The 72,089-nt window shown below is 36.8% G+C and overlaps 1 protein-coding gene across 1 annotated transcript; it reads left to right on the top strand.

Annotated features, from left to right (window-relative positions):
* Window positions 1-16,271: 16,271 nt before the first annotated feature.
* LOC131062835 (uncharacterized) lies at window positions 16,272-47,462 on the top strand. Its single transcript, XM_057996581.1, has 6 exons — window positions 16,272-16,529; window positions 16,709-16,765; window positions 46,524-46,571; window positions 46,745-46,801; window positions 46,909-46,992; window positions 47,123-47,462. The coding sequence occupies exons 1-5, from the start codon at window positions 16,494-16,496 to the stop codon at window positions 46,975-46,977; spliced, it is 267 nt and encodes an 88-aa protein (XP_057852564.1). The 5' UTR covers window positions 16,272-16,493; the 3' UTR covers window positions 46,978-46,992; window positions 47,123-47,462.
* The last annotated feature ends 24,627 nt before the right edge of the window (window positions 47,463-72,089 follow it).

Raw genomic sequence — 72,089 nt, 5'->3', positions numbered from 1 at the left:
ACAAGAGGAAATATGCAATACCTAGAATGAATATGTTTTTGTTTTGAAATATATGAGTGAAACTACAAATCTGCCCTACTAACCGCGACTCCCGAAAATGAAATGAAATGCAAATAACTGAACTTCCAGCACAACTCAAGCTACAATGCAATCCTCACTACAAACTCTCACAACTACACTAAATCACCACTAGTTGCTATCTTTCAAGCAAGAAGCAATGCCAAGGCTAGGAAGCATTCATTCCTCAAAGCAACCCCAATACCATTCCGGCAGAGTAACATTATAATAAACATAAGATGCCCAAATGAAGGGAAGAGGCCTCCATTTATAAGCTTAACAAGGAATGTCAAGAGGCCTCTAGAAAGTGCGGCCTAATTTCACATTTGAATTTTCCTCCAAGAGATGGTGCCACTTTTAAAAGCTTTAATTAACCTTTATTTTAATTCACTTCTCTTCATAAAGTTGGCACCCCTTTTCATAAGCAAGATTTTAGACCTTAGGAAATATTAAATCCCTTCCATGATGCGTCCACCCTTGAAGACCACCTTTTAAAACAACTTGAAGTGATGAAGCTAGGCCAAGGGGTCAACTTTAAAATATAACATTAAAACATAACATTATTTAAATGAAATGAACTTATCTCTCCAAAAACATCCCAAGGCCAAAAGTGATGAAGCCAACTGAACCAACTGAAGAAGAGAACCAACTGTGCCGAAATAATCAGGACCACTGCCAGAAATAGAATTTACTAAAAATAGTAAATTCCAAAAAGTGCTCGGAACGCAAAGCCGGACATACCACTGCGAAGCCCTCTGAAAACCCAGAAAGAATCCGCGATCCAAACTCTAATTCACGAGCCACAACAACCTCCAAAACTGGAAACTCTAATTTCACCCATTGAGTAGCCTACGAGTCTCCGAAATAGGCCATCTGTCAATTGAAACATCATGCCTGAGAAGGGGACATTACAGAAGACAGGTTGGAGAGGTCTTGGGGCCGAACCTCCACTGTTTCTCTCATTGTTACTCCGATTTCCATTTCCTACAAGAGCATTAGAAGTGCTGACTTTTGGTCCATTGTTGGGTTGGTTAGGGGTCCCAACAAAATTCTGGTTAAGTTTGGCCAACAATTGAGGCATCATATCCATCATGGCATTGAATTGTCTCTCAGCCTTCTTATCAAGTGCCTCATTCTATTTTGTTGCCTTATCTACCATTGGATCCACTGAATCTGCAGAATCTAATTCCTTTCCTCTGTTTCTCAAGGTTAGTACCTCTGAAAAGGTATCCTATTCTGACACTATAGGAGTCTGAAATTGCTCTCTTCTATTCTTTGTTGTAGTAACGAAAGTCTCTGTCACTCATGGAGAATTCTGACTCCTCTGAAACTTACAGGCTGGCAGGAAAACGAGCTCTGATACCACTATAATATCTCGGATATTTTTTTTGGCTTTAAGTGCAATAAGAATTACAAACAAACACATAACCCGTTAAGGTTAGAAAATATAATCTCAATGCTTGTTGAAATTGTAACCCTTCCACTTTCTGATCACCAAATGCCCAATGTGGGAAGGTGAGAGCATATGGTGATAAGGGGTTCGTTAGCTCACTGATCTGCTGGAAATTATAAAGTAAGTACAATGCTGGGTGGCAAGCCAATCCCTTCCACTTTTCAGCAGGATGAAGAACAAGAACTTGGTGGTAACCAGCCAAGGGAACAAAAGCATAACCAGATTCAAATCACTCTACCGCTTATGCAGCGAGAGGACATGCATAAAAACTATCACTCCACCGCATATTTCAGCGGGAGGATAATACCACTCCATCACTTATTCAGTGGGAGGAGAGAAGTACAAAGAAATTACAAACACTAAGGCGGCCCAGCCAACCTCTTCCACTTATGCAGTGGAGATTACAATGAGCACTTCAAGTTCAATAAGAGGTTAGTACTACTAACCAATGATACAAGATGATTACAATGAAGTACTACAACATTCAATCACAGACTAGAACTGATTTCAGGCTGAAACATAAAAACAACAATTCTGATATAAATACCAACATCTACAGAAATGGGCCAGCAACATAGAAATGCACATAACTCTTCCGAATCAGCTCCAAAATGCTCACGAACTCAGGCGAATAACTGCTATGACCAAGGCGAACCAACCAGGAGCTCAAACTAGCACCCAAATCACTACACACAAATGGCACGCAAACCAAGGCACTCCAAGAAAGGTACGACTAGCTGAAAATTTCGGTTTGCTCTGAAAAAATCCAATCAACACCAAATCCAACACCCTTCCAGAGGAATGATCGCCTCTCCAGTACGCTTCGGACGAGCCTCTACCCAAAAGAAACAGACATTCAGGCAAAGAGTTATGAACAAAAATCCAGTTCAGCCACTCCAAACCGGCAACATAGAAAACTCACCAAAACTCTAAAACTGAAAATCCTCATAGCAAAATCAACTCTCAATCACAGCCACCAGCTAGGTACTATATTGCAAGTACGAAATTGTGCTAGCTAGGAAGCCTCAACTCCAAAGCTCAGTTTTGCTCTCCATTTCGGCAGCATAACAATGCAAATTCTTTAGATGATCCAAATGAGAGCCCAAGGCTCTTATTTATAACTTTTTTGCTCCCTAAATTCAAATGCAAATGCGCCCAAATACATCCAAATTACATGCCACTTCATTATTCCCCCCAAAGGCGCTCAAATACATTTGAAAAATATAAACTAAGTCCCTCAAGGATGGCGTCCCCTTCCCTTAGGCAAGTTCGAACTTTTGCCTAGGATAACAACTTGCAAATAAGACATTGAGTGATGCTCATGAAATAATTCGGTTTCCCTCATGCCATTGACTTAGGAAAAATTGATAGAATCACTTGAATAAAATAAACTTCTATTTCCCAAAGTCGTCCAAAATAATATAATTAAATATTAACCTTAGAATGTAGTGTTAATATTTAATAAATCATCCTGCAAGCCAAATACTGCTCAAAACCCAAATGAATTGAGGACTGAAGTGTTGAACCATCCACCAGACTGAACTGCTCTGCTATAAATAGAATCACTTGAACTGATACTTACTAAAAATAGTAAGTCAAGCAATATAGCTCCGAAAAACATCATCTTCGCACCCAGTGACTAAACAAGGAAAACTCAGTAAGATAGCACCATCTAAACAATCAACCCCTGACTTACTAAAAATAGTAAGTTCATGTTGCACCAATGTTTGAAACCCTAATTCTTCATTCCACATAGCCTACGGGTCCCTGAGATAGGCCAATGTACCACTGAAAGCACATCATTGAGAAGGGGACTTTACAGCTACCTTGAAAGCAATTAATATTTGCTACAATTATTTAAATATTTAAGGTAATTAATTCAAGTTGAACTCATTTTTTGTAGATCAACGCCATTGGAAGGAGCATGCGAGGTCAAAATGATGACCACAAAATGACGCCGATGAAGAACATGTTGCGGAGCCGAACTCAGAATAGAACCAATGAAGGACCCCCTCCCCCACTGGCGACAAGTTGAAGGTCAGGACCAAAGTAATATTGTTCTGAGTCTCTTAAAGACGTCAGCGTAACACTCAGAATGCTATAGAAGTATCCATACTCAGAAAATGCATAGTAGGAAATATCAAAAAATCAGTTTGTTTGTAAAAGACAAATGCTTTATTGTAAAGTGACTACCTTTGGGCCCCATTAATGCAATTTAAAACAAGGGGGACACAGGTTAGTAATTTCCCAGCTACCTAATTTGTAAAATTGATGTCAAACAATTGCCAGTAGCTGAGAAAGTGGTTGAAGGAGGCAGTTGGGAAGTTATGAGAATTACTAGGAATGGGCTAAGGCTACCAGGATTCTAGAAGACGGATTGCCGCCATGATTGCAACCATTGGATGGCTTCAATCCCGGTCATTGATTCAAATTGCAAAGCTTATAAAAGGCCAGTGCCTCTCTATTTGTAAGGGTTTGATTTAAGTGGTCGGAAGATTTAGATAGTTAGATGTTTTAGCAGTTAGCAGATTAGGAGTAGAATAGGACTGCTAGACAGAGATTGTTGTAATGGCAGTTGTAACAAATCAATAAACATTGAAGTATGGTGTTTGTCATTTTGTTCTCTTCTATTCGCATGGTTTCTTTTCATCACATTAGCTAGTTAATGTTCACTAATTCTAATGGTGAAATGTGAGGGTACCCGATTTGACTTCAGGTTCATACCATTGTGGGCTTGCTGATTGTAGGTCTCCGTGTATGGTTAGTCTGAACCCTTTTATTGTGCTTAGTTCAACTGCAGGTGTTTGTCTCAAGCTGCGCCATAATTGGGTGCCTGAATAAGTACCTCCAGTCTGAAAATATTTTATTTCCTAGGAGCTTGCACTGTTCTTATAAAGTTGTGAGGGTGTCTCTAGCAAAACAAGAATTAGTTATTTGAAATTTGTCTACCCGTAGCACCAATTGTTACCATCACTGTACTTAGGATTCCTAAACCCTATCCTTTTGTTATTTATTTTTCCCAGCTTGAGATCCAAGGCATCATCAGATGTAGGCCAACTTGTTACATCTATAAGTCCCCTTGTGTTTACTAGCAAAACACATCACTGTTGAGTTATCCTAAGCTATCAAGACCTAACAGTTAGAACCTTGAGGTTGTCCCCTTTGATCATTTACAACAACATTAGGGATTTCCTTATTCAAGAGAGGATAGGATACTTAGCAGTCTATTCTGTGTTGACTGAAAGAGTACCAGTACAATTTCCCACATCAATAGATAGGATTTAGGGGGTCTAATCCAATTCCTAAAATGTAAGAGACTATGAATGATTTAGTGAATTTCAACCATGCTTTGTTTCGCCATGTAAGGAACAACTATGCAAAGCTGGTACAATCTTCTAAGGAGAGCAAAATGATGTTCAAATTAGTACTAACGACATAGACACCATCAATGTAATGCATATCAATGAGTGAGTAGCAATCAAAGTTAAGCTCATGTAGAGAGTTCAGTTGACCATGCAAGGTACTTTACAATCAACAAAATACCAGTAGTATGAACATACAAATTTCATCACCAATCATTCACAATAACTTTCATCCATTTAACCAACATGAAAATAAATGAGAAGTAGAGACCATGCAAATGTTGAATCAACACATGAATTTCACCATATCTTCAATGAAAATAATATACTTCTTATAACCAAGTCTTGACAACAATCTCCTTTTCTCCTACTTTACTCTAGCTATCTGCTAAAAAGAATCTACCTGCTATTGAACTATTAACCTTTACAAATGAGGAAGTGGAGCCTTATGTAGATAGCTCTTTAAGTTGAGTGGCTCGGATTGATTCATAATCAATGGTCGAGATTAGAATATGGAAACCCTAATTAGGGTTTGTTACACCAATTACATAGCATTTAATGCTTGACCAATGATAAAATTACAATAAACAGGACACATGTCCTTACTTGGAAATCTGACCAATGAATGATGATCTTAGGTACATCGAACTTTTTGTCCATATGTGGTAGTTATCCTCCTTGATGGATAAGTCAAGTGCATTGAATCTAAACGCCCTGACTTGGAATGATGTGATTGGGTTGAAGATGATCGAGTGCCACCTCAGCTTATTCCTCTTCTAGATCATCACAAGTGTAGGTAATTGAGGCATATCTCTTGACACTCAACATTTCCAAGCGCTTGCAATGATTGAGGTGGTGGTGGGAGATATTCCCAAATTGCATCATCTCTCTGACTTTATCACCTTCACTTGAAGCCTCCATCTTGGATTACTCTTTTGCTACACTGGCAAAAATTTCTTGGATTTCCGGTGGAAATTCAAGATAGTCATCACATTTCCTTCATCATCAATATGATGTCTTTGAATATTTTAGCTCTTGATCGTGCATGCTCATTGTTATCTTTTAATCCTTCATTCAATGACGTCTTTGAAGGTGTTGACTAGTCATCCTTGAAACATGATTCCTTCACTTGTGTTTTCTCTTTCTCCTTCTTTCTAGTGTGTTCCCTGTGTTGATGTTGTATATTTCTTGAATACTGTTCCACCTTTGCCCTATGAAGACATTTGTTTTAATCTTTGCCCCTTATGTGGACTAGCTCCTTCTGATGTTGACTCGCATCCAACCTTGAACCTGAAAAGCATACATAAATTAATTAAGGCTTCAATCTTTGAGAACAATACCCTTTGAGCTCTTATTTCTGATCTCATCTTTCCCTGGTCTGATTGAATTCCTTGTTCTCAATCGGAGATTTCACATCCTCTTGAGCTCCTTGTATCAAACATGAAAGGCTGGTCACAATATCATGTATCGGACATCAAGAGAAACACCTAAATAATCAAGTGCTTAATCTAGAAATGGTATTGACATGGGGACTGATTTCTGATTTCAGATTCTCTTAAGTTCTGATTTTATTTATTTTCAATGTTTGATCTTAACTTTATAGGTCTGATTCTCATATGTTTGCCCTTGGCCATGGATTCAAGGGGTCATTGGAAGTGATACCCAAGATGGTTGGGTTTTTGTGGCTGAAGTGGAAATGATGATGAGAAGGCCATGGTTTTGGTAGCCCACTAGAAGTGCTATATGCTTGGTCGTGGCTTTGAAGCCCAAGTGGAAGTAGTAACTTCCTCTCTTGCCTCATGAAAGGAATCTTCATCTTCATTAAGGTGATAAGCTTGCAACATATTCTTCATTGTCTCTCCTCAGGCCAGACTTTTAGAGACCACGCAGAAATGCCTTAAAGCTGGCCAGGGTTTTGGGCATATACTGGAAATATGCTAAGGTAAGGAAGTCCAAGCTTTTAGGGGGGCAGTGGAAGTGCTTCGAGGCATCAATATTACTTTCTCAATGAATCATTCAAGGAACCTTCATTCCTGCTTGGTAGATTTTACCAGCCTTAATCAACATCTTCCTTCAAAAAACATTAAGTGTTCAACTCCACCAAGTGTTGATCTCAACAAAATGAAGAGCATGTACATCTAAGCTGGGCTTTTGATAGCCAACTGGAAGTGGTGCAAGGGTGGTCGGACTTTTTGGGTGCCACTGGAAGTCATCAAGATAGGTCGAGGTTTTGGGCCTCAAGTGGAAGTGCAACCTAGCTAGGCTTTTAGGCCTCAACTGGAAATGCAACATACAAGTCCGTGGATTTGGGGGTTAAGTGGAAGTGACCTGACTTATTTCATTTTGCTGGTTGTAATACTTACTTCATCTGTTTCAAGAGCTCGCACTCATCAAGGCAACATCACCATCAACACAGCGCCCTCATCATCGCTTGTGCCTCGATTGCCTCTAATCAAGCATTTCACCTCAATTGCTTGTTCATTACCTCTTGATTGCCTATCACCCATAAGACTTATATCTTGACCTGACCTAGAAGTTGCACTTCATCCCCTCTCAAGCAAGAGGTTAATAGCTAAAGAAACAACTGCCAAGGTAGATGACTAAACTAAGACAACTATGCTAGAAAGCGAAAAGTGGGGGTCCCCATTTGAAATGGGTAGATGTGTGAAAATGTTATAACATCCAAGAACATTAGAATTCTCTTAGCTCACCTAGAAACCTTTAGAAAACCTCAAAAACTAGCCAATACTCACATAACAGTATAGTGTAAAAATGGGGACATTACATTTTTTGACTAGATTGTACAAGTCTTTAGCCACATTATTATAAAGGCCTTTCTTAGTTTTGAATGTAATTTTCTTTATGCTCATCAATTGTTACTTGATGGTAACATGATTGATGTTCGACTTTGCAAAGTATTTGGCATGTTGTTGATCCAACAAACCATTTATTCTTGATAGAGGGTACCTATTCTTGCTAATGATAGTTTTCAAAGTTTATAATCTACTGACATCTTCCATATCCATCATTCTTTGATACTCTCAAAATCTCCAAACCTCAAGTGAAATACTAGAGCAGGATTACCCCTTTTATAGAAACAAGTCAATAGCAATCCTTGGTGACCCGCCAAGGGAGCGTAATGGAAAATTTTCAAAACCTTCTCTTTGAGTTCGGATTTAGGCACCCAACTCATTTACCACTTTGTACTTTTGATCTTGCAATGAACCCTCTAAGATACTAGTGGAAAATGGATTATTTGTGTATTGAACAAGAATTTTCTCCTTCCAATTAGCAATTATCTCCAATATGGAACTTAAGTGCAAAGAAACGGGACTCGGACTCAGCTCGGACTCGGCAAGGCCGACTCGGACTCGGCGTCAGACTCGGCTCCAAACTCGACTGGACTCGGGAAAGTGAAAAACTCAAGAAATTTAGAGATTTTTAAAGATTTAAAACTTGTTTCAGACACCCTTTATTGAATACACCTTAAAGACACAAAAACATCATTAAACTCGGCTCATTTGATTAAATACACAAGTATACATCAATCACATAAGCATAAACGCAAATTGTAGCTGAAGAAAATAACAAACATAGATATATAAATATTGTCAAATGTATACAATATTACAAAACTCATGGAATAAAAAATCCATGTCATCATATGATCATCATCAAATGTTTCATACAAATACCAAAGGTAAATAGTAAATACTAAATACAACTACAAGTGTACAAGCCTATGGCTCAGAGGGCCGTGCATCCTCTCGCCTTGGCCCCCTGCGAAGGTGTTTAAAGTAGGTCCTGGATGATTCAGCAGCCATAGTCGCTCCCCGTGACACCATGCCATGCTCACCAACATCAGGAACGGCTGTGTCATGCTCACCAACATCAGGAATAGCTGTGTCACTCTGAGTCTCAGTATTTCCTATCTCTGCTCGTGCTTTCTGCTCCACCTCTGCCATGGCTACAGCCTCAGCCTCTATATCTACCTGGTCGATCCAATCAATGTCATCATCACTAAATACAGCTGCAGGAGTCCCAGGAGCTGTCTGATTCTCATTGGCCCACTCTACTTCAAGATCAACCTCATCTAGAATGATAGGAGACATGTCAACTGTTGCATTCTTTCTCATTCTCAGGCGGAGGTTGTAGTGAACGAAGACGAGATCATTCATCTTCTCCACAGATAATCTATTGCGCCTCTTGGAGTGTATGTGCTCAAACATACTCCAATTGCGCTCACAACCTGATGCGCTGCATGGTTGGCTCAAGATACGAATGGCCAACTTCTGAACATTTGGTGTCTCTGGGCGAAAAAAGTTCCACCAATGATCTGAGTTTGAAATGAGAAAAATAAATAAAATCAGTCTCACTCATGAACTCATTTAACAAGTTACAATATAGTATTGAATAAAACTAAAATTAAGCCTAACAATTTATTTTTACCTGGCATCATAGTTGTCCTACCGTCTTTGGCGACAGGACGAGAGAAGGTCTCCCCTTGTGCATCTGAGAACATCTGTAGCTCTCGAAAAAGGTCTATCTGAGAAGTACCAGCAGGTCCCATCTTCTCCATGATTGCATATAGCCCATTAAGGACCTCCCCATCAGCCTTGAAAGAAGGGATAAAACGGAATGCCGGATTCAGATAATAGGCTGCCGCATGGATGGGCCTATGAAGCTGATGATGCCATCTCCTATCAATGATCTCCCAAATGGGACCATACTTGCTCTCATCTGCTCCATAGACGAATCTGATGGCCTCCTTCACCCTATCCATGCCCTCATATATATAGCCCATTGTGGGCTTATCTCCATCCGCAACTCGCAACAAAACCACCAAGGGCTTAACAAATTGCAAAACTGAAAATATTGTGTAATTTAGAAAAATGAGCAAATAAGAGAATACATATAATAAGTTATAAAACATGAAGTTAAATTGTAGAATTTATAAAAAAATTACCTTCACTATCTCATCACAAAGGACCCAAAAGCCTTGCTCATCAAAAATGCAATCTGCCATCTCTATCCCTGCAGGGGTGGTAGCATAGGATGAGGAAGACCACTCCTCACCAACAATCATACATCTCAAGGCAGACTTAGACCTAAGCATGGACTGCAATGTGAGGAAGTTTGTGGCAAATCTTGTGATTCTTGGACGATGCAACTCCTTCTGCTCTGTGTATTGTCTCATAAGAGCCAACACCCATGAATGATTATATACAAATTTGTAGACATTTCTTGCCCTTTCTACACATCTCTTGACCCATGGGATTTTTCCAATATCCTCCGACATGAGGTCAATGCAATGAGCAGCACATGGAGTCCAAACTATAGATGGGTGCCTTTCCATCAATAGTCTACCTACAGCAACATAATTTGTTGCATTGTAAATTGTAATTAATGGAGGTGCAAACTACAAGATAGTAATTAATTTGCAAACAAAATTAGTTTGTAATCAAAAGTTTACCCGTAGCAACATAATTTGCTGCATTGTCGGTCACCATCTATACCACATTCTCCTCACCCACATCTTCAATCACCTCCTCTATCTGCTCACATAGGTAGGTGGCATTCTTGCAATGGGCGGAGGCATCAATGGACTTGATGAAAACGGTGCCCCCTGAAATAAAAAAATAAAGCTAGGTCAATGATCATTCAATAAACCATTAGATAAAAAATAAAAAATTAAAGACTATATGAAACTAAAATTAATCAATCACCTGCGGAAGAAACAAGAAAATTAAGGAGAGTTCTATTTCTCCTATCCGTCCAACCATCAGTCATGATGGTGCAACCTTTAGTGCTCCATATGTGGCGTTGTTCATCTAAATCCTTTTCCACATCATCCACCATTTGAGACAAAATGGGTCCCCTCAAATCACTCTCACTAGGGGCTTTGAACCCCGCCCCGCATATGGTAATGGCATCAACCATTTGTTGCCAATAAGGAGACCTATTGCAAAGAAACTCAATGAGATAAGTTAAGTATAAAAATTAAAACAATCAAAGTTATCAAACATAAAAGTTAGTAAAACATTCACCTTGCTACAAAGAATGGAATACAACTGTAGCTCCAAAACCTGCCAATTGCCATTTTAGCAGCATCATGGACCTCCTTGTTCCAACCCATGCCCTCAAGCGACGGTTGGGATCCAGGAGTAGTGCGAGGCGCAAAGAAGGAATCCAACCTAGATTTACGAATCCTAGGTCCAATGGTAACATTCCCACTACAACTACTAGTGGTAGGAGCATGAGAAGTGGCGGTGGCACTGCCACTTATAGAAGCAGAAGCAGAAACGGAAGCACCAGCAGTAGCAAACTGAGTGGGACGATATGGAGGTAAGGAAGAAGGGCCTCCAACACAACCTAATTGTGTCCCTCTTCCTAAAACTGTCTCCCTCCCAATGGCCGCTCGATCCTCCTTTTGTTTCTTTTTTCTTTCAATCTCCTCAACCATTACATAACAATCACGTACGGCCTCAAAGACTACTTTTAGGCATGGTTCGGCATCATGTCCACGCACACCAGCAATATGGTATTTCAGCCTATATATACCTCCATGGAATATTGTTTTGCAAAACATACATTTTGTTTGCCTCTTTCCTTACCGTGGAAAATCCTCATGATATTTCCAAGCAGGGTCCTTTCTCATGGGGGGTCTAGAAGCTGAAGTAGACATTTTAGGATAGTTTTTGTGAAACTTGAAGTTGAGGCAAATAATAAAGTGAAGTTTGCTACAAATAAACATTCCAAATACAAAATAAAATTAATACATACATTCAAAAAAACTAAAGTAGGGCTTGTAAATTTTTTTTTTTTAAAATTGTAGGGTTTGTCAAACCCTACAATTTAAAAAAAAAAAAATTTACAAACCCTACATACAACCCTACATAGTACAACTACATACTACATGCTACATACAAATTACAAACATACAAAAGATCTTGCATACAAGAAAATGTAAAACTTTCAAAATAAATGAATAGAAAATGGAATTTTTGCATACAAGAAACAAAATAATGTTCAAAAAAACAATCTTACCTCTTACAACAAGCTTGAAATGAGCTGCAAACTCTTCCTATCCAACTCTTGATGCACCAAATCGAAACACAATGCAGCTCCATTGTGACAAATTGAAGAAAACTTGAGCTTCCTCCTTGCTGGTTTTTCTTCTATGCACCCTTGTTTTTCTTCTTAACTCACTTTACTCTTCCTTTTTTTGCAAGTGAATGAAATGAAAGTCACTTTTAGGGCTAGAAGACAATTAACATTAAAAAACGGATTTAAAAAAACTTTCCAAACTAATTTTTTTTTGCGTTTTAACTTATGTCTACACCGACCGAGTCCAGGGCTCGGGACTCGCCAGGTTTGGCGAGTTTGGGCCAAACTCGCCAACTCGGCGAGTTCGAGTCCGAGCCCCTAGGACTCGGCCGGCCTGACTCGGACTCGGACTCGCCGAGTCTGGGCGATTCCGGGCGAGTCCCGTTTCTTTGCTCAAGTGTGGCCTTCTTGACAATGCATTAGCCACAACATTCTTCTTCCCTTTGACATTTTCTATGTCAAAATTGTAAGTTTGTAGCTTACCCACCCATTTTTGTTTTTTCATTAAGATCTTTTTGATTGAGGAAGTGCTTAAGAGTTAAGATTATTATGTTCTATTTTGACATTGAACTTCCCTTTTACCAAATTTTGTCTAAACTTTGGTGAGCATTATAGCAAGCATCTCCTTGTCATAGATATAATAACTCTTTTCTCCTCTCAACTTCCTTCTTTCAAATGCAATGGGATGTTTGTTTAGCATTAGGAATTTAGGACAGCTCCATTTCTTTCCTTATATGCTTTACACTCAAGCTCAAAGGGTTTGGAAAAATTGTGTATGGCCAAGACAAGACAAGTCATCATGATTTGCTTGAACCAATCAAACGATATCTACACTACTGTAGACCATACAAATGCCCACTTTTTGATGAGATGAGTAAGTGGGACAGCCAACTATGAACATCCTTTCAGAAATCTTTGATAGAAGCTACAAAGCCCAAAAATCCCTTAAACTGAGTGAATGTTTGGTTGGGGCCAATGCAAAATAGCCTTAATCTTCTCTTGGTCAACTCTAACCCCCTTAGAGCTCATCACATGACCAAGATATAGGATTTTTGTTAGCAAACTTGCTCTTGGATTCCTTGGCAAACAGTAATTCTATCTCAATAATTCCCAAAACCTTCTCCAAGTGCCACATATGTTCCTCCAATGTATTATTGTATATCAGGATATCATCAAAGAATACCAAAACAATCTTTTTGAGCAACTTGTTGAAGACTTGGTTCATAGAGGATTTTAAAGTTGCTGGAGCATTTGTTGAGTTGAAAGGGAGAACCAAGAACTCATAATATCCAAAACGGAATCTAAATGCAATCTTCCTTATGTCTACTTCTTGAACTCTTATCTAATGATATTTGGACCTTAAATCTATATTTGAAAAATAGACAACTCCATGTGGCTCATCAATGAGCTCATCAATCCTCGATATACGCTGTAGATTCTTGATGGTCTTCTTGTTAATGACTCTATAATCTATGCACGTGTGCATAGTCCCGTTCTTTTACACTAACACCACAAAGATGCAAATGGACTTTTGCTAGGACAATTATATCCCATCTCTAGAAGCTCCTTGATAGTTTTTTCAATTTCATCCTTGTATCACTTATGATGTCTATAGAGTGTAATGATTATAGGCTTGGCTCCATCTTCCAACTCTACTAGATGCTCAATTCCTCTTTTTGGAGGTCTTCCAAGTGGTATACCATTACACTCTTTGCTGTGCTTGGTCAACAATGCCGTTTGGATGGTATTCTCTTTTTCCTTCTTGAGAAGTGGTAGGCATGATGACACATTGGCTATCCATTCAACTTGTGTAATGTCCCCTTTTCTAGCACGCGTTGTATGATGTTGTCGTTAGCCTATTTCTCCATGGTTCCATAGGCTAACCGGGACTTTTAAGTTTTAATGGATCTTGATGATATTTGGCCTAGGCGGTTTCAGTTACAGGCGATTATGAGGTGTTTTGATGTGTTTTTGGGACACTTACTATTTATAGTAAGTCACTTGGGCCAGGTCAGGATCGTCAATGGTTCATGAATAATATCCTGTCAATGGTTATTGATGATATTCAGTTGAGATTTTAATAATCATTTGCGAAAACCCATTGTCAGTTGGAGATATCATTCAGGTATCTCACTTGTGTTTCACAATTTGGAAAATTAAGGTACTGCTGTTGTAAGTCTGGAGGTTCAGTTTGGTGCTTGTCCTAAGGTAAATCGGATTGCATCATTCCAATATTCATATCTGAGTTCGAATTGAAGAGGTTGAAGATTGTATTTGTGACTAAACTGCTGTGAATCGAACTGCCTATGCTGGTAATGTTGGTATATCTGTTTGGGTGAGTTTATGGGTGCCATACAAGTCTGTGAATGCCCAGGACAGAGCCGAACCAGTCTGGAAATAATCTGCAGCAAGCCATACATGTCTGAAAAACATCTATAGCAGGGCTGTACAGATTTGAAAGTGTTAAGTGGGGGGTCGTACAAGTCTGCAGCCATCTAGGGAGTGTTGTACATGCTTGGAAGGTGTTGTACATTGTCTGGAAGCCTCCTTGGGTGAGACGTCAAGGGTTTTGAAGGGACAATATTGCTGTTGATGCACTTAAAGCTTGACATCTTGACTGGAGCAGCGATACGTGGTATGCCGTTTCATTGTAATTGATTGAACAAGTATAGAAGATCTGCTGTTAAAGTCTAAGAAAGATATTTGCTGATGTAAAACTGAGATCCTTCATTCTTAGCAATGTATCTCAACTAGTTTGTCTGAAACTATTTGTAAACACAATAAGATTGAAGTGAAGCTAAGATTAAGGGAAGCCATTGTCATTTTCAGATTTGTCCTGAGATTCTTTAGAACATTATTATATCATTTCTGAGTTGAATGATTTTCCTCAATTAGTATATTATGCTATTATCTATATCTGTGTGGTGGTCTTTATGATTGGAAAAATCAATATTAACCAAACACTAAACTCAGAAAATCAGACTTCAAGATGAATACATGCCAAGTGTTTGACAAAATGACCAACAACCCAAACTGAAAAATTAAGGGCAAAAAGGACAGGTGCTCTTACAACTTGCCCAAAGCTAAACATTTTGTCCATCCATTTTGCTGTGACAACACGAGAACCTTCATTAGACATTCCTCTCAACAAAATCTTCCTTCCATTAGCTTGGAATTTCAACTCCATTGTGTGCAAATTTAGGGTGATCTCTCCTAAATAACAGAGCCATTGAATACCAAGAACATTATTGGTGTCTCCAATATTCACCACATAAAAATCATCTTTGACTTTATAGTTGTCCAATTGTAGACTCATTTGTGGAATTCTCCTCGAACACCCTAAGTGTCCAAAAACACTTCCTGAGAGTGTCATAGAAACCCATACTGCCAACTAGGCTCATTGCCAAAAATAGAAATCCTTAAATACTGAACCTTCATTCTTCAAGAAGTTTGGAGTTCTCCCCCAACAAAATTAGAAATTTATGGGAAAACTTGTAAATTGGCCAAGCACTCATGAAACGATATTGCTAAAAATGGAGACATTACAAACCAGTTGTTCAGTTTCTTGGAGGTTTGCTGTCAACATTAAACTGAATGGATCCATTTTGTATCATCCTGAACATTTACATTCAATTCCAAAAACTGGAAGGTATCTGTCTTTAGGCAAACATATTATAATAAGAATAAGCACTCATATTGAGACATAATACATATCACTCTAATTAGTTGTATACTTTTGGCCCTTTGGGGCAGTGATTGGCAGTTTGTTGTATATTGTCTATAGAGGAAATAATAATAAGAAAACAATCCCTTTCTTGCATAAGAGTTTATGTGTGCAGACATTAGAAACAAACATCTTTAATGAGCTATCAGTTCTCAACGAGGTCCGGATATATGGTCCCATAGCTGTTTTCTTACTTAGAAAGAATAGCAAATATACATTTGGGCCAAAGTGAATGAAATTTGACATCTTTCACTTTTAGAAGATTTAAATATTCTCAAGGATGGTTTTGTTGTCATCCAAGAGTTTAAAGGTCTTGGTTATTGCATAAACAATTTTCATCATCTAAGATACTAACCTCTTAATGTTTCTCCATTTACCGTTGTCACAAATCTGCTTCTATATGAACAAAATCTAGATGCAGAGAAAGCAACATTTTCATTAGCAGTTCAGTTAATTAAGGTAGACAAGTCAGCTTTCTTAGTTTTTGCAGTCAGATCACTTTGTGTTATAGTATGTTGTTCTCTGCAGCATATGTTGCCTAATGTCTTGATTAAGATGAAATTTGAATATATTTCGTTTACAGGCTGCATCACTATTGGGCTCAGCATCAGTAGCTGTTCAGTCAATTGTACTTGCATGTTCACTTGCACCTTCAATTCCACTTTTCAGCAAAAAGAAGAATTCATATACTGACGAGCTGGATGAGAACAGCTCTAATGAAGAAAGTACAAGTGATTCTCGACTTGTTTTAGATACCCAGGTTTTCTGGGTCATCACATTTATTCGCCTTATGGCAATGCCTCTTGTAGGCTTACTGCTAGTGAAGGCAAGCTGTTTCTTTGAGCTCCTTACAATTAGGATCTACATCAATTTTAGACTGTCTTTTTTCTTATTGGAATTTCTGTTACAGGGTTGTTTTCAGCTGAGAGCATTTGGTTCACTAAATTCCAGTTTCTATAGTCAGTATTGAATCTTATATTTGTCATTGTTTGTGTTGAAGTGCAGATACTGCATAGGGCTCATCTACTACCTTCCAATCCAATTTGCATATTGACAATCTTGGTGAGTAGGAATATCAGACAGACTGTAATATATACTATTTCTGATTTACATCTTCTAAAAAACATTGAAGGTGAGAGAAAGTAATGCCACATTCATTTGGTCATGGATCGAATTATATGAGTGAATTGAATATTTTTTGTAATTAGGAAAATCATTAGCCTTAATTTTTAGGGAAAGAATTTAGGGAAGTCTTAAATATTTAAATTGAAATATTTGTCGTTCAAGTCCAAATTGAATGTGGGCTGTACTTATGATGTTATTGACCAAAGAGGTAATTGTGACTTCCTTGGAGGAGTGGACAAATGGGTCTGACCCGTGTTTACTCCTTAAATTGATAAAACTAGTACAAGTATAAATAAATATAAATAATAATGTGTTGGTATCCAAATGCTACTCCTAAAAAGTAGTATTACAAATACAAAACATGGAGAGATCGCCAATATTGCATACATAATCATCTATGAAATAAGGAGCAAAACCATCCTTATATAAGATTCCAAACACCTTATCCAAATAGGATAAGATTGACAATTAATAAAGCAAAAAGCAATAACCTAAAGTCAACATGACTTTATTAAAGAAGACTCCAAAAGTCTATCCTAAAAGATAATTGGCTATTATAAATGAAACATTACTTTAATACTATCCCTTAATGGTCAATCTACTAACTACACCAAGTCTATCTTGAAATTTACAAATTTGTTGGGACCCAAAGGCTTGGCAAGGATGTCTACAGTTTGATCTTCGGAAGGACAAAACTACAACATAACCGATCCATCTTCTACAAGTTGCTTAGTGAAGTGACAATCCAGTTCCACATGTTTGGTAGGCTCATTGAAGATTGGATCCTTGGCAAGTTTGAGCACCACTTGATTGTCACATAGCAACGGTGAAGGCTCTACTTGAGGCATCTTCATGTCTAAAAGCATCCTTCAAAGCCATACTACATCACATGTTGCTTTTGTTTGTTCCTTGATTTTGCTTTAGTCGAGAAGAGAGCTACTACTTGTTGCTTCATGTTGGTCTATGTGACTAAACCCATGTCAAGGCTGAAAACATATCAAAAGTGGATTTTCTATTATCAACAGAAACTATCCAATCTAAATTTGTGAACCCGACAAACCTAGGATCTTTATGTCTATTGTACAAAATGCCAAAATCAAGTGTCCCTTTCACATATCTCAACAACCTCTTCACTTCAGTTCAATGTTCTACATTTGGTGTTGCCATTAATCTAGAAATGAAACTCACAACATAGCTCAAATTAGGTTTGGTGTCTATAAGATATATAAGGCTTCCCACTAGATTCTTGGATGCTGACTCATTAACTACTTTTGAGTCAGTTTTAGTTGAAATTTTTAATCCTTTCTCCAAAGGTGTTGACAAAATTATAATCCATCATTCTGAATTTTTCAAGAAAACTCCTTGCATATTTGGACCGAGAAATAAAAATATTGCCACCTATTTGCCAAAATTCTATAGCTAGATAGTAATGTAGAAAGCCTAAACTGGACGTGTCAAAAGCTTTAGTAATATTAGATTTGATAAAGCACTTGCCTCACTACCTATAATAATGATATCATCCACATATATAATAAGAAGAATGAGATTGTTATCCACACTTTTGATGTATAGATTGGCATCCAAAGGGCTCCATTGAAATCCTCGTTCAACCAAATACTGTTGATTTTGAGTACCATGCCTTAGGTGCCTGCTTCAAGCCATTTAGAAAATTTCTTCAATCTGCATACAAAATTCTCCTTTCTTGCAACCTGAAAACCATTTGGTTGAATAATGTACACTTCTTCCTCCAAATCTCCATCGAGGAAGACACTTTTTATGTGCATTTGATAAATTGTCCAATCAAATTGAGTTTCCATGGCATAAACTAAGTGGATGGTGCTCATCTTCGTTGTAGGAGCAAAGGTCACTCCTTAGAGTCAATGCCCTCTCTATATGAGAACCCTTTAGGGACTAACCTAGTTTTGTCCTTTTCAAGTGTACCATTTGCTTTATACTTGACCTTGTACCCCATTTGCAGCAAATGAGTTTCTTGCCTAGTGGAAGATCTGAAAGTTTCCAGGTGTCATTGTTCATAAGACTCTCATGTTTGGTTTCCATGTTCTTTTCCCATTCAAGTTTTCCTTTTTCCTTAACAAACACCTATGGCTCATACACTCCCTAAATATTGGCCATGTCAGCAAAGTTTAGTGTGTCTGTCTTGCTCTTGCCTCTCGATGATCTTTCCTCAATCATTTCACTTAGTCATGGATCTCCAATGGTGCTTTTCACCACTTTGGTCTTCTCTTAGAAGACTACATCCAAATCAGCATTATCATCTTGACTTGGGCTTCTTGTATTTGTGTCATCTAGATGTTGATCCAAGTTATCATCAATGAAAATTAGGTCTACTTCCTCATGAACTAAATCTCCCCTTCAGGTGAAGCTTCCTGAAGTGTAATATACACAATTTTTTTATTATTTTTGTAACGTATAATAGAATAAGACGGAGATGTGGAAGTTGTGTTTTCACAATATATATATTGCAAGAATAATAAATTGAAATAACAATATTTTGAAATACCCACGACGAGCAAATAATTGAAAGTATAATTTATCATCAAACTCAAAGATACCCAGATGATGAAATAGCATTACAATGTAAAATCAGACATACCCATTTGCTGATTACAAAATAACAGTGAATAACAGCAAAACCCAGCAAACTAGTACATTGAAAACCTAGACACCACCTCCAAGAATGGCCTCAAAAAGATGCAATCTGAATATTACAGTGTTGTCAAACCCCAGGCGCCCAAATTGCTTGAAGATGTCCACTTGAATATCCAGCGCATTCACTTAGGAAACTCAGTCACCTGAAAAAGCCTGTACGACCAGCCACAAAGTGATACCAACCAACATAAAAATCGTACAAATAGCAATAACTCACTCAATCTCCTTCAAGTCAACCCTTCACAAATCTGTTTGGTAGATTTTCTATGTAGAAACTGAAAATACAAGTCACCAATGAAGCCTACCTGTGATCTCTATTTGAAACCACAAGATAAATCTTTTATCAATGTATAAGATGTTCCTTGCAAGGGTTTTCGTCCTGTTGTCCTCAATTTTTTATTTCAAAAATTGGACTATCATATAGAAATTTTTGTTAAAAATTGAAAATTTTTACTCTATGGCATGCTTCCCGAGCCATAAATTCGCCCCATCCTTGGACTGGATCGATCGTTGATCCATCCCCAAGCTACGTTTCGAATTTCGTCGCGTTTCGAGTCCGTTTGCTATGTTTTTGCTTCAATGTAGGGGAATTTTTCGATAATTACCAGTAACTGGTAATTTGTTTTTCAAAACCCCCTTGAAGCTTTTTGGCTTGTAGGGGAATTTTTCTCCAACTACAAGTTTTTATAAAACTTGTAATGAGGGTTTTAAAACCCCCATTACCAGTAGCTTGACTTTAAGTTAAAATAAAACTTGTAAATGGGATTTTAAAACCCCTTTACATGTCTTTGTAACTTAAAGTTATTTTTATAATGTTAAAATAAAACTTGTAAATGGGATTTTAAAACCCCTTTACATGTTTTAAGTGAAATCACTTGTAAAGGGAATTCTATTTCCCTATTACAAGTAATTTAACTTGTAATTTCTTTTCTAAAACCCGAAATTTTCCTTAGAGGCAAAAATATGAACATTTTATAAAACTTGTTGTTTTGTTTCCAAAACCCGAAATTCTTCCATGCCATTGCAAGCTGATTTGGGTTCGAATTTTTTGGAGGAAATGTAGGGATTCCTTCCAAGTGTGAATTTGCTGCAACTTTGAAGGATTCAAACCCATTTTCCACGCATTCATTAAACCACTTTTTTCGCCATTTGTCTTCTTCAAAGCGTTTTTTCTGAATCATGCATTTATGCGATTTGCCATGGTTTGGGGGTTTCAATCCATTTATTTCTAAGGCGTTTTTAACTCAACCATAAATGCGTTGGATTCTAAGCATTTATCAAACCATTTTATGCGCATTTTTGGTTTCGGATTTGCAAATAGGCGGTAAAAACCAGTCACGTTTTTTGCCAAAAATGCATTCTTCGCCTATAAGGTATGCTTTCAATCCTAAATCGTTTTTGCTTTGTCTTGTATTTAATGATGAATTAAATCAGTTTCGAACTACTTCCTTGGCATTTTTTTCATGGCATTTTTATAGCAAATCGGTTTTGCTTTTGTCACAATGCGTGGCTAAGTTTTTCCCATTGTGTAAATTCTATTTAAGGGCATCATCTTCCATGTTGGGTTGATTCTCCAAGTTTGGATTTCTTCTCAACCTTGCAAGGTAATTTTTATTTTTGTATTTCTTTCTTATTTCTTTCCTTGCATTTTCTTGTTTGGTTTTAGTTTTGTTCATGTTCATAACGGGTTTATGAAAGGAAATTCCCCATTTTACAAAGAAATTTGTAAAGTTGAGTTGTTCTTCCCCTTTGTAATTCTCCTTCTTTACTTGCATTCGGGTTTTAGAAACCCGATTGCAAGTAAGAGGAAAATTTGTGTTCTTCCCCTTTTTGAACAAAGACTTAACCTTCTTTGGTCCAAAAAAAAAATCAAGTTTCAAAATAAGAAAGATGTGCTCTTCCCAATTTGCAATCTTCCCAATTTGCAAAGAAATTTGCAAGTGTGAAAAGTTCTACCTCAAAATGTGTTCTTCCCTTTTTGGACAAAGACTTAACCTTCTTTAGTCCAAAAATCAAGTTTCAATGACGAAAAAATCAAGTTCTTCCCAATTTCGGGTTTTGAAATTCCGATTGCAAGTTGAAAATTCCTTCCATTATCCGTACTTATCATCCTCGCCATTTCCTACTTGCCTAAATACTATTTTTTCATCCATTCCTTCAATTTTCAGTTTGTAAATAAGTTTGTATTTGGATTTAGAAAACCAATTGCAAATGTGTTCTTCCCAACTTCCAAACTGAAAATTCATTCTCCTTCCATTTATTCATGCTTCGTGTTTTGCAAGTATAATTGCATTCAGAATTTGGAAACCCGATTACACGTTTGTACTTCCCTCTTGTGTACTTGCAAAACATGTTTCAAAACCCGAAATAAGTCAAAAGCTTATTTTTCCACCTCTTATATTTCCTCTGACAAAGCCAAAGTGCGAAAGTTGAACTTTCCCAATTGGAGGAATGAAAATGTCTAAAGGTACTGACTTTGATGTTGCCTTGATACTCTTGGATTTACATTGCAGCATTCCCAGTTGTTTCCAGATGACAGATGTATCATCATCTCCCACTCCAAAAAAGATGAAATATAGGTATGATAAATACCAAAATGAAGTTCCGCAGTCACAGGTTTCATCCTCCCTTGATCATATCAAGGATATTGAGATAGGGCATGTTGACATGTCCGAATTCATAGAAAGGATTGAAGATCTGAAGGAGGGGGATATGCAACGGTTGTTGGACAGCCATATCCATCATGCCGCATCCTTTCCAATTGCTGCCCTAGAACCGGAATTTGTTCTAGCATGTGCCCATCATTTTGATAAAGAGACACGAGTTATTAAAAATGATGATGGAGAAGTGATCATTCCCCTGGATGCAGCAGCTATACAGAAGGTTTTCAAAATACCTTCTGAAACCATCTATATAGAGATCTCCAAGCAAAGTGCAGCTGAATACTTTGCCAAAAGGGAGAAAGACTATAAGCGTCATATCAATAAATGGATTCATGAACCTCGCACTGCGCTTACCAGATGGGCAAAGTTATATCGATCTGATTTCAAGAATGAGATCGGTGATACTATTACTCTTCTAAGTCGTATGATGGGATTGGAACATTCCAATGTTTTTGAAGCTTGGATGTACGAATTTATTAAGTTAATAAGGCAGTCTCAACACATCTGTTGGGGTGAGATCATCAGTGATGCTTTGTGTGAACAACTTGCAGTCGTCTCTACTACTTTCACCTTCTACATGAATTCATATCTCGTGTATATTGCTGCGTCACTTAGACATTTCCCAGGTCTTTCCACCAAGGGTGACCGCATGCTTGTACCGGTTTGGGAATACTATGATCAATTGCCTCTAAGATCAAGTAGGTCTCATTTCAGAAGGGTTCAGGACGCTTTCTTTGGTCATTATTTGTGTCAATTTGACAAGAACCTGAAGAACAAAAGAGTCTCAGATGAAGCATCGGAAAAGGTGAAAGAATATGGTTGTTTGATTCTCCAGTTTCCAACTTTTACCTACATGAGAGCTGGATGCTATGGCGGGCAGCCTTACATGCTCCCACGATACCCAACAGATAAGATTATTCTCATGGAATTGGGAAGGCAGATCATGGCTATGCATACACATCAGTCAGTTAAGCACAAGGTTGGCATGGGTATTTCTTCCAACAACCCATTGAAGATCGGTCGATATTCTCTAATGACTTCAATCAAGGCTAGGGCTATGGAGACCGAGTTGTAGGAAATTAGACTCAAAAGATTCAAACCTAGAGCTGATTTCAATTACCGAGGCATGAAGGAGAAGATCAAGAAGACCTTCATCCATGTACATCAGATAGAAGATATCTGGGTTGATCTCCGTACCGAAAAGGAGATTCGCAAGATGGATTACTGCCGACTCACTGCAGAACAGATTGTGGATCTAAACCTCATGAACGTGCCACAAGGGATGATTGATGATGGCAACATTCTTGATCCTGAGTTTGTCAATCAGAATGTTGATGAGGCTCCACTTCCTTCTATCCACTGGTCCCATAAGGAAGGCACTTCTATCTTGGATAGATTTCAGTCAGTTCTTGCCAATACCAATATCTGGCTTAAGAACAATGGTGTCAAGCTCATTAAGATTAAGGTTGGGAAAGAATATGATTCTACAGGTCCTCTTGGGCAGAAGTCTGAAATTCAACTACACAATAAAAAAGGTGCATCCTCTTCTAGTATGAGGATTAAATTGCGAGTCAACCGTGCAATGGTGCTTCCTCCTCAGGAAATAATAGTTCAAGGCAAGAAGAAACCACAATTGGAAATTGATGTGATTGATCCTGAAGCTTCAGAGGAAGAAACTCAATCTGATAATGCTCCTCAGTCGCTTTCTACAGAGTCCCCACATAATTCTCTTTCTTCACTTCCTATTGAGGTACCCATGTTTCCTCCTGTGATAGATGTTAGCTCTCAATCTGTCCCTTCAATTTCAGAATCTCCGCAGAACGTCCTTCCACTTTCAGCAGCAGAACCATCTTAAGGTCATTCTCAGGAAAATTTGTTGAATATCTTTTCAGATGATCGTTCATATGTACCTGTCTGATATTGATACTTCTATGACCTTTTTTGATGAGTTCATGACATCTTCATCACATCCCGTCGTCACTCAGCAGACTATGGTGGCTATCCAGACGGACACTTCTCCCAAGGTCACCACAGTTATTCAAACAGAAACTGCTTCTCCCTCTATCCCAGAATCAGAGTTAATGGCTTTACCTCCATGGCTCAGTTCCTTCACTGCAAAGAGGAAGAAGCAGGTGATCTCACCTGATGCCTTTGACTACCAACAGTTGAAACAATCAAACCCTAAAGCTGTTAAGAGGGCAAAGACAGTTTCGAGGGTGACCGTTGATGAAAATCGGTTGAGTGGCAGAAATCGCTGAACCAATATCTGATAAACCACTTGAAGAAATGCAAGCAGCTGATTATCGGATCACAAAAGTGCAACTGGGTAAGCAGACTCATGAGGTTGTCAAGCATGATGCTCAACAAACAGTGGCTACATTGGTACAACGGTATGATGAGGTGTTGACCAAGAAAGATCAATTGGAAGTAGAGAATCAAAGACTCATGGCAGCCATCCAAAGTATTACTCAACCTTCAAGTGGAGAAGGCCAAGTACCTATTTCCTCCAGGGTCAGTGAACCAATCCAAGGTATTGAGAGTGCTGCCCAAAAGGTTCAAGCCTTAGACACCTGGGTTGATCAACTGCATGACTTATGTTCATAAGTCATAACGCAGGTATTTGAAACAATGGTTAAATTGGAGATCATTAAAGATAAGTTGAATCAAATCTTGGGTGCTTTCAAACTAAATTTGGAGAAGGTTGAGGGAAATTTAGTTTCTTGGCGAAAGATGCCTCATCATCAGTTGGGCGTTCTTCAGGTGCATGACGTAATTCCTTCCAGAGTCATGTACATTGAATATGAGGAACTTCTGGAGAACAAATATCTTGTTCTCAAATCACTCATTGAAGAAATTGATGAGACCTTAAAGTTGCATGAAGCAGTCTTTCAAGATGTTACCTCCCGTTGTAAAAAGGCATCCTACGACATTTTATATCAGAACGATGAGCTACTGCCCGAGGAAGAAGTTCTTGCAGATCTGCAACTCAAGATTCATGATGAATGGAGAAGTGAGCAATTCTCAGTCGCTTCCATTCAAATATTGATTAAGTATCAAACTGAGTTGCAGGAAATTCGGTCAGCATTGGAAAAGGGCAATTCCACGCTATGCCAATGCCATGATGTCATCGTAAAGACTAGGGTGGTGGCTATGAACACTCATGAACCAGATCCTGATGAATTGCTGAAAGTTATTCAGAAGTTCGAATTGTTCATATCTTCAAGAGGTGCAACTTAAGTGTTTTTAACACTTGTTGTAAAATTTTAAAATTGTAATTTCAGAATTGTAGTTTCCCTTTCGACAAGTTTACTAGTAAAAACATTTTTGTAATCGCAAGTTGTCATCACTTGCATTTTTGTAATTACTTGTAAGGCAACTACAAGTTGTGTCCGATTAGGACTATATTTGGAATAAGTCTTAGTTAGTTAATGAAGTCATAATTAGTTGTTGAATAGGTCTTGGTGGTTGAGGGAATTTCTCAACTTAGTTAGGATCCTCCCACCTTTTTCTCAAGGCTCCTCTCCTATAAATAGAAGAGAGGGTCCTTTGTAATCTTTATCTTTTGGGAAAGCAAGCAAAAACTTTGCCAAATTTACAGCAAGAAGTCTTTGAGCTTATGTATGTGAATTGAAGGTTTTGAAGAATAATAAAGAAGGATTACTCAAGTTTTGAGTCTTTGAGCTACAAGTTTGAGTTTGACTCTTTTTATTTATTCTATGCAAAGTGTTTCTAAAGGAGCTTAGTCCAATCTGATTTGAAGTCTTTGAGCTGCAAGTAGAGAAGATTAATTAAAATAGGAAATCTCTAGAAGGAGCAGCAAGTCTTTGAGCTTGCATTAGTTCTTGTCTTTGTGTTAAAAGAATAAATTATTCCAGTCTTTGAGCTGTTGTCTTTTATTCATTGTAAAATTTAGTATAGCAAAGGGTAGATAGGACTTCCAATAGTCAAGTCTTTGAGCTTGATATTGTTGTCCCGTCCCGAAGGAAGTGACGGAAGTCTTTGCGCTTTCAGGAAACTTCATTTCCTTTCTCTCATTTCACTTGAAAGTAGTTACTACTGTTCATATTCAATCGCTATCCTTTTCTGTGAAGACAAAAGGATATTGTCTTTCTTGAAGAAAGAAGGAAGACTGCTGTACCATCCTGTTTTTATTTCAGTTTTAGTTAGATAGGGGTAGCCTTCCCTTAATTAGGAGAGTTTTTACTCGTGTGCTGTGGTTGAAACCACAATTTTGTATATTTCCCCAAGTGTACAAAATTTTCAACGAACAGTTTTTTGGCAACTCCGTTGGGGATACGGACGCATTCAGAAGCCTCACGCTTTCGTTTGAGGTCTAGTGTCTTGTTGTTTTCAGAATAACCTTTCTTTGGTTTTCTGCTAGGGTTTGAGAGAGTTGAAGTACTTTGGTAATTCTATCTTATAATTTCTGATATAAATTTGTTTGGCCCATTTGAAACACCAACAGATTCTCCTCGAATGTGCTAGGGACACGGATGCATTCGGAAGCCTCACGCTTTCGTTTGAAGACTAGTGTCTTGCTGGTAAAAGAAGAAGAACTTGGAAATACTTTTATTTCTCTAAGCTAGAAAGTTTGCGTGTTTACGTTCGTCGGAAGAAAGGCGAATATTCTGAAGAAATCTCTCTTGCTGAAAGAGCTAGATTCTTTTTGCTCACTAGTACATCTTCCCTATCATGAACCACAAGTTATCCTCCCTCAAGAAAAAAGAAATCTATCCCAAGTGAAAATTCCTCTTTCTTTTTCAAACCACTGATACCTTCATTATCTAATATGGCTAATCCACCTCCGCTTCCTCCTCCCCGTCCATGGGGAGTAGCTTTTGGTCCTTTGGCTTTAACCCCACCTCTTCATCCACTTCCACAAGGTTCTCGTAAAAATATTCCCAAGTTCTATGGCGATGGAAAGCAACACCCCGATGAACATGTCAAGTCTTTCTATATGGCATGTGGTGTTCTTGGAGTTGAACATCAAGATGTTGTTGTTCGTTTGTTCATAGAGACTCTTCAAGGCATTGCAGCAGATTGGTTTTTCAATCTTATTGCTGGTTCGATTGTTTCTTGGAACTCGTTGAGAGACGAGTTCGAGGAATGTTTTAAGCCTGCGGAAGATGAACACGCTTTGTTGGCCCAGTTGACACAAATGAAGAAGGACACGCATGAAGGCATGCGTGAATTCATTGCTAAATTCAACAAATTAGCAAATCGAATTCCTGTCAATTCTAAACCTACTCCTGAGAACCTCAAGTGTTTTTTCATTAACACTCAGTTGCCCGAGGTCAGTTTCTTCTTAAGGCGAGCATCTCCTGCTGATTTAGAAGTTGCTCAATCAATGGCTACTGAAATTGAGGACGATTTGATCCTAGCTGGTAAAATCAAAAAGGATTCTAATCGGTCCAAAGGAGGTTCACATACGGAGGGTTCATTTTCTGGTTCTACCAATCCTATGGTGCAGAAATTAGCAAATGAACTTCTTGCTTTAAAGAAGCATCTCAGAGTTCCTACCCCGCACCATACAAGGATATCCCAAGAAGGACGTATCCTAATGCTGCTGCTAGTTACGCTGCCAAGAATCAACCCAAGTTACCTCCCCCTCCGAAGAGACTTGCGCTTGAGCCACCTCCTTCAAAGGCAGTGGTTGGCTATTATGAGACTGATCGAAATGAGTCTTCTTATTTTGATTATCAGTCTGACGAAGTTGCTCTTCCTCAACAAGAAGAAGAAGTGACTGGCGACTCTACTATACGTTACATGCACTATGACGACTCTGCTGCTGCCGAAAGGACTCATAGTCAAGCATTTGCTGTAATGACAAGATCCCAGACTCAGTTGGCTCAACAAGATGAAGCCGCAAAGGTCACAAGTGATTTACAACCACCTGCTACTATTGCTAAAAGAGGAACACCGCTACCCTATATTCCAAAGGATGCAGCGAAAAGTCAAGTAAGTAACAAAATTCCTCCTTTTGCTTCGTCTATTGATCCCAAGCCCAGTATGCCCAACCCCAAACCACTATCAGACAATGTTAATCCCTCTCTGGCTGGTTCATTTCAAGCTTTTGATATTATTGACCATGCTAGGAAGACTAAGATTCAAATGTCCGAAGTTGAGTATTTACAAGCTAATCCTGATCAATTTGACAGATTAGCTGATTTTGTTAAAAGTAAGGAGACTTGTCCTATACTTGAAAACACCATCCCACAAGAACCCAAGAATTTGCCCAATCATTTGGTGACCATTCCATCTGCCACCCAAGGAAAGATAGAACCCTTTTACATTTCCTTGTTGATCAATGGTTTTTAATTGAGCAATTGAGTCTTGGATTCCGGTGCTTCTGATAACGTCATGCCCGCAAAAGCTGCTCAAGCTTTGGGGTTGACCTTGACCAAAACCTTTGGTCATTGTTATTCCATGGAGAACAAACAAGTGCCTCTTATTGGGCAAATCAAGGATGCTCAATTTGCATTTGCTGCTTTTCCGGATAATAAAATAAAGATGACTGTCTTGGTGGCTGACGTTCCTGCATCATATGGAATGTTACTTGGCCGTAATTTTTGTAAGGATGTTAGAGGTGAACTCAACATGGATATGACGGAAGCAAGAATACCTGTCAAAGGTGTTGTGCAGAAGTTAATTCCTGAAAGAGAAACCAAGTACACGGTTGTCAAGTCTAATGATCCCCATGCTCAGATTCTTTTTGAATCTTCAGGTTTCGGGAATTATTATTTACATATAGACGAAATTTCAGAATTTGCTGAAGATTATTCTTCTAGCAGCTCTGACATTTCATTACTTTCAGCAAATGAAAAGTTTGTTGATACTGATCAGGATCAAGCGTCAGAAGATGGGTCATCCAGTTCATACGTTATGGTTGAAGAGGCCTCGTCTCCTCTTGCTGATGAAAGTATTCCATTACCTTCTCGACAAGATGAGTCTCACTCTTCATCTACTCAAGAGGAAAGTTCATCTTCTCCTATGGAGGAAGATGACAACTTTTCTTTTCATAATGCACCCGTCTCGGATGAAGGCAGCTCTAATCATTCCAATGAAAACAACAGTTCAAATGATGTGTGGACTCTTGAATTTGATGGCAGCTACGCTACAAATGGATCCGGAGTTGGTGTAGTTCTTATATCTCCTAAGGGAGAGATCTTCCCTTACTCTTTCAAGTTGCAATTTGCTAGTACTAACAATACAGCTGAATATGAGTCGCTTTTGTTAGGAATGAGTGTTGCATTGAAAAGAGGAATCAAAAATCTTCATGCCCAAGGTGATGCAGAATTAATTGTTTGTCAAGTGAGAAATATATATCAAACTAAGAATGACAGACTCAAGCATTACCGCAATTTGGTATGGGAAAATATTGAAGATTTCGATTCTTTCAATATCTCAGTTGTTCCTTGTGAATACAATGATAGGGCTGATTCTCTTGCTGTTTCAGCTACTTCGTTAATTCCCCATCTTGACTTTGGTCAAGATAAATATATTATTGAGATAATCTGCAAACCTAGTGTGCCTAAAAATTGGGATCATTAGCAGATCTTCAATGATGACAAGCAGATTAATAATTTCTTGCAAGCTGAGGATGGTTTCAACAACCTGTATTTTGAAGGAAGTAATTCTCCTACTTCTTTGTCATCAGATTCAATGTTTGAGACATCATCTGAGTCAGATGAAAATATCCTTCAGCTGAAAGGAAATAAGATTCCCAAGGGGTTGGTTTCTCTTGAAAGACTTTTCGATCAACATGATCGTTATATCAAGAGACGACAACAAGGAAGTGTTGATTCTCCTATGGGATATGAGAAATATAATATTGGTTCTGGTGAAGATCCAAAGTTTGTCAATATTGGCAATAACTGCACTTCAGATGAGAGAGATCAGTTTATTCAGCTCTTGCGCCAATATCGTGATGTCTTGGCATACTCATATGACGATCTAAAATCCTTTCAACCCAAGGAAGTGCAGCATGACATTGCTCTTAAGCTTGGTGCAGAACCTTTCAGACAGAAGCAATGCCAGTATAATCCGAAGATTTCAAGTACAATTCTTTCTGAAGTTCAAAAGATGCTTGATGCTCGGATTATTTTTCCCATCCATCATTCAACATGGTTGGCGAACATAGTGCCGGTGCGTAAGAAGAATGGAGAAATACATATCTGTGTTGATTTCAGGAATCTTAATCAGCTATCACTCAAGGACAATTATCCATTGCCAATCATGGATCAAGTTTTGCAAACGGTGACAGGTTTCGAGATGCTATCTATGCTAGATGGATTTTCGGGATACAATCAGATTGAGGTTAGTGAACCTGATCAACATAAGACTGCATTTACTACTCCATGGGGTACATTTGCCTATCGCAGAATGCCTTTTGGGTTGATCAATGCAGGGGCCACTTTCCAACGGGCTATGGACTTGGCTTTCTGTGGTATTGTGGGAAGGTATATTGTAGTGTGTCTTGATGATCTTACAGTCTTTTCTAAAGATCGTGAGAATCACCTTTTTCATTTACAAGATGTACTTGAAAGATGTCGTAAGCACGGCATCTCTCTCAATCCCAAGTCAGTTTTTGGGGTGACGGAGGGAAAACTTCTTGGTCATATTGTTTCCAAAGAGGGTATAAAAGTTGATCCTGAGAGGGTTAAATCTATTCAGAATCTCCCTTTGCCATCCAACAAGACCGCTGTTCATTCCTTCTTTGGTAAGGTAAATTTTCTGTGAAGATTCATTCCTGACTTTGCAGAAAAAACTCGTCATATTGTGAATATGATGAAAGGAAAGTCTGCTTTCCATTGGAATTCTGAAGGAAAAGTAGCATTCAATGAAATCAAAGATGCAATTGCTCATGTACCCGTGTTGGTTTGTCCCAACTACACGAAGGAGTTCATCATGTATAGTTATGCTTCCGAGCATACTTTGTCGGCTATTTTGATGCAGAAAAATTCAGAAGGGATTGAATCTCCTATCGCTTTCATGAGTTGTCCTTTGAAGTCTCATGAACTAAAATATCCCTCTATTGAGAAGAATGCCTATGCGGTTGTTAAAGCAGTCAAGAACTTCCGTTTCTACATCTTGAATTCTCATACCGTTGTGTTAGTTCCTGATACATCAGTCAAATCTATCTTAACACAACAGGAGTTTGGCACAAAGAGAGGAAATTGGATTGCTAAAATCCAAGAGTATGACTTGGAGATTAAGCCTACAAAGCTTGTTCGAGGAAGAGGACTCTGTCAGTTGATGGTGGAAGGTATTCCAGAGGAGCAAGAATTGGATGATTCTGAAGATCTTCCCAAGGTATTGTTTGTCAGCACTACTGATGAATGGTACTCTAATATAGCATTTTTCTTGATTTATGGTGAATGTCCACAACATTTGTCATTTAAGGAAAAAAGAAGCATCAAGTTGAAAGCTGCAAACTTTGTATTATGGGATACTGGTTTGTACAAGAGAGCAATTGATGGTACTTTCCTTTGTTGTGTTGACAAAGCACAACAAACTAAATTGCTGGAATCTTTCGATGACAAGGCTTGTGGAGGACATTTTTCTGCACCAGTGACTGCTCACAAAATTTTGAGAGCAAAGTATTATTGGCCTACACTCTTTCAAGATGCTTTCCGGTGGGTGCGTGTTGACGTGTCTGGAATCGCATTGCTGCAAACTCCATACGGCCAACACGGAATAGAATAACCAACTGAATATCCTACTCTCTCTTGAGATAAGGAAGTCTCTAATGCTGTTTTCTAAGTTTGATCAAAGGAGACAACCTCAAGGTTTCTTTTGTCAGGTCTTGACTGCGGGATTACTCAGTGGTCGATGTGTTTTGCTGGAAACACAAGGGGACTTACGATTTGCAACAAGCTAGTCTGCTGTGATTCTCAAATTACGCAATAAAGAGCAAAAGGAAAGGGTTAGGAGATCTAAAACTAACAACACGGGTATGTGGGTAGACGGATTCAACATAACCAATTCCTACTTGGCCAGAATAGCTCACAACCTTGCAGGAACGGTGAAATCTTCAAAGGGACTTAGAAGATTTTCAGACTGGAGACGCACGGCTAAGCACCCAATTCTGGTGCAGCTCAGACGGACACCTGCAATTGAACTAAGCACAATCGAAGGCTCAGGTTAACCACACAAAAGGATACACAATCAGCATATCCTTAGTGGTATGAGCCCGAATCTATCAAATACCTGCACACCCAAAATAGAAAGATCTATATAAATACTGAGAGAAACCATGCAAACAGGATGAAAACAAGACAATAAACACCAAATCAATGTTTATATATTGATTTCAGCTGCCTATTACAACAATTTCTGCAGCATCTCTATGCTACTGCTTTAAATCTAACCTATTCTAACTCTAAAATCTAACTATCTAACAAGCTCTGATTATCTCACTATCTAACTGTCTAACACTTTACAAAAGAAAGGCCTCTGCCTTTTATAGATATTACAATTTTGAATCGAAGGCTAGGATGGACTGCATCCAAGGGTCCTAATTTGCCTTCCAAAAGCTGGCAGCTTTAACCCATGCCCAATTAATTCTCAGTTATCCAACCAGCAACTATCTCAACTACCTACAACTGTTTTGGAATTAATTTGAGTCTATCCGATCTTCTTGGTGGTTGGGAATAGTTATCCACAAAAATATCTTGCACGGGACCCATAGGCAATTTACAATAAAGCTGTTTCAGTTTTAAAACTGAATTTCTGGACTTAAATCCAGTTGTGTGTCTTTTCTCAAGAAGGCATAAACTTGTAGCATTCAGAGTGTTCTTTGGTCTTTGGTCCTGGTGGTGGACTTCATCTTTGTTCAGCGGCACGGTTCCCAATGTTTGGTTGCTCTTGCGCTCCTGCATCTTTTCTTTTCCAATCTTCAGCGCCTGGCTTTGGATTGTGATCCTTCCTTGATTTGCGCCTGGCTTTGGATTGTGATCCTTCCTTGATTTGCATCTGAGGCCTTCTCCTGGTTCTTTAATGACGTCCTGCGACCTTGGAACGATCAATTTTACTTCATTAAATTAATTTGAAAAATTAATTAATTAATTTAACAAATATTAAATTTAATTACGACGTCTGGTTTGAGAAGCTCTTTGTGAGATGTATCTTGAAAATGCTTCTCCTTTCTCTTCGAATGTGAAATCTGATCCTTGGGCGTTTTACTTTTGCGTGATTTTACCTTTGGAGTCTTGGGTGTTTTGAATGGGTTTACGACGTTTTGAAAACTTCTTATAGCATGATTCTGGAGGTTTGAAGAGCTTCCGCGAATTTTAAAATCCTAACAATCATGCTTTTCTGGTGAATTTCTGAGAACTTAGATGTTTTTGAATTGGAGATATTTTCGGAGCATGGGGAGTTTATGCAAACTGAGGGGTAATTTTCGGACCTTGAACACTTCTGCAAATTAAAGAAAACTTCGGACCCTTTGGCTTGTTTTGCAAATTTCAGAGCATTTAGTGTTTTTTGGGCAAACTGGGAGTATTTTCGAAGCTAAACGCGTTTGGAAATTTCGTGATTTTAATGCCAAATTCGGAGCTTAAGGCGTTTTTTACAACTTGTCCAGAATTTCGGACCATTCAACGTTTTTGCGAATCTTTGAAGTGAAGTTCGGATTTTTGGGAGGTTTTAACGTTTTGGTGCCCAAAGGTATTTTTCGCGATTTTAACCTTCTGGAGCTTTTAGCGTTTTGAAGCATATTTTGCGAACTTAAACAAACTTCGGAGCTTCTAGCGTTTTTTGTAACCTGTAGAAATTTTGGACCTAAATGCCCTTTGTAAAACTTCGGATCTATAAACGCGTTTGCAAATTTCGGAGGTTTGAAGGCGTTTTTACAAATTTCTGAGTTTTCGCGATTTTAACCTTCTATCCGAAATTTCGGACCTTGAAACACTTTTGCCAATTTAAGAAGACTTCGGACCATTTGGACATTTTTTGCGAATTTTTGAAGTGAAGTTCGGATTTTTGGAGGTTTTGCAAATTCAGAGGTTTTAACGTTTTGTTCACTAAGGCATTTTCGGACCATCTAGCACTTTTGCAAAAAAACTTCAGACCCTTTACCCTTTCTTGCAAATTCTACGAATTTCGGACCCTTAGCGCTTTTTTGCGACTTTTCCAAATCTTTAAATTTCGGCCCTAGGGTCCGAAATTGGGCGTTTAAGTGAAATTCGGACCTCTGGGGTCTTTTTGCAAATTTATAACAAACTTTCAAATTTTGGAGCTAGGGTCCGAAATTGGGCGTTTAAGTGAAATTCGGACCTCTGGGGTCTTTTTGCAAATTTATATCAAACTTTCAAATTTCGGAGCTAGGGTCCGAAATTGGGCGTTTAAGTGAAATTCGGACCTAAAGCACCTTTTGGCAACTTAAGTGAATTTTCGGACCTAAAGCACCTTTTGGCAACTTAAGTGAATTTTCGGACCTTTGAACACTTTTGGCAACTTTTTCACTTTTTCACATTTTAGCCCCAGGGTCCGAAATTAGAGGACTTAAGTGATTTTCGGACCTTTGAAGGCTTTTGGCAACTTTTTCACTTTTTCACATTTTAGCCCCAGGGTCCGAAATTGGAGGACTTTAAGTGATTTTGGGACCTTTGAAGGCTTTTTGCAACTTTTAAACATTTTCCAGTTTTTGCCTCTGGGTCCGAAATTGGGCATTTTAGCGATTTTAAACGTTTTCCTCCAGAAGTGCAAGCTTGGGCACTTGGGCGATTTACTTCAAGATCTCACCGAAGGATCATTTAATAATGTCACTTATACTTTAAGTTATATTCCATATATACTTTCAGGATGTTTGAGAGTGGTTTCAGACCTCCAGGAGTTATATTGCAAATTCTAGTTTTTGGAGGATTCCTCAGTTTTCAGACTTAATCAAATTTCAGGATCAGTTAATTCCAGACTTAGCCAAATTTCAGGATCAGGACAAAAAGGCACAAACTGGGGGGTCCCTGTCCAAGATGGGGATGGGTGTGCGATTCGCACAACAGTGCGTAAGTTTGTACATTGTTAGCAGTTTGTAGGCAAACCAAAGCTTGCAGCATTACCATTGAAGCCGGTCATTGTTGAAGAGCCTTTCTGGCAATGGGGTATTCATTTCATTGGTGTGATTAATCCCTCTTCGAGTGCAGGTCATTCGTATGTCCTTACAGCTATTGATTATTTCAGCAAGTGGGTGGAAGCAATACCGGTAAAGAACGCTACTTCTGGAATAGTATGCAGATTCCTCAAGGAGAATATTATTTCCAGGTTTGGTGCTCCATTCAAGATCGTGACTGACAATGCAGCCACTTTTTCTTCCTCTGAAATTTCACAATTTTGCTTTGAATATAGTATCTTGTTAACTCATTCATCTGATTATTATCCCCAAGGTAATGGTCAAGCGGAATCTAGTAATAAGAATCTGATTACTATTATTCGCAAGCTTGTGGAGGAAAATCAAAGGTCCTGGCATAAGGCTCTTTTTGATGCCTTATGGGCGGACAAAATTACACCCAAAAGGGCTATTGGTATGTCACCATTTCAGCTTCTTTATGGGATCAATGCAGAGATACCCATCACTTTGGAACTTCCCGCTCTCAAGTTGGCTAAAGCGATTGAAGATCAAACTTATGAGAATGCCTTAGACAAAAGGATCATGTATCTTTCTCAGCTGGAAGAACAAAGAACACAAGTGGTTGATCGGATTGCTCAGCATCAGCAACAAGTCAAAGTCCTTTTTGATAAGAAAGAAAAGCAAAAAGGATTCCAAGTTGGTGATCGCGTCTTGCTTTGGGATAAGCAAAGAGAACCGAAAGGTTTAGATGGCAAATTTGATTCTCTTTGGCGAGGACCCTTCACTATTCACCGAGTTGCTGGAGAAGATAGTTTTATCTTGGCTTATCATGATGGTACACCATTTGCGCTGCCTTATAATGGTCAGCATTTGAAGCATTACTTTGAATGAAGGTTCGAGGTAACTTCTTGTAAATAATGTCTGGGTCTTTTTGTGTCTTGTTATCTTTTTGGTCTTTTCTTTGTAGTTTTGATTTGACTTTGTAGCCCAACGGAACGGGAGGCACTTAGAGATCTGGTTTCTACTCTTTCACTATCCTGAAGGATAAATGAAAGAATTCCCCAATCAGAGCCAGTTGTTGTCCTCAATTTTTTATTTCAAAAATTGGACTATCAAATAGAAATTTTTGTCAAAAAATGAAAAATTTTACTCTATGACACGCTTATCGAGGCATAAATTCACCCCATCCTTGGACTGGATCGATCGTTGATCCATCCCCAAGCTACGTTTCGAATTTCGTCACGTTTCGAGTCCGTTTGCTATTTTTTTGCTTCAATGTAGGGGAATTTTTCGATAGTTACAACTGGTAATTTGTTTTTCAAAACCCCCTTGAAGCTTTTTGGCTTGTAGGGGAATTTTTCTCCAACTGCAAGTTTTTATAAAACTTGTAATGAGGGTTTTAAAACCCCCATTACTAGTAGTTTGACTTTAAGTTAAAATAAAACTTGTAAATGGGATTTTAAAACCCCTTTACATGTCTTTGTAACTTAAAGTTATTTTTATAATGTTAAAATAAAACTTGTAAATGGGATTTTAAAACCCCTTTACATGTTTTAAGTGAAATCACTTGTAAAGGGAATTCTATTTCCCTATTACAAGTAATTTAACTTGTAATTTCTTTTCTAAAACCCGAAATTTGCCTTAGAGGCAAAAATATGAACATTTTATAAAACTTGTTGTTTTGTTTCCAAAACCCGAAATTCTTCCATGCCATTGCAAGCTGATTTGGGTTCGAATTTTTTGGAGGAAATGTAGGGATTCCTTCCAAGTGTGAATTTGCTGCAACTTTGAAGGATTCAAACCCATTTTCCACGCATTCATTAGACCACTTTTTTCGCCATTTGTCTTCTTCAAAGCGATTTTTCTGAATCATGCATTTATGCGATTTGCCATGGTTTGGGGGTTTCAATCCATTTATTTCTAAGGCGTTTTTAACTCAACCATAAATGCGTTGGATTCTAAGCATTTATCAAACCATTTTATGCGCATTTTTGGTTTCGGATTTGCAAAAAGGCCCTAAAAACTAGTCACGTTTTCTGCCAAAAATGCATTCTTCGCCTATAAGGTATGCTTTCAATCCTAAATCGTTTTTCCTTTGTCTTGTATTTAATGATGAATTAAATCAGTTTCGAACTACTTCCTTGGCATTTTTTTCATGGCATTTTTATAGCAAATCGGTTTTGCTTTTGTCACAATGCGTGGCTAAGTTTTTCCCATTGTGTAAATTCTATTTAAGGGCATCATCTTCCATGTTGGGTTGATTCTCCAAGTTTGGATTTCTTCTCAACCTTGCAAGGTAATTTTTATTTTTGTATTTCTTTCTTATTTCTTTCCTTGCATTTTCTTGTTTAGTTTTAGTTTTGTTCATGTTCATAACGGGTTTATGAAAGGAAATTCCCCATTTTACAAAGAAATTTGTAAAGTTGAGTTGTTTTTCCCCTTTGTAATTCTCCTTCTTTACTTGCATTCGGGTTTTAGAAACCCGATTGCAAGTAAGAGGAAAATTTGTGTTCTTCCCCTTTTTGAACAAAGACTTAACCTTCTTTGGTCCAAAAAAAAAATCAAGTTTCAAAATAAGAAAGATGTGCTCTTCCCAATTTGCAATCTTCCCAATTTGCAAAGAAATTTGCAAGTGTGAAAAGTTCTACCTCAAAATGTGTTCTTCCCATTTTGGACAAAGACTTAACCTTCTTTAGTCCAAAAATCAAGTTTCAATGACGAAAAAATCAAGTTCTTCCCAATTTCGGGTTTTGAAATTCGGATTGCATGTTGAAAGTTCTTTCCATTTTGGCATGATAAAGTTCCAAGTGATCTTCTTGAAATTCATTTTTACCTATCCGTTTCCAATTCCTCATCCGTACTTATCATCCTCGCCATTTCCTACTTGCCTAAATACTATTTTTTCATCCATTCCTTCGATTTTCAGTTTGTAAATAAGTTTGCATTTGGATTTAGAAAACCAATTGCAAATGTGTTCTTCCCAACTTCCAAACTGAAAATTCATTCTCCTTCCATTTATTCATGCTTCGTGTTTTGTAAGTATAATTGCATTCAGAATTTGGAAATCCGATTACACGTTTGTACTTCCCTCTTGTGTACTTGCAAAACATGTTTCAAAACCCTAAATAAGTCAAAAGCCTTTTATTCCACCTCTTATATTTCCTCTGACAAAGCCAAAGTGCGAAAGTTGAACTTTCCCATTTGGAGGAATGAAAATGTCTAAAGGTACTGACTTTGATGTTGCCTTGATACTCTTGGATTTACATTGCAGCATTCCCAGTTGTTTCCAGATGACAGATGTATCATCATCTCCCACTCCAAAAAAGATGAAATATAGGTATGATAAATACCAAAATGAAGTTCCGCAGTCACAGGTTTTGAAAGATCCCTGATAGATCTTTGCTGTTAATCTGCTGTATTTTTTTTATTTTTAATTTTGTTTTCCTGTTTATTTAAGTTTTTCTTACAAAACTAGACAAAAGTGCAGAAAGGGTTGTTTGTTTTTGTGTTTTTGATTGTTTTATAGCATAGGAAGGAATAGATAACAGCAAATATGAAGCAATACTGAAATAAATGAGGTATACTGCAAAAGTCAGAATTATTGCAAATCGTACCAGGCAGATTTGTCTGAATTACAAAGCCAAACAATGAATCCAATGTATTTCCCAAGCTCTCATACAAATTTGAAGTCAAACTGGAAGATGAAGAATGTTCTCCAACCCCACATACACTGGAAGTGAATACAAGCAATACCCTATACACCACGTGGTGTATTTGCTGCAAATGGCATTCCTCCAGCTGCAATGAACCACTTCTCCACTGGAAAGATGGTAGGCTACGCTAAAACCCTACTGAGAATTGATGCCTCTGTCCTTAATCACCACGCACAATGCCTTATAAGTCCGGTGCCAAAGATTGTTGAGGGCTATGTCCCAGCCAATCCTAATCCTGGGGTTTGCGTCCCAGTCTAGAAATCGCTCTCCAGAGCAAATTCATACAAGTTGTCAAATATGCAAAAGATAATCATAGAATGAAGCTCCTATCCCCTTATAACCCCTCTCAATTGCAAATCGAACCCTAATTGTCTCCAAGTGGCGTGGTCTAGTGGAAATGTTATAATTTCTTATTTTAAAGTGGTCATGTTACTAGAAAATGACCTTTTTCCCCATAGACAGAAATCCGCTCACTGAATTGCCCTGAGACCAAAGAGAAAGATTTAAAGAATTTCAAGATCTTTCCAACGAGCTATCACACAATAGGATGCGCATCCAGATGAGGCCAAAAATCCCCTTATTACTCCAAAATGGCTAACAACTTAGCCTTATTTAATTATTAAACGCTAACTTAGGAAATATTAAAAATATAACCCAAATAGCCACAAAATGCCCAACTGACATTACAAACCCTAAAATCATCCTGTCACCTGTCTGTGACTGAAGTCGGAAATCAAGGATTCACTGGTAGTCTCATCCCTAAAATCTAGGGATGCTCCTAAAATTTAGGAAACAAGCCCAATCTCTCTGAAACTGAACCCAAAGAGGCATCTCATGGAGACCCAACCTTGGGCATGATCAAACCTCCTAAAAAGTAGGAACTGCCTCCTAAAAACAAGGAATGTCTCCCAACTGATCAATAACTGCTAGAACACCAAGTCTCCAACACTGAATAACCAAACCGGGTCTCTGTCCAACCCTGTCAGCCTACAAGACCCCATAATAAGCTGACTCACATGTCTCTGCTAGACTGAGCTAGAGTGGGGACATGACAGGTTTCCTCCTCCCTTGATCATATCAAGGATACTGAGATAGGGCATGTTTGCATGTCCGAATTCATACAAAGGATTGAAGATCGAAAGGAGGGGGATATGCAACGGTTGTTGGACAGCCATATCCATCATGCCGCATCCTTTCCAGTTGCTGCCCTAGAACCGGAATTTGTTCTAGCATGTGCCCATCATTTTGATAAAGAGACACGAGTTATTAAAAATGATGATGGAGAAGTGATCATTCGCCTAGATGCAGAAGCTATAGAGAAGGTTTTCAAAATACCTTCTGAAACCATCTATATAGAGATCTCCAAGCAAAGTGCAGCTGAATACTTTGCCAAAAGGGAGAAAGACTGTAAGCATCATATCAATAAATGGATTCATGAACCTTGCACTGCGCTTACCAGATGGGCAAAGTTATATCGATCTGATTTCAAGAATGAGATCGGTGATACTATTACTCTTCTGAGTCGTATGATGGGATTGGAACATTCCAATGTTTTTGAAGCTTGGATTAACCAATTTATTATGTTAATAAGGCAGTCTCAACACACCTGTTGGGGTGAGATCATTAGTGATGCCTTGTGTGAACAACTTGCAGTCGTCTCTACTACTTTCACCTTCTACATGAATTCATATCTCGTGTATATTGCCGCGTCACTTAGACATTTCCCAGGTCTTTCCACCAAGGGTGACCGCATGCTTGTACCGGTTTGGGAATACTATGATCAGTTGCCTCTAAGATCAAGTAGGTCTCATTTCAGAAGGGTTCAGGACGCTTTCTTTGGTCATTATTTGTGTCAATTTGACAAGAACCTGAAGAACAAAAGAGTCTCAGATGAAGCATCGGAAAAGGTGAAAGAATATGGTTGTTTGTTTCTCCAGTTTCCAACTTTTACCTACATGAGAGTTGGATGCTATGGCAGGCAGCCTTACATGCTCCCACGATACCCAACAGATAAGATTATTCTCATGGAATTGGGAAGGCAGATCATGGTTGTGCATACACATCAGTCAGTTAAGCACAAGGTTGGCATGGTTATTTCTTCCAACAACCCATTGAAGATTGGTCGATATTCTCTAATGACTTCAATCAAGGCCAGGGCTATGGAGACCGAGTTGTAGGAAATTAGACTCAAAAGATTCAAACCTAGAGCTGATTTCGATTACCGAGGCATGAAGGAGAAGATCAAGACGACCTTCATCCATGTACATCGGATAGAAAATATCTGGGTTGATCTCCGTACCGAAAAGGAGATTCGCAAGATGGATTACTGCCGACTCACTGCATAACAAATTGTGGATCTAAACCTCGTGAACGTGCCACAAGGGATGATTGATGATGGCAACATACTTGATCCTGAGTTTATCAATCAGAATGTTGATGAGGCTCCACTTCCTTCTATCCACTGGTCCCATAAAGAAGGCACTTCTATCTTAGATAGATTTCAGTCAGTTCTTGCCAATACCAATATCTGGCTTAAGAACAATGGTGTCAAGCTCATTAAGATTAAGGTTGGGAAAGAAGATGATTCTACAGGTTCTCTTGGGCGGAAGTCTTAAATTCAACTAGACAATAAAGAAGGTGCATCCTCTTCTAGTACGAGGATTAAATTGCGAGTCAGCCGTGCAATGGTGCTTCCTCCTCAGGAAATAACAGTTCAAGGCAAGGAGAAGCCACAGTTGGAAATTCATGTGATTGATCCTGAAGCTTCAGAGGAAGAAACTCAATCTGATAATGCTCCTCAGTTGCTTTCTACAGAGTCCCCACATAATTCTTTTTCTTCACTTCCTATTGAGGTACCCATGTTTCCTCCTGTGATAGATTTGAGCTCTCAATCTGCCCCTTTAGTTTCAGAATCTCTGCAGAACATCCTTCCACTTTCAGTAGCAGAACCATTGTAATGTCCCCATTTTAGCAGACTTGGATTTTGTGAGATTAGCCTATGATCCTTACCCTCGTAGGCTAATGTGTTGGATAGAGGGTCTTTTGAGGATTGGTATCATCTCTAGTGTTCAGAGTGCTTCAGTTTGGTCTTCGTTTGGCATCATTCGGACATCATTTGCTCTACTTCCTATTTTTAGTAAGTCTTGGGATGTTAGAGATGGACCCCTGCTATTTTTAGTAAAGGGGGTATGGTCATATGCAGTCTCCTCATGTTAGCTCCCAGTTCAGACGACGTTTGAAAATACAAAGTATTCATGGAGATATTAATATTTAATTGGCTCAATTAAACATTAATTATTTGGAGATTATATTATTAAGTTATAAAATGACTTTATATTATAAAGCACTTAAATGAGGGTCTATTTATCATGATAAGGGGGCCAAGTTTATTAATAATTTATGAGCACATAACCCAAGGTTTAATTACATTATTGATGCCAATGAAATATTATAATATTTTAATGTTAATTAAGAGCTTTTTGAAGAAGTTCGAACTTCTTGAGGAAATATAAGTGTGCAAAAGGAATCGAACTTGATTATGTGATTGGAGTTTTTTATTGAAGTTTCTCTAGAGCCTTGAAGTGTAGAATACCAAGGGTTTCTGCTGGATTCAAGGCTTGTCAGCATTGGAGAGCGTGGCTTCTTCATTGTAACAGCATATAGAGGGTGTGCAATATCATCTGATTATGCTTGTGAGAGTTGGCTTCATTCAGAAGTCAATATTGAGCTGATTGGAGGGTTTATTTCAGAGTTTGTTTGCAAATTGAAAGAGACTACAGTGCGCTACAGTGCCGTGAACAGTGCGCATGAATAGTATGCTACAGTGCGCATGAACAGTGCGCTACAGTAGTTTGAATTCTATAGAAGGGGATTTAGAAAGGTGAACAGCTATATATATTTGACAAGGGCTTTGCGTATGAGGAGAAGCAAACCAATATATCAAGGCAGCCATTGAAATTCTAGGTTTTCTATCTATGGTCATTGTATTAGAAAATCATTACTTCGTTGCATCATTTTCTATTATGATTATATCATGAAATACTTGGAGGTTGCATATGTTTAATGGAGATATAAGTTGCATATTCCACATTCATGGTAACATTCAACATTGATCAGCCACTTAGCTTTCATGCCAATTGTTTGCTTAAATGCCTAATGGTTGTAGGTATACATTGGGATGCATGACAATTGTTTGTCTTAACGTCAACTAGTTGTACTAGTTAATTTCAGTAATTACATGTGTGTGTAAAGGTCTAAAACAGCTAGTATATCATTTCTATAACAACTTTGCATTGTTAGAAGCTTTCCATAACTTCATTTGCAGCCTACAAACCCAAAAAAGACAAATAAAGAATTCACTACAACGGCTTCAAACATTGTATGCCAAGTGTTTGACAATATTCCTTGGGGTTCAAATAAGCGAAACAGGGTCAGATTAGCCAAGGGATATTACAACCATCTCAAGGTCATTCTCAGGAAAATTTGTTGAATATCTTTTCAGATGATCCTTCATATGTACCTGTCTGATATTGATACTTCTATGACCTGTTTTGATGAGTTCATGACATCTTCATCACATCCCGTCGTCACTCAGCAGACTATGGTGGCTATCCAGACGGACACTTCTCCCAAGGTCACCACAGTTATTCAAACAGAAACTACTTCTCCCTCTATCCCAGAATCAGAGTTAATGGCTTTACCTCCATGGCTCAGTTCCTTCACTGCAAAGAGGAAGAAGCAGGTGATCTCACCTGATGCCTTTGACTACCAACAGTTGAAACAATCAAACCCTAAAGCTGTTAAGAGGGCAAAGACAGTTTTGAGGGTGACCATTGATGAAAATCGGTTGAGAGCGGCAGAAATCGCTAAACCAATATCAGATAAACCAGTTGAAGAAATGCAAGCAGCTGATTATCGGATCACAAAAGTGCAACTGGGTAAGCAGACTCATGAGGTTGTCTAGCATGATGCTCAACAAACAGTGGCTACATTGGTACAACGGTATGATGAGGTGTTGACCAAGAAAGATCAATTGGAAATAGAGAATCAAAGACTCATGGCAGCCATCCAAAGTATTACTCAACCTTCAAGTGGAGAAGGCCAAGTACCTATTTCCTCCAGGGTCAGTGAACCAATCCAAGGTATCGAGAGAGCCGCCCAAAAGGTTCAAGCCTTAGACACCTGGGTTGATCAACTGCATCACTTATGTTCACAAGTCATAAGACAGGTATTTGAAACAATGGTTAAATTGGAGATCATTGAAGATAAGTTGAATCAAATCTTGGGTGCTTTCAAACTAAATTTGGAGAAGGTTGAGGGAAATTTAGTTTCTTGGCGAAAGATGCCTCAACATCAGTTGGGCGTTCTTCAGGTGCATGACGTAATTCCTTTCAGAGTCATGTACATTGAATATGAGGAACTTCTGGAGAACAAATCTCTTGTTCTCAAATCATTCATTGAAGAAATTGATGAGACCTTAAAGTTGCGTGAAGCAGTTTTTCAAGATGTTACCTCCCGTTGTAAAAAGGCATCCTGCGACATTTTAAATCAGAATGATGAGCTGCTGCCCGAGGAAGAAGTTCTTGCAGATCTGGAACTCAAGATTCATGATGAATGGAGAAGTGAGCAATTCTCAGTCGCTTCCATTCAAATATTGATTAAGTATCAAGTTGAGTTGCAGGAAATCCGGTCAGCATTGGAAAAGGGCAATTCCACGCTATGCCAATGCCATGATGTCATCGTAAAGACTAGGGTGGTGGCTATGAACACTCATGAACCAGATCCTGATGAACTGGAGAAAGTTATTCAGAAGTTCGAATTGTTCATATCTTCAAGAGGTGCAACTTAAGTGTTTTTAACACTTGTAAAATTTTAAAATTGTAATTTCAGAATTGTAGTTTCCCTTTCGGCAAGTTTACTAGTAAAAACATTTTTGTAATTGCAAGTTGTCATCACTTGCATTTTTGTAATTACTTGTAAGGCAACTACAAATTGTGTCCGATTAGGACTGTAGTTGGAATAAGTCTTAGTTAGTTAATGAAGTCATAATTAGTTGTTGAATAGGTCTTGGTGGTTGAGGGAATTTCTCAACTTAGTTAAGATCCTCCCACCTTTTTCTCAAGGCTCCTCTCCTATAAATAGAAGAGAGGGTCCTTTGTAATCTTTATCTTTTGGAAAAGCAAGCAAAAACTCTGCCAAATTTACAACAAGAAGTCTTTGAGCTTATGTATGTGAATTGAAGGTTTTGAAGAATAATAAAGAAGGATTACTCAAGTTTTGAGTCTTTGAGCTACAAGTTTGAGTTTGACTCTTTTTATTTATTCTATGCAAAGTGTTTTTAAAGGAGCTTAGTCCAATCTGATTTGAAGTCTTTGAGCTACAAGTAGAGAAGATTAATTAAAATAGGAAATCTCTAGAAGGAGCAGCAAGTCTTTGAGCTTGCGTCTATTCTTGAGGAAAAATTATTGTTTGATAAGAAATAGCAGCAAGTCTTTGAGCTTGCATTAGTTCTTGTCTTTGTTTTAAAAGAATAAATTATTCCAGTCTTTGAGTTGTTGTCTTTTATTCATTGTAAAATTTAGTATAGCAAAGGGTAGATAGGACTTCCAATAGTCAAGTCTTTGAGCTTGATATTGCTGTCCCGTCCCGAAGGAAGTGACGGAAGTCTTTGCGCTTTCAGGAAACTTCATTTCCTTTCTCTGATTTCACTTGAAAGTAGTTACTGCTGTTCATATTCAATCGCTATTATTTTCTGTGAAGAGAAAAGGATATTGTCTTTCTTGAAGAAAGAAGGAAGACTGCTGTACCATCCTGTTTTTATTTCAGTTTTAGTTAGATAGGGGGAGCCTTCCCTTAATTAGGAGAGTTTTTACTCGTGTGCTGTGGTTGAAACCACAATTTTGTATATTTCCCCAAGTGTACAAAATTTTCAACCAACACGTCCTCACAAAGCCACAGGATGAGTCATCAAACAACACGCTGTTTCAGTCAAAACAGGAGCTAAACAAAAGTTTGCAAATCAGAATAGCTAAAAAATGAAGACATTACAAAGGAATACGCCCCTCCTAGAGAGTTTTGTTTGTATAAATTTTCAACTGAAAGAAAAAGCTACTTTGATCAGCTATTTGGTAATTCTCAATATTTTTTTTTTGATGTTATTATTCAATTCTTACTTATAAGATATTAAATTATTCAACTTATGTACTGTCTCCTGAATTACCTGCTTCATTCAGATCAATGATCGTACAGAATATCACAACTAAGATAATCATGACTATAAGTATCGACTCTCTTGTACATCCAAAGCAGTTTCTGTAGCTTGCTTTGAATCTAGTGATTTTATAGTTATCACCTTGTAGGACTTTTGTGTTTCCACTTCGTTTTGGTAAACTTTGTTTATTTTTGGACGAGAGCTGTCTTTTCCTTTTATTAGGGGGGTGTTTTCCTATGCAACCCATTGCATATAGTTATCTCAACTCGTTGTACCTGGAAGTCCAAATGGTCGATTCTGGGCATTAGGAAATCTGAATAATTTCTGTTATCATGAATTGCAATTTGATAAACCTTTTTCTACTGTTTTGTAGGTATTAAGTGCGATGCCAACTGCTCAAAACCTGATTGTGCTTCTGCAGGTGAGATATCTTTTGAAATTTTTGAACCACGTTTTTCAGAATTTTTGGAAACATTTTCTAGAAGTAGATCTCCTCTTAAAAAGTTAATTGCAATAAACATAATCATGAAGATACTGCACGTTTTGATATGTTTTACTCTTTCTTATCATTGCCCATGTCGATGCTACCAATAGTTAAGATCAACCACAAAACCTTTAGCTGGAGCACTAGCTGATCTTCTTGTCCGCCAGGTTTGGTTTTCTATTTCCAACTCTGCTTAATTTTGCTCTCATCTCCTTGTAAGATCATCTATTAGTTTGGAACTTTCATATTTTGATACGGTATTCACTGGATGCAGTACGCTCTTTCACTTGTATCAGTACCGTTATGGATAACTGCTTATAGTGCAGTGGTACCTCTAATGTAATTCATCAAATTTCAGGTGAAATTCTCCTTAATTAATTTTAATGCTTTTGCATTAATTGGAGATTATTGCAACGAGACCATTTAATAGAATATTATATAAATTTATAAACTGCTTGACTGATTTAAGATGGCTTATTGAAATGAAGGTGCATCCCCATGCATATAGGCTTGGAAGGGGAAGAAACAATCAAAAGTTGGCTACATGCATAAATGGAGACCTTTTTCTTTCCATTGCATTGCTTATTATTGCTAACTTTTGTCATCTCAGGAATTTGCACGAGTGATCTCCAATTTTTGGGAAAAGAAAGAAATGTATGAGATGGCTCTTGTCAGTACATCATATCAACTCAGAATTCAATGAAATATATATAAATAAAAGAAAAACTGTGCCATTAAAAAACAAAAGGTAAGGAAAAAGATTAGTCAATTATTTTATTGTTAAATAAAAAATTGAAGTATAAATAAAATTAATCTAAGTTTTTTTCAGTTAAAGTGAGTTAATAAATTTTATTTTAAAAAATAAAAATGTCTAAAATAAAGAAATGATTTTATTAAATAAGTTAATGAAAAATATCATTTATTTTATTTACAATCATAAATCTTGAATATACAATATCATTAATTATTAAAAATATTTTGTACATGTCATTTATAATGACAATAATTTTAATTGTAACTTTCTTTTTTCATTTAATTAATTTATATAAAATACATTATTTTGATTATACAAATTGATTTAACTAGTCATTAATCTTACATATTTGATACTCTTGATGCAAAAACTAGCAAATTTATGTGCAAACTCATTGAATTTTGAATCACTAACTTAATATTTGCAAATTTTAGATGGCCTTTGTAGTGCATAGAGACAAATCTTCTCAATGTGGTGACAATTGGGCTTGATTCCTCACTTAAGGAACACCACAATGGGACAAATTTAATGTATATGAAGAGGTTGGTTGGTGGAAATATATCATTATTTTTCATTTGGCAATATAGATCATTTTGCACCTTTGATTCCTCTTCTAATTATTGTTTAAGTTTATCAGCCACATGTTTAGTAAGCTTGATCCATTAGTCAATTGCCAAAGATAATATTTTTGGAGATATAAACTAAGTACCCAATCTGAAAGGAAGTTGAGTGCATAGAAGAAGCTTCCTACACCAATTTAAATTGGGGGGATATTACAAAAAATTATTAGAACCTTTAATTTGTTACAATTCAAATACACATACATATAACAAAATAAACATGCATAAACACATAATGCCAAATATGTGTAGGAAAATCCATTTTGGAAAAAAAACCCCACCCCAAAGCAAAACCCAATGTATTAACAATAAATAAGAGTTTATAATACAATTGTAGAGATATGGTCTTTTAGGAGACTTACCCTTTGAACTAGATTTTGGAGTAGTTTTGATAATATAATGATACCAGTGAATCAATCATAAAGCAACTCTTCAATATATAGGAGTTTACAATGCATAAATTAGATGATTCTAAAATGGAGCCTATTTTATCCTATACATGCAAAGTAAAAGCTACTTATTGTAAACACCACATACAAGGTATCTACTTAACATACAAGGCACATGCATTCTTGCAAAAACTAAACATTGCATGAAAAGCATTTACATGCACAACTTCGCCTATTTTAGCAACTCCAAAATTGACCCTATAATAAACCCACACAAGTTAACTAACAATTTTGACTTTAGTGAACTCATGCAAAGTGGGAGACAATTTTGTCATCCATGTCTCTTAAAAAAAAAAAGAACTTTGTCACCTGTGCCACTTTACATGTATGATGACAACTCAAAGTGCCAACCCCACACATGACATCACTAGATGTATATGTAATTTAATTACAGAGGCAAATCAACAACATAAAATTAACATTAATAACTGAATAATCAATGCTAGAAAATCAAATGCTAAGACACCTTATTCCCAACATTCTCCTGCTTTTCATACACCTTTGAAGAGCCAATTGAAATAACAATATTTAATTGCTAGGGGTTGTGCGGCTCATAGTCTTTGAACACCATCTAAACTTTATACGTGCTCACAAGATTTGCTAATGCATTTGCAACATTCGCCTAAGTGTTAACTTTCTCCAATTTCACCCTCCCATCTTCCACTATATCTTAAACAAAATTAAATTAAAGATCAATTTGCTTTGTTTTGGCAAGGAAAGTATGATTATTTGCTAAGAAAATAGCACTTTGACCATCACAATAGATGGCAATACCCTTGCACCAAAATATATATTTTTAAGCCAAATAAATTCCTTACAAGCATTAGTAATTGTCATATACTTTGCTTCTATCATGGACAAGCAACTACAACTTGTTGCTTACTCATCCAACAAATAGCACCACCAAATATTTTTAATACATACCCATTGGTGGATCTTCTATTGTTAATTCACCTATCCAATCCAAATCTAGAATCCCACAAATATAAATTGAATGGCAAGCTCCACTAGGATAATCATGAAAACATAGAGAATACTCAAAAGTACCTTGTTGAGTCCATTTTCAACTTTCAAAAAATTGACAACCCCTACAAATTTTTACTCAAAATTCATAGTTTTCTTCTCTAAAACATGTTTTACGAGGTTTAAAACTCGTATTTGTTAATGGCAAATAATCAATGGTTGTGTTTGTCATCGTTGTCCAAGTTTTGGTTGGTTTTTGCTTTCATTTTCCTATCTTTTTGTGCAATTTGAGGTTTTGAGTTCCTCATTGCAAGTAGAAACTTTTTGTTGTCATTGCAAGTAGGAACTTTTTTATGTCACTACAAGTAGCAAGTAGGAACTTTTTGGTGTCATTGCAAGTAGGAACTTTTTTCTCAAACTGCAAGTTAACTTTACTTGCAGTAGGGTCTTAGAAACCCGATTACAAGACACTTGCAGTAGGGTCTTAGAAACCCAATTGCAAGTCTTTCTATTAACATTATATTATTACTTGCAATCAGGTCTTTGAAACCCAATTGCAAGCATGTAACCCCATCTCCTTTATTGCAAGTTCCCTTACTTGTAATTGGGCCTCCAAAACCCGATTGTAAGTCGATATTGCAAGAATGCTAAATACTTTTGCACTTGTAATCGGGTCCTAGAGACCCGATTGCAAGGGTTCTCAATGCATGTAAGGACATTGACAAAAGTAGTGCTATTGGTAGAAAGTAGTGACTTTCACTGTCACAATGACTAATAAAGAATGCTAATTATCTTCAAGTTCAGTGGTTGATCTTCATGTGGTCACTGTCATTACGATTCATGGTCAAATGAGCAAGAAGATGAAGTTGGAGTTTATTGGCAAAGAACATAAGAAAGTTATCAAGGATGCAAGTTGTTGTTCCTAGACGAATACCTTCATCGATCTTGAATACTTCAAATGTCAGCATCTCATGGCAGCGTGAAGACCTATGAGACAGAGGATGATGTAAATAGAGTCATGTCTCAGACACTTAGATTAGTTTCAATTATGCAATTGTAATTTCCCTTTGACAAATTACATGTAATGTCACAAATTGTAATTGCAAGTAATCACATTACTTGCATTCTTGTAACTTGTAATTACATGTAAACAAATTACAAGTTGAAAAACAATAGAACTGTAATTTGGAATAAGTTAGTTGGACTTCTCCCACTTTTTTCTCTTAGCCCCTCTCCTATATATATTAGGGGGTGCTCTGTGTAATTTCATCTTTTTGGCAAGTAAGAAAACTCTGCAGAAATTTACAGTGATAAAGACTTTGTGTTTTATACTTGTAATTTAGAGTCTCAAGCAATATAAAGAGGACATTTGAGTTTCAGACTTTGTGTTGAGGCTTTGTTCATATATCCATTGTGTTCTTATGTCACAGTGATATATTTTTTGCATATACTTGAGATTTTAGTGATGTTGTTGGAAAGAGCTTTGACCTAATTTCTTGTAGACTTTGTGATACAAATATTGAGGATTAAATTATAATAGTTAAGTGTTCATAATAGAGAAAAGTTACAAGACTTTGTGCTTGTAATTGTTCCTATTCATAGTAGTTTGGAGTGCATCATATCAACAGATTTTGAGTTGTTAGATGTTGTATGTTGTTAACATACTAATCATTTTGGAAGGTAGATATGATAGTAAGAAAGTGAAGGCTTTGAGATTTTCTTCTATATTCTCGTCCCAGGGAAGTGACGGAAGACTTTGCACTTTCATAAAAACCTTGCTTCCTTTCATATAAAGCATCTTTATTGTTCTTGAAATTTCTTAAATTTCTATATTTGTTACTATAGTTGCAGTTTCTTTTTTGAAAAGAGAAAAGAATATCATCTTTTTTGAAAAAAGAGAAAAGGATGTTGTCCCACCCAAGTTAAATTAGTGTTTATATGTTATAGTTAATTTGTAATAGTAGGAAAGGGGAGCCTTCCCTTACAATTAGGAGAGTTTTTAACTCACACGTTGTGGCTAAAACCATAATTTTGCATACCTCCCCAGGTGTACAAAATTTTCAACTAACATACCTCACATGTATCTAGACACTCTCTTAATTGCATCCTAATGTGCTCATCCAAGAATAGCGATAAATAAACTGAAAACGCTCACTTCTTAAGTAATGTCTAGCCTCACATAGACCATGTATATGAAAATACCAATAACACTTGCATATGGTACTCTAGTCATGTCCTCCATCTCAATAGGATATTTTGGACAATCCTCTAGATAATTTTGTTCCCTATAAAATAGGAACTACCAATGATATGCAATATATCATTGAATCTCTCCAACACTAAGCTCATTTACTTTCTTTGGATGAACCAAAGATTGATATTGCTTTTATCTCTTTTGATCTTCATTTATAGAATGTACCCAGCTCCACCTCTATCTTTTATCTCAAATGACGTTGATAACTAAGACTTAAAGCCAAAAATCATAGATTTTCCAATCCTTAAAAACAACATGTCCTCTACATATAATGCAATAATATTAATGCAACCATTATCAGTTTGTAGTAAACAAAATGATAAGATTTAGACCTCTAAAATCCCAAACTCAATAAATAGGTATCAAACTTTTGGTACCAAATTCTAAGTGTCGGCTCAGTTTGAGTGATGATGAGCTTGATGTTGTTAGACTATGTCAGTACAATTATGATATTGTGTTTGTCAGTATAGATTATGGTATTGACAACCCTTTGATGGTTGAAGTGCATGTTAAGTTATGTCTACTAGAGATTGTTGGTAGCTACTTTCAAGATTGTTGACTAGGTGAATGTACAGATGATGGAGATTCAAGTTGAATGAGTAGAGAGGTTCCTTGTTGTGGATGTCCACCTTCTTGGTGTTGATGTCTACACTCAATATGCTAGGGTGATACGATGATGACAATGCTCTTGGAGATAATATTATGATGATATTAAGATGAGGATTAGAGTCATTAAGTTGAGGATTAGAAGCATGGCGATGAAGTGATGTTTTGTGGATGGTCTTGTGCATACTACAAGTTGTTGTAGTATATTCTTTGTTACTCCTAAGTGAGCAAGTGGTATCTTGGTATCTGAAAGTTGATGAAGAGTGAGATTTGCAGTAAGGTGTGTTGAATGCAATTTAGAAGAATTCTCCCCTTTCTTCCACATCTGTAGATCTATGATCTTGTATTTTTGGATATAATGTCTATGCTCTATGGACATTGCATTCCTATCTTTACAAGTCACTTGTGCTGTATTTGATGTCTCTAGCAATGGTAGTATGTTGGTAGTGCAATGACCAGTTAAGACTAGTCTAGAGAATACTTCACATTGAGATTTATGTTGTTGTGGCTTGAAGGATATTCTTGTAATGTCCATTTAGTGTCTTAGTTTACATTTCAAGTGATAAAATTTCCTAGAAGTGTATTTGTTGAACTCTTGGGGTGTGTTCAACAATTGGCATTAGAGCCAAGTTCCTTAGAGGAATCTTAATTGCTTGAGGAAACGTCTAGGATGGCAAAAGATGGAGCTCACAAGGCATGCAAGTTTCATGCAACAAACTTCACCTTTCAAGAATGCAGAATGGAAGGTTACCTGACCTCCTAATTGTTTGGAGTATGAAAATCAGTTAGAAATGGTTATACATTTCATCCTACTCCTTCAACTAATGCAACTGATATTAGGCTACATGAAAAGAATGACAAAGCAAGGAATGTTATCATGAGTGGTATAGTAGATTCAAAACTTGTAAAGGTGATGCATTGTGGAACTACTAAGAAATAGGAAGAAACTAAATAACATTTATAAAGGAGATGATAAGGTGAGGCAAATCAAGTTGCTGAATTTCAAGTGTAAGTTTGAGAATTTGAAGAAGTCTAAGGTTGCAAACATTGTTATTATGATCTGAATTGATGATGTGGTAACCAGTATCAGAGGTCTTGGTGTTGAATTGAAAGAAGATGAAGTTGTGAAAAGGGTACTCAAATATCCTCCTGAATGTTATTGTCCTAAGGTATTTACTAATAAATAATATAAAGATTTGGATAAATATACAATGGATCAACTATATGGTGCTCTGACTATCTTTGAGATGAGAGTCTAGTAAAGTTGCTCCTAAAGGGGACATTACATTCAAAGTCAGTAAGAAGACTAAAGATGATGTTGATTAGTGTGAGGGTCTTGATAAAGTTGAAGAAAAATTTGCAAGTAGATTGAAGAAAAAGACTATCAAAAACAAGGGTAAGTTACTTTCAAATGTTTAATTGTAGAAGAATTGGTCATTTTGCTTCTACATGTACTTTTAAAGAAGATATCAATAGCGAAGATAGAAATCCTAGAGAAAAGCCCAAAAAAGCTTTTATTCCCAAGAGAGCAGTTATTCATCTAAGGATGAGGGTTGTGATGATTCAAGTGATGAGATAGTATTTATGGCAATGAAAATTGATGACAAAATGAATAATGCTAAAAAATGTAAGGAATTTGGTACTCTACAAACTAAGAATAGTGAAAAATCAATGACTGTGTGGATTGCCTTCCATGCAAAACAAGAACCAAATGCTTAGGTATTTGATAGTGGATATTCTAATCACATGACTAGTGATAAGAGAAAATTCATCAACCAATTTTAGGGGCCCAACCCACCCTTGGGTCAACTTACCCACTGCAACACCCTTTTCCCCTCATCATAGAGGCTTGGGCTTGAGAAGTGGAATGGAGAATCCATAAGGTTTGGTGATGAAGGGTCTACACAAATTTGTGGAAAAGGAACTATAACTATTCCTAAAAACATATGACAAAGGATGTCCAAGTTTATGTTAAGGGGCTGAAACATAATCTTGTCAGTGTTAGTCAGACATGTAGCAAAGTTTATAATATCACATTTCATGATAGAGGTTGTGAAATCAAAAAAGGTAGCTTAGGAAAGCTAATTGTAGAGGGAAGAACTAATGGAAATATTTATCATCAAAAGGAAGTTGAAGCAAGAAGCTATATGTTGGCACAATCTAGTGTGTTTTCTATGACACAAGAGGATAGGTCACATCAACTTTAATAACATGGTAAATATCAGCTCTACACATGCAATAAGAGATATGCCAAATATCATCAAACCTACAAACCCCTTATGCAAGGAATGTCAAATGGGAAAGTAGACAATGAACCAATTCAAGAACAAGGAATAGTCTACTACAAAACCTCTCGAGCTGATACATACTAACCTATATAGACCAACCAATACTCAAGGACTCAATAGTGAAAGGTACCTTATGTTTCTTAATGATGATTATTCTAGAATGACACAGGTTACATTTTTGAGAGAAAAATTCAAAGCCCTATATAATTTTAAAGCTTTCAAGTCTATGTTAGAATATGAGATAGATGCTAAGATCAAATGTTTAAGGTTTGGTAGAGGAGAAGAGTTTACTTTAAATGAGTTTGAAAAGTTTTGTTAAGATCGTGGCATTAGATCTACATTTGTCTTCTCCTAGGACCCCTTAGCAAAATGGGGTAATTGAAAGAAAAAATCCTAGGATAGTTCAAGAGATAGATTAAACAATGTTAAAAGATGCTAATTTGTCTAATGGATACTAGAAAATGATGTACATACTTTTGTCTACATTCTTAACAAATTGTTGTTAAGAGTCAATAACTCTAAGACCCCTTATAAGCCATGGCATGGAATACCTCCAACAATCAAGTATTTAAAAAATTTTGGTAGCATATGTTACTTTAGAAGAGATGAAGAAGATATTAGAAAGTTTGATTCAAGAAGTGATGAAGGGATCTTTCTTTCTTACTTTACAAGGAGCAAGGCCTATAGATTCTACAATAGGAGATTAAAGAGGATAGTTGAAAGCACAAATGTCACGGTGAATGAAGATTGGAGGTAGAATGAACATGAACCTGAGGATCATGCAGATCAGAAGAACTTGCGTACATTGAAGAAGAGGAAAATGAAGAGAAAGAAGAATAGGAAAATGAATTAGAGAAGCCCCTAAAACTCCAACAAAGTATGTCTAGAAGAACCATTCAAAAGATCAGATCATTGGTGATAAGAATGAGTGTACAAACTAGAAGAATATTTTCAAAAGCAAGTTAGCAAGTGAACCTTTGTCTCCTTTCAAAAGTGGTACCCAAGACCTTTGTTGATGCTAGCAAAGATGAAGGATGGCTAAAAGAAATGGAAGAAGAGTTGGATATGATTGAGAAGAATTAGACATGAAAATTAGTCCCAAGACCTACAGATAAGAATGCCATAAGAAAAAAGTGGGTGTTCTAGAACAAGCTAAATGATCAGGGAGAAGTAACAAGGAATGAAGAAAGACTGATTTGTAAGGGTTATTCACAAGTAGAAGGGATTGATTTTGAGGATAATTTTTCTGAAGTGGCAAGGATGGAGGCAATCGAAATGTTTCTTGCCTTTGTTGCACACAAAAATTTCAAGATATATCAGATGGATGTGAAGTCTACTTTCTTGAATTGTGATCTACACGAAGAAGTTTACATAGAATAACCTAATGGTTTTTCAATTATCAAAAGATTTGGACATGGTGTACAAACTCAAAAAGGCTTTATATGGCTTCAAGCAAGCCACTAGGGCATGGTATGCGAGGTTTGTAAGAGGAGTACCCTTCATCAAGTGGTATTGGAGAAGTTCCTAAGTGTGTAAACAAATTGCCAAATGTGAGGCAGTCTATACTAAGACTATGGTTGTGGGTTTGTGAGAAAAGTGAGAAAAATGCCTCCACAAAGGAACCGTGGTGGAAGAAATGTTGGTGTGACAAAATAGGGTTTTAATGCTCTCAATAGAAAAGTTCAAGCACTACAAGAGGATCTACATAGAGGAGTTGATATTAGGGCAAGGAATGAAAGTGAGGATGAATCTGAAGAAGAAGACTAGTTCGAAGGAGAACAAGAAGTACCTAGAGATCCTAATAAGGCTAGGTTTTTAGGGCCATTTACAAGATTGGAAAAAGACCAAAGATTGAAGTTTCCACATATTTTGGAAACCTTAATCAAGAAGAGTTGATCGAGTGGATCAATGTAATGGAAAAAAAATTTGAGTATGAAGAAGTGGGTGACCCTAAAAGAGTCAAGTTTGTAGAAAACGAACTAAAGGGCCATGTGAGTATTTGGTGGAAAGAAGTTTAGTTAGTGAGAAATAGAAGAGGAAAAGAGAAAATAACCACATCAGATCAAATGGTGGAAAAATTGAAGAGATAACTCATTCTTATTGACTATGAGCTTGATTTGTTGAAAAAGATGCAAGGGTTGAAGAAAGTGGAAAAATATGTCAAAGAGTATACAAGAGAGTTTTATCAAGTTTTGATTAGAACAGGTCATTTTGAGGTCAACAAGGAGAAAGTTGCACGTTACATAAATAGGTTGAATCTGAGTATTCAAGAAGAGTCAAACTTGGTAAGAATGTCTACAATTGAAGATGCATATCAATTTTCTTTGAAGGTAGATGAGAAGCTAAACAAAATATTTGAGAGCAAGCAAAATGAAAGAGGTCGTGGTGGAAAGACTAGTGGACAGTCTTATGGAGGCCAAAATGAAGACCTGGAGAAGAATTAAGAATATAGTAGTAGTCATAATCATAAGGGAAATAATTCCTACTATCTATGTGATCAAAATAATGTATATCAAAGAGGAAGAGGAAGAGGACAAGGATCGAGAAGAGGAGGCTTTTGTGGAACATGTTTTCAGTGTGGAAAACAAGGATATAGAGCCTATGAGTGCTCCCAACATCAAGGGAGGACAAATTTAAGACCTGATGGTAATGCAAGAGTTATCCATGTAGATGAAGATGTCAAGTTTTCACATTCTGAAGATGTAGAGAGAGGAGAGATCGGTGTTACCATAATTGCCTTGTTGAATGATGAGAAAGAACCAACCCAAAGGAAGAATTTGGAATTTGTTTTGCACAAGATGTAAGTGTAATGGTAAAGTTTACAATGTTATTATAGATTGTGGTAGTACTGATAACCTTATTTCAGGGGAAATGGTTACTAAATTGAAGTTAGAAAGAAGAAGGAGCCCAAATCCCTATTGAATTGCTTGGCTATAAAAGGACCATAAGGCTTTGGTCAATGAACAATGCCAGGTAAAGTTCAAGATTGGAAACTATCATGATAAGGTATTATGTGATATTATGCCTATAGATATTTGTCATATGTTGTTAGGGATACCATGGCAATTTGAGCATCATGTAGTTTATGATGGGTATGCAAATACCTATTCTTTGAAAAAGGATGGAGTTCGACACAAGCTGAAACCATTGAAGGAGACAGAGGAAAAGGTATGTAGTAACACAAGAATATGTTTAGTTGATGGAAGAAAATTCCTAGATGACATGAAGCATGGACATCTTTTTTTTTATTTAATTCTTAAAGCTAACAAAGAAGAAGTAGAAGATATCCCTATGAAAGTTGTAGATTTGTTGGATGATTTTCAAGATATTATATAGATAATGTACCTGATAGCTTGTAGTGAGAAAGATTAGTCGTGAAATGGACCTGATCCTTGGAGCAGTTTTCCAAATAAGGCATCCCATAGAATGACTTTAGCTAAGAGTGAAGAGTTGAACAAACAAGTGCAAGAGTTGTTACAAAAAGGGTTGATTTGAGAGAGTTTGAGTCCATGTGCGGTACCTACAATACTAGCACCAAAGAAATATGGAGAATGGGGGATGTGTATAAAATCCCGAGCTATCAATAAGATAACTATCAAGTATAGATTTCCTTTGCCAAGGATGGGTGAAATTATGGATTGTTTGAGTGGAGTTGAGTGATTCATAATGATAGATATTAAGAGTGGATATCACCAAATCTGGATTAGAGAAGGAGATGAATGGAAACCAACCTTTAAAACAAAGGAGGGCTTGTATGAGTGGTTAGTCATGCATTTTGGGCTAACAAATGCATTGAGCACATTCATGCGGCTCATGAATGACGTATTATATTTTTTTGGGGTAAGTTTGTTATAGTTTACTTGGATGATATTTTGATTTTTCAATAAAACATTAGAGGAACATGTAATGCATATTCATAGGGTCCCTGAGAAGTTAAGAGAAGAAAGGTTATTAATTAACTTGAATAAGTGTAGTTTTGTGAAGGAGTTATTGTAGCTTGGATTTGTTGTCTCAACAGATGGTCTAAAAATGGACCCAGAGAAAGTGAAGGCCACCCTTAAATGGACTACCCCAAGGAGTGCTACTAAGGTGAGATCTTTTCATGGTTTGGCTGGTTTTTATAGGAACTTCAATAGTATTTGTGGACCCCAAACTGAAAAAATGATATGGGATAGAAAAGAGTTTAAGTGTGTTGGTAGCAACAATGCAGGAAAACTGAGAAGGGGGGCTGAATCAGTTTTCACCAAACTTAAACATATTAACCTCCACTTTAGATCTGATCAAGAACATTAATAGAAAAGATAAACACCACATGAACAACACACATTACACATGGATTTTTGACATGGAAAACCCAGTCAAGGGAGAAACCACGGTGGGAACCTACCCACAATATGATGATACTATGCAGTAGTATATGTAAATACTACAATGGGGAATCCACATGCATTCAAGCACACTAACTAGAGCTCACTACTCAAAAACAATAAAGGGAAACAACCTTGGGAAGGATCACTACCTTACAAAGATCAGACAATAATTCAGATTACATGAACTGAAAGAATAGCATCTCCAAATGCCTGATCACAGTTCCGATTAAGCACATTGTCTTCACAAAAATACTTCTCTGTTCTTCTCCGATACCGAAAGATAAATTCACTTGTTCGCACATACAATACTCTCACGGATCATAGATACAACTGTAAACACACATCTTACATGACTACAACACTTATTTATACAAATCATCAACGTTAACCTCAAGGTCGACTCAACACATAAGACCTAATTACAAAATTACATCACACGATACATAAATCCATATTCAGACCAATACAATATCGACAATTACATATCATGGACCCAAATAAAATCCTTGAACATGCAACACCACTGATTATCACGCCAAGATCATTCGCAACATGCAACAACCATCAGGTCAGCCAAAAGGTCATATATCATGAAGAATACCATCGAACCAATAAAATCTTCAATAGAACGCACCACAATCAACACAAACCACCAAAACACATCGAACACAATCAAAGGACATCAACAAGCAACATGAATTCCACCGCAATAATCGCAACAACTCGGATAACAAGAATCATCATTATTTCATCACCGTAGCTCAAGAACACCAACAACAAACTAAAAGATACACTTGTGAAGTTCCAAATCATTAACCATCCGAACTGAGGACACACAGGAACATCCCAAACACTCTCCAAAATCCACACAACATGAAGATTCAATTCCGAAGCAATACAATCCAGAAATCACAACTCTGCAATACATAACCAACAGAAAAACCAACCATCACATCGGATCACTTAACTCAATCAAATCACCTTACGGAACAATAAAACTCATACTAAATCAACTAGAGATAAGTATCTCAAAACCCATTAATCTACATTAGCACATCTGCAACAGATCAACCAAACCAATTCTCTGCAACACAGGAATATGTTGACATTGATGACAACAACACATTCCAACAACTCTAATATCCAACAATCTTCCCCTTTTCCATTGATGGCAACATATGAATGTGAAAAACAATCAATGCAAAGAAAGAAATCAACTCCAACAATCTCCCCCTGAGATCATACACACATAGCTTTTTATCTTAGATAGATAAGACAAATTTTCACATACATCTCTCCTCCTTTGACAACAATGCCAAAGACACATACAAATCATTATTCTCTATTCTCAGATAATCTTTCCCCTTTAGAAAAAACTCACAAATCTAAACAGTTGAATCACACACTGACTACTCCCCCGGAGAAGAAGCACCTACTCATCAATCCAGATATTAGGATAAGACTAAGAAGTCCACCAAATCGATGCAACTCAATGCATCTAGTTCAGAGCAGAAGGGGCAATCACCCCTAACTTCTCTCTTAGATATATAAATTTTTCTGCAGACAAAGGCTTAGTAAATATATCTGCAATTTGTTCCTTTGTAGGTACATACTCCAATCTGACTTCTTTCTCATTCACCTTCTCTCTCAAGAAATGAAACTTGATTGATATATGTTTTTATCTTAGAATGCAACATCAGATTTTTAGAAATATTGATAGCACTAGAATTGTCACAATATATAATAGTAGGCTCATTATAAACAACTCTAATATCCTTCAGCATCTACTTCATCCAAAGTACTTGAGTACAATTGCTAACAACAATATATTCAACTTCTGTAGTAGATAAAGAAATAGCATCTTGCTTCTTACTTGCCCAAGTAGCCAACTTCTTTCCCAAAAAGAATGCTCCACCGGTAGTGCTCTTTCGGTCATCAACATCACCTACCCAATCAACATCAGTATAAGCATTCAAAGTGAAATCGCCATCCTTCAAATACCACAGTTCATAATCAATTGTTCCCTTCAAATATTTGAATATCCTCTTCACAATAGTAACAAGACTTTCCTTAGGATCAAATTGAAATCTTGCAACAAGACACACAACATTCATAATGTCAGGTCTAGTCCAAGTCAAATATAGTATTCCACCAATCATAGATCTATACATGGCCTGGTTAGCCTTCATAGATTCATCATCTTTTATCATCTTGCATCCAGTCACCATAGGAGTTCCAACAAGTTTGGAATCATTTAACCCAAAATTCTTCAACAATTCTTTAACATACTTAGATTGAGATATGAAAATGCCTTTATCAATTTGTGTAATTTGCAATCCCAAAAAGAATTTCATCTCACCTATAATAGACATCTCAAATTATTTTTGTCATATTATCAACAAACTTCTTACTCAAATCATCATCTCCTCCAAAAATAATGTCATCAACAAAGACTTCAACAATCAAAATATTATCATTATCAATCTTGAAGTACAAGTTACTATCAATAGTACCTTTACAGAATCCCAACTTCATCAAATACCTATCCAATCTAGCGTACCAGGATCTAGGGGCTTGTTTAAGTCCATACAATGCTTTCTTCAATCTGCATACCATGTCTTCTTCATCTGTCAATGAAAATCCACCCGGTTGCGCAATGTAGACTTCCTCTTCCAATTCACCATTCAAAAAGGTTGACCTTAGATCCATCTAATATACTTTGAATTTTTTTTGAGTAGCATATGAAAGAAATAATCTAACAACTTCAATTCTAGCTACCGGAGCAAAAGTCTCCTTAAAATCAATACCTTCCAATTGAGAATATCCCTTACATACCAGTCTTGTTTTGTTTCTAACAACTTCTCCATCTTCATTCAACTTATTTCAGAACACCCATTTAGTACCAATTACATTCTTGTCCTTAGGTCTCAGAACAAGTTCCCATGTTTTTTTCTTCTCAATCTGATCTAACTCTTCTTGCATAGCTTTTACCCAATTTTCATCTTTACAAGCTTCCACAACATCTTTAGGCTTAATTTTGGAAATCAAACATGTCTCTTCAACAACAATTATTCTCCTAGTCATCACACCTTTATTTTTATCACCAATAATCTGATTCTCTATATGATTTAGTCTTACATACCTAGGGGTCTTTTGATTGTTCTGATTTTTAGTCTCTTGAAATTCTTCACCGCCAGCAGCATCTGGATCAATTGTCTCTTCTGGATCACTCTGGTTCACACTCAGAGTGTGCACTTTCTTTGAAGTAAAATCTTGATCATCAGATTCATATCCGCATGCTCTGATTTATTTCTCATGGCATTCATCAACCTTTACATTTGCACTTTCCACTATCTTTTTCAATCTCTTGTTGTAACATCGATAGGCTTTTTTCTTAGTAGAATATCCCAAAAAGATTCTTTCATCACATCTTGCATCAAATTTTCCTATATCCTCATCTCTTTTGATATAAAATTTGCTTCCAAAGATTTTGAAATATCTAACTACATGAACATGACCAAACCATAATTCATAAGGAGTCTTACCAAAATCACCTTTTATATGCACCCGGTTGAATGTGTATACAAGAGTCCTAACAAATTATCTCCAATAGATATGTAGAACATTTTCTTCAATCATCATAGTTCTAGCAGCATCCAAAATAGTTTTGTTCTTCCTTTCAACAACTCCATTCTACTGAGGGGTTCACAGAGCAAATAACTGTCTCCTGATTCCATGCTCTTCACAAAAATAATTAAACTCACCGGAAGTGAATTCTCCTATGTCAAATCTTGGACACTTCAACTTCAATCATGTCTCTGTCTCCACTCTAGCTTTGAATATTTTGAATTTCTCTAGTGCTTCAAATTTATCCCTTAGAAAAGTGACCCACATCATTCTAGAGTATTCATGAATCAACAACATAAAGTATTTGTCTCCCTACAAGCTTCTCACCCTAGACGGTCCACATAAATCGGTATGCACAATATCTAATAACCCATTAGATGTATACAGTTTTCTCTTGAATAAAATTCTTGTTTGCTTTCCCAATTGACAATCTTTACACACTAGATTAGTAGGCTTTAATATCTTAGGCAGATCTCTAATGGCTTGAGTAGAACTAATCTTAATCATGTGGTCAAAGTTAACATGACACATTCTTCTATGCCACAACCAACTCTCATCAAACAGAGCAATCAAACAACTTTTCTCACTAGCATTCAGATGAAAGATATTACCTTTAGTTTTAGTTCCTAATGCAATTTCTATACCGAAGCTATTCAAGATCTTACATTTCTTATTCTTGAATTGTAAATCATATCCCTTATCAACCATCTGTCCAACACTCAAAAGATTATACTTCAAACCTTTAACATATAAAACATCATCAATATTGTGCTTACCATCAAGGGAAATAGAACCTTTACAACGGATTACACAAGCTTTGTTGTCTCCAAATCTCACTACACCACCATCATACTTCTCCATATTCACAAATTTAACTTTATCACCTGTCATGTGATGTGAACAACCATTGTCAATCACCCATTCATCTTTCTCATCAATATTAGTAGCCAAAGCTCTCTCTTCAACAATACAGCTTGTAGAATCAATAGACACTAGATCATCTTCCTTGATAGCAATGAACACAAATTCATCTTCTGAATTCCCTTTCTCAGACTCATCATTTGTCACACCTTCATCAGTGACATAATAACACTTCTTCTGATATCTATACTTGTGGTTAGGCTTGTAAGGCTTATCATACTTTTACACTCTTTCCACTCTTTTTGGACACCTAGAAGCAAAATGACCAATCATATTGCATGAAAAAAAAATCAAAGGTAACTTACCTTCGTACCTACTGACTCCCTTAGGCAATCTTCTGGCAATAAGTGCTTCAATCTCTTCCAATTCTCTTTCTTGTTCATCCATCTCTCTCATTTCTCTTTCATATCTGGAAACCCTAGTTGAAATTTCTCCCAGATCATACTTATGCTTCCCAAATACAATAGATTTAAAAATGCAGTCTCAATTTTGCCATGTGATTCACCAAGTTCGCTCAATTCAAAAGCAGCAAGCTTACCAACCAACATATCTCTTGTCATAGTTGTCATAGTTTGGATCTCATCAATAGCAAAAACTTTGTGTTTATAAGTAGGAGGCAAAGATCTCAACACTTTAGCCACAATCTCATCTTCTTCAAGGACTCCACCGACACACCTAATGTTCAGCACAAGATCAATCACTTTAGCCATAAATGATGAAATATTCTCATCTTCTCCCATTCTCAACAACTCATACTTTCCTTTCAAGCTCTACAATTTAGCAAATTTCACATGTTTATCTCCTTCATACAAGGTTTCTATCTTTTCCCAAATCTCATGAGCAGTCTGCAATCCCATCACATTAGTCATTTCTGCATCAGTCAAGGCACTCAACAATGCTTCTTTAGCTCTTATGTTATGTTCAACATCCTTGATCTCAACTGCAGTAGCAAGACCATTCAGAGGAACAATGTAGGGAAAAAGCATGGAGCTATGTCACACTTTGGGCCAACAGAGGGTTGTCTAGCCGAACTCAGTCTGATTGGACTACCCCCCGGGATGTTTGGTGCCATGTGGCACTTGCGTGGCGCCGAAATGGCATCGGAAGCCCGACCAGACTCCCTTAGTTCAAATGATTCCATTAAAAATAATTTTATTTATTTTTATTGTTAAAACTAAGGTTAGTACGACCAGACTAGCCTATATGTCATGTGATGTGGCACAAAAAAGGTGAAAAGCTCGGTATTTCAGAAAATTTTCACTTCTACTCATTTTTTCTTCAAGAAAAATATTTTCTTACAAAAATCAAAAAATACCCTTTTGTAAAGCTTGAAGTCATGAATCTAGACATATAATTTTTTTAGTATTTTGATTAATTTTAATATTTTTTATTAATTAAACATTGCGAGTAGCTTTTTAAAGTTAAAAAAGAGGCTGATTAGAAATTTAAAATATATATTAAATGATATTAGAAAAAAATTAAAAAAATTATTTTTCACTAGATGAGAGAATCTTCTCGAAAAGGGTTTTTTTTTTTGGTTAATGATAAATTTAGTAGTCAAAAGGTGACACCAAATGAAAACTATCAAATTTAGCCATGTTGGACTTCAAAATTTTATAACGAGAAAAATATACATCAAAATTATTATTATTTTTAACACTGCATATATATGTTTTGTATTTGAAAAAAAAAATCAGGAAAAATAATGTCTGTTTTCATTTTTTTTTGGTGACGCCGACTAGAACCCTTGATTTTTTAGCATTTTTCAGCAATGAAAAATCTGTCTTTGAATTTATTAAAAAAATATCAAATTTTTTTTCAAAAAAAATTAAAAAATAATAGACCTAAATTTCATTAATATTTCTACATTTGATTAGTTTACATCGTTTCAAAATTCAATTTAGAAATGTCACTTTTAAGCAGTCAAAGTTAAATAGTTTTAGTTTTGTTGGTTGGTTCCTTTATAAAAGTGTGGCACAAGTTTGTGCTTTTATCTTGTATGCATTCTTTGTGATCTTCCAATAATCTTCTCCAAGACAATTCAAGTGAACTTCCATCCGGTTCTTCCATGTAGAGTAATTAGTTCCATCAAATCTTGGACTCTCCTTGAAAATAACAATTGCCATCCTAGATCTCCTCAAGCGGTCAAGCTCCTTCTAGAGGATCTAGCTCTGATATTAGTTGTTGGCAGCAATAATGCTAGAAAACTGAGAGGGGGGGGCGAGGGTGAATCAATTTTCACCAAACTTAAACAGATTAACCTCAACTTTAGATCTGATCAAGAATAGTAATAGCAAAGATAAACACCACATCAACAACACACATAACACATGGATTTTTGACGTGGAAAACCAAGTCAAGGGAAAAGCTATGGTGGGAACTTACCCATAATATGATGATACTCTATAGTAGCATGTGTAAATATTACAATGAGGAATGCACATGCATTCAGACACACTGCCTAGAGCTCACTGCTCAAAAACAACAAAGGGAAACAACCTTGGGAAGGCTCATTGCCTTACAAAGATCGAACAACAATTCAGATTACATGAACTCAAAGAATTGCATCTCCAAATGCCTAATCACAATTTCGGTTAAGCACATTGTCTGCACAACAACACTTCTCTACCCTTCTCCACTACCAAAAGATAAATTCACTTGTTTGCACATAACTCCCATGGATCATAGATACAACCGCAAACACACATCTTAGATGACAACACTTATTTATACAAATCATTAACGTTAGCCTCAAGGTCGGCTCAACACATAAGACCTAATTACAAAATTACATCACACGATACATAAATCCATATGTGGACCAATACAATGTCGGCAAGGACATAGCATGGACCCAAATCAAATCCTCGAACACATAACAACCATCGGGTCGGCCAAAAGGTTGTATAACACGAAGAATACCACCAGACCAATAAAATATTCAATAACGCACACCACAATCAATGTGGACCACAAAAACACATAGAACACGATCATAGAACATCAACAAGCAACATGAAGTCTACCGCAATAACCGCAACAACTTGGATAACAAGAACCATCATTATTTGATCACCAGAGCTCAAGAACACCAACAACAAATTGAAAGATATGCTTGTAAAATTACAAATCATGAACCATCCGAACTGAGGAAACACACGAACGTCCCAAACACTCTCCAAAATCCGCACAACATGAAGAATCAATTTTGGAGCAATACAATGCAGAAATCACAACTCTGCAATACAAAACCAATAGAAAAACCATCCATCACACCAGATCACATAAATCGATCAAATCACCTTTTGGGACACTAAAACTCATACTAAATCAACTAGAGATAAATATCTTAAAACCCATTAATCTACATCAGTACATCTACAACAGATCACCCGAACCAATTCTTTGTAACATAGCAATATGTTGACATCAATGACAACAACACATTCCAACAACTCTAATATCCAACAAAGTAGATCACGGGAGCAACAAAGTGTTTTGATTTACTAAGAAGCAAAGTTATAGAGAATCTTGTTTTAGGAATTCCATTTTTTAATAAGGTTTTTCAGATAGATTGTGATGCTAGTGGCAATACCATTGGAACTGTTTTGAGTCAAGAAGGTAAACCCATTGAGCTTATTTTAGTGAAAATTTGAATGATGCTATGAGAAAATATCATGTTTATGATAAGGATTTTTATGGTATAGTTTAGGCATTGAATAAGTGGAGACAATATCTTTTGCCAAAAGAATTTGTTGTATTTACTGATCATCAATCTTTACAATATTTGAATAGTCAATGAAAGTTGAATTAAAGACATTTAAAATGGGATGAGTTTTCGAAGAGTTACAACTTTGTTTTGAAGCACAATATTGAAAATTCTAACAGAGTTGCAGATGCCTTGAGTAGAAGGCATAATTTGTTGACAGAGATGTAGATCGAATTCATTGGGTTCCATGAACTGAAGAGTTTGTATCCAGAGGATCCTGATTTTGAAGATGCTTGGAGAGCTTGCATGGAGCCTATTACTTTAGATAGGACCAGGTGGTTGTAATTTATAGTCCAAGATGAGATGTTATTTAGAGGAAGCCAATTGTGCCTTCCAAGGAGTTCCATGAGGGGGAACCTAATTAAGGAGAAGCATAGTGGAGGGTTGGTTGGACACTTTGGTCGGGATAAGACCATTTCTCTTGTCAATGAGCATTATTATTGGCCACAATTGTAGAAAGATGTTAAGAAGTTTTTGCAAAAATGTAGAGTATGTCAAATGGAAAAAAGGAACTGGACATAATATAAGGCTATATCACCATTCCATATACTAAAGAGGCCATGGGGGGATATTAGTATGGATTTTGTTCTTGGTTTATTGAGGACTGATATAGGACATGATTATATTTTTGTTGTGGTGGATATATTCTATAAGATGGCACACTTTATTATTTTTAAGAAGACTATTGATGTTTCTCATGTGGCAAAGTTATTTTTCAGAGAGGAGGTGAGACTATATGATCTGCCAAAGAATATAGTTTCATATTGAGACACCAAGTTTATTGGGTATTTTTGGAGGACATTGTGGAAAAAGTTGAAGAAAAATTTAAATTCAGATCAACACACCATCTGGAGACCGATGGGTAGACTGAAGTGGGGAATAAGAGTTTGGGTAACCTATTGAGATGATTAGTAGGAGATAATCCCAAGGGATGGGATTTGATTTTACCATAGGTAGAGTGATACAATAATTTTGTCGATAGGAGCACTGGTAAGTCACCATACCAATTTGTATATGGAAGTAATCCTAGGAATGTTACGAAGTTAAGGAAGATGGACAAAGGAGAAAATAGTAGTGCTGAAGTTGAAGACTTTTCAAAGCAGTTGAAAAATTTGCATGAAGAAGTGAAAAATGTATTAATAAGATGAATATTTAGTACAAGGCTTAAGGCAAATAAAAAAATGAGATATAAGGAATTTGAGATTGGAGATGAAGTGATGGTTCATTTGAGAAAAAAAGAGGTTCCTAGTGGGAACATATAATAAGTTAAAAATGAATAAATTTGGGCCATGTAGCATCCTAAAGAAGCATGATTTAGGAAATTCGTATGAGGTAGAGCTACCTAGTGGACTTAACATTTCACCTAGTTTTAATATTTCAGATTTGATAGAGTATTATGAAGTATTGAAAATGAAATAGTAGAAACACAATGGAATATTGTAGCCCCTATACTTCAGAAAAGGGGAAGATAGAAGAAATCTTAGATAGTCATGTGGGTAGAAACATGAAGAATAGGAAATATGAACGATGCCTAGTTAAATGGAAATTAAGGTCTATTTCTATTGGAGATTCATCATGACTATCTAAGATACAGGTTGACTATCTTGGTTTTCCTCAAAACACCTGAGATGTGGCAAGGTCACTTCTCAAGTTACATTGAATGTCTAATGTAGGAGCATCTAGGGTGTAAAAGCAATCTTGCATCACCCAAAAATATTGTTTAAATTTTTAATAAGGGCTATTTTCAATAGGGTTACTATTTTTAGTAAATTTGCATTTGTGCATGTATGGGCCTGAAAAATGACCCCAAGAAGTAGAATCAGAATTAGTGGAGAAAAAATCATCTCAATATCATATATCATTTGGTAGATATTAATGTTTCAATGTTCAAAAATCCCTTAAAAAATATTCAACTTGAATTTTGGACCCTTAAATAATGAAATTGGACCTTGATGAAGGTTTGATCAAATATTGATTTAGGGAAAGTATGGTGTAGAGCTCTTCAAAATCTTGAACTGAAAAAAAATGGGGCCCAATCAAGTTCCTAGATCAAAAGATATGGCCTTCAATAGTTGTGCTACTTTAGGAGAAAAAATAAAAATTCTTAAAATATTCCAATGAATGCCAAAATCCATTTAGGGCATATTACGATATAATGAAAAAGGATACAAAAGTGGTCAGCTTCAAAAGGGGGAGTTACATTGTTTGAACATTCTAGAGTGGTTAAATTTTCTGATATAAAGAAGACAAACAGGGGCTACGAGGGATAGTTCCAGTAGTGTAGATTGTGGCTATGGCTTGCAAATTATTGTAATGAGATATAGCCAATGTGGTTGTAGCATGTTATTTTCTAAATGTTGTAATTTCATTCCATTGAGATAATAAAAAGAAAGTGTTTCCTTTCTTGCATTTTTAATTCATTTATTTGTTGTTGATTTGTGTTTGGGTTTGTAAGGGGAGTACCCTTCATCATGTAGTATCAGAAAAAAAAATTCTTGACTATGTAAACACATCACCAAACGTGAGCCAGTCTACACTAGGACTATGGTTGTGGGTTTGTGAGAAAAGTGAGAAAAATGCCCCCATCAAGGAACCATGGTGGAAGAAATGATAGTGTAATAGAAGAGGGTTTTAGAGATGTCTAAAGACAAGTTCAAGAACTACAAGAGGAGTTTATATTAGGGCAAGGGATGAAAGTGGGGATGACTCTAAAGAAGACCAGTTAGAAGGGGAGCAAAGAAGTAGCCAAAGATCCTAATGAGACTAGGTTTTTTAGGGCCATTTCCAAGATTCAAAAAAGGCCAAAGATTGAAGTTTTTACATATCCTAGAAATCACAATACATACGAGAACACTAGATTTACATGGAAAACCCAAGAAAGGAAAAACTACAGTGAGAATCACACTCACAATGTGAATAACTAATTACAATGGTTTAGGCTCAATACCAAGGTAGCTCACTGCACGTAATTGGACTTGTAGGACTATGGCACACAACCTTAGGGAAAGATACAATGGACTTGCATTATTGAGACACACAATCTCAGGGCAAGATAAATAGGACTTGCATTACTAAAGTGCATTGCTTCAGAGCAAGATGAGATTGCACAAGATGCCAAAATGACTCGTTGTCTTCTGGTAGGTATAGAGAAATTGTTAGAGTAATCTTTTATTATCTAATAATTATTTATTTAATTATTAGTCTATTATACTCTATGCTTAAGCTAAAGAAGCTTATATTTCTTTAAGGTTTTTACCTTTAGGGTTTCGAGTATCCTTTTATAAGGATTCTCTCTTTGTATTTTCATAACAACTGTAATTATTGAATTGCATTTCTTGTTGCACAATCTATATGACTCTTCTTTTCTGGATCTCTAAATTCTGGCCTCTTGCTTCTCTCCTTCTGTGACAGGTTTGCATGCAGGTGATCTTTGGGAGCTATAGAGTAGATTTTTCCTCAACTCCAATATGGTATCAAAGCTCCAGATCTACATGCCCTTGTTCTCTTCATGAGAGAATTTGGGCCTTGTTCTTCAGATCTCTGTATTCGGGGGTTTGTGCAGTTGTTTTTTTCCATTTGTGGGGGAAGTTGAGTTTTTTGGTACATTTTGGTGCCAAAAGGACCTCATAGTTGGATTTGGAAGGCTGATTCCATGAATGTTGATATATAATTTGTCTATTTTCGGTGATAGAGGCATCTGGGACATGATTTTTTATTGGCACATTTTTTGAGGCACGAAAAATCCGTACGGTTGTGCTTGCAAATGCCTCAGAAAATTTTCATCAAAAAATATATATATATATACTCTCCTAATGCCTTACAAAAGGGTTTTTTTTCTTTTGGCTGTAACTTGGTCATACGGAGGCGCTTTTTCAAAAACCTTATATCATTAGAAATCTCTTTGCGAGCTCTATCCAGATCTGGAGGTTTGAACTTTTGATTTTACTTTTTTGATGGTGTTTTTTTCTGTCAAAGCCAAAGGTTCCTTTTTGCACTCCGAGAAACATAACTTGCGCATCCGAACTCCATTTTTTGAAAAATTTATATCGTTGGCAATCTTGTTTTGTGTACTTTCCATTTCTATAATTATTCTGTCCAGATTTTGTTCCAAGTATATTTTATTCATTTTTTTTGCTTTTCAGCACTCTAGTGAGTATCTTGGATAATTCAGGTCCTGGGATCTCTTTCTTTGAGTAGGATGTCTCATCTTTGGCTATTCTCTATGTTTCTAGTCCTCTGTCTCTTCTGATCATTGTAGCATTTTATTTATGCAAACACATTGAGATAAAGTGTCATCATGCATTGTATACTTGGGATATTGCACATCTTGTGCCTTATTGTACATGCACTACTTATAAAGTGCCATGGAGGGGTTGATGTTTGCCTTTTTTGCCATCTACCTTTGTCACGTGAGTGTTCCTTCCATGACATTAGCCTCATGATGTGTGTCAAGTGAGTGTTCCTTCCATGACACTATGTACTTTCTCTACACCTTCGATGTTCCCGGTTCTTCGTCATGAAGTTTTTGTTGGTCGTTCTTTTTAGTGTACCTATCCCTCTCCCCTTTCAACATTATGGGGAGGTTTGTCCTATTGGTTCTAATGCTTCCTTGGTTCGATTGATCAACTCTTCAGACTTTGGTGTTTCATGCCATCTTTATCTTCGAGTTCAGTTGTTTTCCTTTGTTTGCCATATAATTCGAGTAGTTTCATTTGAGGGCACTCAAACATATTATATTCTTCTCTACCTGGTCATGTTCTATTTCAGTGGAGGTTCTTCAGACCAACAATTACTCTTCGATAGTGTTTGCAGCTATATCATGCTTTAGTGGTGT

This window comes from Cryptomeria japonica, chromosome 10, assembly GCF_030272615.1.
Source record: "Cryptomeria japonica chromosome 10, Sugi_1.0, whole genome shotgun sequence".
Lineage (NCBI taxonomy): Eukaryota > Viridiplantae > Streptophyta > Pinopsida > Cupressales > Cupressaceae > Cryptomeria > Cryptomeria japonica.
This window is presented reverse-complemented; position numbering and strand designations above follow the sequence as displayed.

Bases quoted from the DNA above. Each gene is read 5' to 3' on its own strand.
- LOC131062835 (XM_057996581.1), top strand. From the start codon at position 16,494: ATGGCAATGCCTCTTGTAGGCTTACTGCTAGTGAAG. The intron at 16,766-46,523 runs GTGAGTAGGAAT...ACTGTTTTGTAG, and splicing joins TTTGCATATTGACAATCTTG to GTATTAAGTGCGATGCCAAC. The intron at 46,572-46,744 runs GTGAGATATCTT...TGCTACCAATAG, and splicing joins ACCTGATTGTGCTTCTGCAG to TTAAGATCAACCACAAAACC.